Source organism: Melospiza melodia, unplaced genomic scaffold (assembly GCF_035770615.1).
Source record: "Melospiza melodia melodia isolate bMelMel2 unplaced genomic scaffold, bMelMel2.pri scaffold_37, whole genome shotgun sequence".
In the NCBI taxonomy this organism is placed as follows: domain Eukaryota; kingdom Metazoa; phylum Chordata; class Aves; order Passeriformes; family Passerellidae; genus Melospiza; species Melospiza melodia.
This window is the reverse complement of record NW_026948690.1, coordinates 7,609,054-7,680,374: the sequence shown is the minus strand read 5'-3', so window position 1 is coordinate 7,680,374 and position 71,321 is coordinate 7,609,054. Positions and strand designations below refer to the sequence as shown.

At 50.2% G+C, this 71,321-nt stretch overlaps 1 protein-coding gene across 1 annotated transcript; it reads right to left on the bottom strand.

Annotated features, from left to right (window-relative positions):
• Window positions 1–43,416: 43,416 nt before the first annotated feature.
• LOC134434486 (olfactory receptor 14I1-like) lies at window positions 43,417–53,852 on the bottom strand. The gene is made up of 2 exons (XM_063183140.1): window positions 52,936–53,852; window positions 43,417–43,468 (listed from the first exon to the last, which is right to left on the bottom strand). Exons 1-2 carry the CDS (start codon window positions 53,844–53,846, stop codon window positions 43,417–43,419), a joined length of 963 nt encoding a protein of 320 aa, XP_063039210.1. The 5' UTR covers window positions 53,847–53,852.
• Window positions 53,853–71,321: the final 17,469 nt, after the last annotated feature.

Genomic DNA, 71,321 nt, shown 5'->3' with positions numbered 1-71,321 from the left:
TGGGGAGGAGGCGGGAACAGCCCATGCACCAGCCTCCACTCCATCCCAGTACAGCCCATTTCAACCCAAGTAGAACCCAGTACAAACCCAGTACCCCTCCAATCCCTCCCAGTACAGCCCTGTCCCTCCCAATACACCTGAGTTTCTTCCCTGTCCCTTTCAGTTTCCCCCCAATGTAATGCACAGGATGCACCAGTGTCCCCAGCCTTCCCCGCAATGTCCCCAGTGTCCCCAGTATCGCTAAGTATCACTCCCAGTATATCCTGGTACCTTCCAGGATGTCCCAGTGTACCCTCAGTGTCCATCCCAATCCACCCAGATTCCCCCTCAGCATTCCTTGAGTCCCCAGTTTGCCCCAGTCCTCCCCAGTGTCACGCCCAGTATGTCCCAGTGTCTCCCACAGCGTTCCCAGTGTCCCCAGTATGTCCCAGACCTCCCCAGTGTTTCCAAGGACAGTTTCATTTCTCACGGTGGCCGTGGCAGCCAAACCCAGCAGTGGGGTCAGTGCAGTGCCCATGGCCACAGCCCCTTGCAGGGGCCCAGTGCAGCTTGGGCTGATGATCCACCCTCACAGCTGGCCCAGGGCAGCTCTGCAGTGCCTTTGGTGGCACCTGGGGCTGGCACACACCTCAGCAGTGTGTGTGTTTGCACTGGGGAAACTCAGGAGATTCAGACTGCTTCAAAAAGTACAAAAAGAGAAATCCACTCTTAGGCTGAGTGCATCCAGCTCTGCAAGCACAGCAGGGCCCAGGGCAGTGAGGACAGACAGGATGGGGCTGGGCAATGTGGAGCAAGGTTGTCCACACTGGGTCAGAGCTCCAGGCACAGCTTCTGTGAGCAGACCAGAGCTGCTGAGGAGAGACCCTGGGTCAATATCAATCACAGAATCCTGCAAACAGATCTGCTCTAAAGAGAAATAAAATACTTCCTTTAAAATAGGAATGTGTATTTTTTACAAGGTGTTTGAAATCTTTCTCCATAACATGACTTGGAAAATTTTAATGACCCTCTCGGGCTTTGCTGTTGTTTACATCAGACTCAGTCCCTGAGAGTGTCTTCAAAAAACTTCTCAACAACTCAAACTTAAATTGAAAGTCTGAAGTTTCCTGAAGTTTTAATGGGTCCCACTGAGGAACACGACTGAGAAAGTGTCCCCAGGTTCCAGTTAGAGCAGAACACTGGAGGCAGTGATGACAGCTGGGGACAAACAAGGCAAAGGTGTCTCTGGTGCTGAGCACACCTGGATGTGTTTCAGGAATGCCAAGGGCCAAGGCCTGAGCCCCAGCCCCTGGCCAGGCAGATCCTGTCCCTCCCTCCTTGATCAGGGCTCTTGCCGGGATGGGCACTGGCATGTGGGGATGTGCAATGGCAAGGGCAGGAGCATGGGGCGGCCCCTGCCAGGCTGCTGAGCAGGGACAAGGAGGCAATGAGGCCCCAGCCCTGCAAGGGTCACTTGTCTCCTGCTCCTGCCTCAGGCCCAGGGCCAGCAGCCATCGCCAAAGTGCTGCCCAAGTTGGCTCTGGCAGGGCCAACTGGTAGAACTACATGTCCATGTGAGATTGATGGTTATGCCTCCTAGACCTCAGGCCTGAATAAATGATACCCTCTGAAATAGCAAATGAGTGTTAAGGAGCCTTATTCTGATATTTAAGAGATTTGCTGACAGCAGGGCCTCATAGAACCAAGGAGTCAGCTGTGACACTGAGCAAACTCATGGAACAAAGAGTCCATTGTGACACAGCAGAACCCCATGGAACCAAAATCCATTTGAGCACATTGGGGCCACATTGAACCAATGGCCTGTTTTGATACTGTGGATCCAAGGAGACCATTGTGACCTGAGAAATCTCTTGGAACCAAGGGGCCATTGTGACACAGCAAGGCCTGGTGGATCCATGGGTCCATTGTGACACTGCAGAACCTCACGGAACCAAGGTGACCGTGTTCAATGGCGAAACCTCATGGAACAAAGGGTCCATGGTGACACTGCAGAACTAAGGAGACTGCTGCTGGCAGTGTGAGAGCTCATGGAACCACAAGTCCATTGTGACACAGCAAGGCCTCGTGGAACCAAGGGTCCCTTGTTAAACTGTGTGGCCTCATGGAACCATGAGCCATTGTGACACAGCGTGGCCACATGGAGGCAAGGGGCCACTGTGACACTGCAGATCAAAGGAGACCATTGGGACTGGGGAACCTGAATGAACTAAGAGTCCATTGTTCCACTGTGGGGACTGTGGGACCAAGGGGAGCGCTGTGACATTGTGGGGCCTCATGGAACAATGGAGACTGTTCTGACACTTTGGGACCCACTGGAACCAAGGGGCCATTAGAGCATGGCAGGGCCTGGTGGAATCAAGGGGACTGCAGGGAACACTGTTGGTGGCCATGGGATGAAGAGTCCATTCTAAAACCATGGAAGCAACAATTCCATTGTGACACTCTGGGGCATCATGGAACCAAAGGTCCATTGTGACACAGCAGGGCCTCATGGAACCATGGAGGCCATTTTTACACTTGGAGGCCTTTTGAACCAAAGGGCCATTGTGGCATTTCAGAGCCTTGTGGAGCCAAGGGGACCATAGTGACACCGTGGGGCTCCATGAAACCAATGGTCTGTTGTGACACTACAAGGCCTCATGGAAGCATGGAACCATTGTGACACTGTGGAATCTTGGCAAGCCAAGGGGCAGTTGTCACACTGTGTGGCACCATGGAATCAAGGAGTCCATTGTAACGCTACAGGGCCCCATGGAACTAAGGATTCATGGAACAGTGCAGGACCCCATGGAACCAAAGGTCCATTGTGACATTGTGAGGCCTCATGGAATCCTGGAGACCATGATGACACTTGGACGCCTCGTTGAATCAAGGGGCTCTGCAGGGCCTCATGGAACCAAGGAGACCCTTCTGACATTGTGAGTCTCCGTGGAACCAAGGGGCCATTGTGACACTGCAGCACCAAGGAGACCCCTATGACACTGCAAAGCCTCATTGAAGCAAGGGACCATTGTGACACTCTGGAGCCCCATGGACACAAGAGGCCAGTGTGACACATCTGGGCCTGATGGAACCAAGGATCCAATATGACACCACCACTGTGACACTGCAGGGCCCCATGGATCCCAGGGAACAGAGAACAGGTCTGGTTGGCTTGGCCTGACTGGTCCAACTGCCCTTGGCATGTCGAGGGTCTCTTCTCACATACCCCTGAAACCCTGGAGCTCTGGGCTTTCCTTCAAATGGAAAAGAACTGCCCTTCTCATTCAAGCATCCATGGCCAGAATGGGCTTCCCCCTCCAAAATTTCCAATATCCAGGGTTGCTCCCAGACAAAAGCTGCCTTTCCCAACAAGCCTGCCTGCCCTTGACTTCCTGAGAGCTTCCTCACGTGCCTAATGGAACAATGCAGACCATTGTGACACTTCTGGGCCTTCAGAAATGAAGTATCCGTTGTGACACTGCAAGGTACCATGGATCCAAGAGACCATTGTGACACTGAGGGGCCTCATGGCACCAAGGCGATCAGTGTGGCTCTGCTGGGCCGCATGGTCCCAAAGGCCCAGTGTGAAGCAGCAGGGCTTTGTGGAACCAAGAGGCCATTGCTGCATTTCAGGGCCTCGTGGAACCAAAGGGCCGTTGTGATCCTGCAGGGCACCGTGGATCCATGGAGAGCATTGTGGAATTGCAAGGCCCCATGGAATCATGGAGTCCATTGTGATACTGTGGGGCCCCATGGAATCAAAAGGCGACTGTGACCCTGCAGGGCCTCATGGAAGCACGGAGCCATTGTGACACTGTAGAAGCAAGGAGAACATTGTGATACTGCAGGGCCTCCTGGAACCAAGGGTAGATGAAACAGGTTTGGCTAGTTTAGCCTCCCAGGGTCCGCCTGACAGGTCCAGCCGATCTTGGAATGTTGAGGGCTGCCTCTCATCAGCCCCTGGAGCACTGGGGCTCTGTGCTTTCCTTCCTATGGAAAAGAACCATCCCTCTTTCCAGGTGTCCATGGACAAAACTGATACTCCCCCTGAAAAATTCCCTATGTGCAAGGGTTCTCCTAGACAAAACCTGCCAGGACAGAGAGCTCTGGCTGGCCTTGTCCTCTGCTGGTCACTTCTCATCTCAAGGAAGCCCTGAGGAAAGTATTTGAACAGGTTTGACCTCTGAAATATCAATGAGTCTGTCCTCCTCTGAAAAACTCAGATGCTCTTCTGATCATATGTGTCTTTTATTACTTATTGTGTATTATGCATGAAATATTATTTTCAGGTAAATAACATTAATCTTCTAGTTCTACCAGTGTTATCTGACACAAAACACTTCCTCTACATATGGATCCAGGTAACCTGTTTAAGCAGACACAAGAAGGAATCCAGCAGGAATGATTTGTCTCTGCTCCCATCTGTCCCATCTCCTCTGGAGCTGGAGGTGCAGCCCCAGCCCTTGGCAGGGCTCAAGGGCTCACAAGCTCAGCTCCCACCCAGAAAACTTGCAGACCCTGGGTTGCTTTTCTTGGCCCCTGCACGCTCAGCCAGGGTGAGATGGACACTGATGGTTTCTGGGCCAGGCTCTCTGAGCCCAGACCAGCTCCCTGCAAGCTCTGCCAGCTGCCCTGAGCTCTGGGCAGCACCAAGGGCCTCTCCCCAGCCCAGCCCAGCCGGCTCTGGCCCCACAGCTCTGCTCAGGCCAGGCTGCTCTGGGCACTGCCCCACGGCCTCAGCCCCTGGCAAGGGCACAGCAGCAGCTGCAGCTGCCACAGGACTCAGCCCCAGCCATGGGGGAAGGTGCTGGCCAAGGCCAAAGGAGGCTCCCTGGCTGCCCTGCTCCCCTCTGCCTGAGGTGCTGAGAGCTCTGCAGCCCCTGCTGCCATCCCATCTGCCCAGGGCAGCACAAGAGCCCCGGCCTTGGGGCCCTCAAGAGCTGCTCCTGCCGCAGGCCCAGGGCCCATGCCAAAGCTGGGGGCAGCCACAAAGCTGTGCCCATTTCTGTTCATTGCTGCCCTGATGGGGATGAATCCTCAGCACCTTGGAGGTTGCTGATGAACTTTAGTTTTCAGAGGCCTCTTCTTTGTTGAGCTCTTCAGTTCAGGAATTCAGTGACAAAGGCTCATTCACATTTGTTCAAAACATCCAAACAAGACAAACCAATGGGAATAATTCAAATCTTCAGTTCTTCTGTGGTTAATTAGACAGATTTCAAAGTGTTTTCAAAGTGAATCTACTATATCGAAAACAATGAAGAGATAATTGTTTTGTTCTGTTTAGTTTTCCTGTTTATAGATTGATATCAGCAATCTCCAACTGATAATTGATCCCCAGCACCTTCTCAGGCAGTCTGAACAGATATGAAAATCAAGACCCTTTGTGGCTGACAATCAATCACTTTGTCCCTACCCCCTCCCCACCATTTCCCTCATCCAACCCCTGGCACTCAGAGCAGCTGAGGAATGGGGTCACATCCAGGAGTGTCCCCATGGCTCAGGATTGGGGCCAGATCAGTGAAATCTCTTTATTGCTGATGTGGACGAGGCCATCAAGGGCACCCTCAGTCAGTTCCCAGGTGAGCCCAGGCTGGGTGGGAGTGTGGCTGTGCTGGAGGGCAGGAAGCTTGGCAGAGGGATCTGGCCAGGCTGGAGCCATCCATGGGCCCAGGACAATTGGATGAGGCTCACCAAGGCCAATGGCCAGGTCCTGCCCTGGGCTTACAACCACCCCATATCCCTGGCTGTGCCCTGCCCCTGATCCCCACAGCTTGTCCTGTTTCCTTCATCCCTGCATTGCCAGGTACTCTCTGGGACAAGGGAGCTCTGCTCTGGGCATGGAGGGAGGTGCAGGTGCCACCACTGGAGTGGGAACCAGAACTCCAGTGGTGGCCAAACACAGGTTTGTGTCCTTAATGGGTCAGGAACTGGTGGGACTCATAGGCACAGAAAGTTTCTTTTCATGGCCAACAGACCATAGTTGAACAGGACACAATTTAATAACAATCACAGCTCTTCCCTGAGCTATGTGCAATGTCCCAGCAGTGTCTGATGAGTGCATCATTCACGAGTGATTTCCATACTAAAATTATTTAGACAAACATGGTTCTATGATCGATGTAAACACAATTAAGTTCTTGTATCAGGATGCTCATCCTGGAGTGGGTGTAAAACAGCTCGAATGATTCCTGATTTGCAAAGCTGTCAGTGGGGGATGCAGAAAGGGAGGTCAGGCTGCTTTTGGTGTTGAGGAAATGCTGAAACCAGCCTGACTCATTTCATCTCCTCATGCCCTGGCTGATCTCCCCTCTTTCCCCTTCCACCCATTTGCTCTTGTCTCCCACCAGCCCCCTGGTGAAGAGCCTGGCTCTGTGTTCTCCATCCCCTCCTCGCTGGCACTGCCAGGCTGGCATGAGGAGCCCCTCAGCCTTCCCTGCTCCAGGCTGGACAAGCCCAGCTCCCTCAGCCTCTGCTCACAGCCCAAGGGCTCCAGCCCCACCTTGGAGGCCCTTCCCAGACCCTGCTCCAGCTGCCAGACATCTTTCCTGCCCTGGCCAACCCAATCCAGGCCACAGTGACCTGGATAATCCACGTCCTTGATGTCCTGGTCACACAGCCCTGGCCCCTTGTCCCCATGTCAGGCTCTGGGGTGGATCCTGTGGAACATCCTTTGGTGGAGGCTGTGGCTCCAGGTGGCCCGGGGGGATCCCGGGGGACAGGGATCCTGCTGGGCATGAACAGCATTGGAGTTGTTGGGAGAAACAGTGAGGGGGAGCTGGGGCAGAGTGACCAACCCAGTGACCTGACACAGCCCTGCTGGGATGTCACACAGCCCCTCTGGGATGTCACAGCCTACTCTGTGATGTCTCAGTTTGCTCTGTGATGTCATACCTCTAACCTGTGTTGTCACAGCCTGCTCTGTGATATCACAGAGGCAGTCTGTGATGTCATAGCTGCTCTATGACCTCATATACCCCATTCTGTGATGTAATTGCCCACTCTGTGATCTTCTGTGAAAGAAGGAGGGGCAGCAACAAAACTTCTGCACTGGAATTAGGAAGGGCAGACTTTGGCCTGTTTAGGATGCTGATTTGGGGAGTACCAAATCAGGTCCTGATTCTTTAAAGGGAAACAGCCCTTAAAAACAAAGGGGTCCAGGAAGGATAGACACATTTCAAGAAAGTAATCCTAAGAGGAAGGAGCAGCCTCTGCCAGTGTGGCAAAAGATGATCTAGTGAGGAAAATGACTGGCTTGCCTGCCCATTCAGATTTTGTGGGAACTCCAGTGTAAAAAAGGACCAGCAACTCAGGAAGTGTTTAAGGATGTCATTATGTTATCCAAAAGAAAATTAGATACGTGAAGCTCAATCAGAACTTAACCTGGCCACTTCTGTAAAAAAATTAAAAAATAAAAACTTTGTATAAAAAAGTGTATAGCAAAAGGAGGGATAAGGGAATGTCTACTCCTTATTGGATGTAGTGGAGAATATAGAAACTAAAGAGAAATAAAAGCTGAGCTACTTAACACCTTGTTTCTCTCAATTTTCAATATTAGGGCAGGCTGTCCTCAGGACAAGTGTTCTGCTGAGCTGGTAGATGGGCACAGGGACCAGAACAGCCCCTGGAATCCAGGAGGAAGCAGCTGGGGACCTGCTGAGCCACTCAGATGCTCACAAGTGTATGGGATCAGACAGGATCCATCCTAGGAGCTTGAGGGAGCTGTGGATGAGCTCCCCAGGCTGCTCTCCATCATTTACCATCAGTGCTGGCTCAGCAGGGAGGGCCCAGAGGACTGGAGGTGCCAGTGTGAGCCCATCCCCAAGAAGGGCTGGAAGGAGGATCTGGGGACCTCCAGGCCAGTCAGCCTGACCTGGGTGCCCAGCAAGGTTATGGAACAGATCACCTTGAGTGCCATCCCAGGGCATCCACAGGATGGCCGAGGGGTCAGAGCCAGCCAGCGTGGATTTAGGAGTGGCAGGCCCTGCCTGAGTGATCTGATCTCCTTTTATGACCAGGTGACCCACCTGTTGATGCAGGAAAGGCTGTGGATGTTGTGTGCCTGGAATTCAGCAAAGCCTTTGACACTGTCTCTGACAGCAGTCCCTGGAAAAGCTGCAGCCCACGGCTTGGGCAGGTTCCCTCCTCGCTGGGAGATTTAAGAACTGGCTGGAGGCTAGGCCCAGAGAGTGGTATGGATGGTGCTGCACACAGCTGGTGTCCAGGCACTGGTGGTGTCCCCCAGGGATCTGTGTTGGGCCCAGTCCTGTTTAATATCTTCACTGATGATCTGGCTGAGGGGATCGAGTCCACCGTGCACAAACTGCAGATGGCACCAAGCTGGATGTGAGTGTGGATCTGCTGGAGGGCAGGACAAGAAGACATAGCCTTAAGCGGCACCAGGGGAGGTTCAGGCTGGAAAATAGGAAGGCGTTCTTCAGAGAAAGGGTGAGTGAGAATTGGAATGGCTGGCCAGGGGGAGGTGGCAGAGTCCCTGTCCCTCATCAGTGGCACTTAGCGCCATGGTCTGTGTGACAAGGCAGTATTAGGGCATTGGTTGGACTTGATGATCCCAAAGGTCTTTTCTAGCCTATTTGATTCTGTCATTCTGTGATGATAGGGACACTCTGGGGCCATTGGGACACTGCAGGGCCTCATGGAACTGAGAGGACCGTGGTGACACCATGCAGCACCATAGAACCAGGGGTCCACTGTGGTGCTCTGGGGTCAAATGGAACCAGGCAGTGCACCGTGACACTCTGGGTCCTTGTGGAACCACAGAGGCCATTGTGACACTGCAGGGCCTTGTGTAACCAAGGGGTTTCACCATTTTGACACTGCAAAACCAAAGAGATGATTGGGAGACTCCAGGGTGCAGTGGAACCAAGGGGCCATTCTGACACTGCAGGGCCTCATGGAACCAAGGGGACATTGTGACACTGCAGCACAAACAAGAACATGTGAAGCCCCATGGAACCAAGGAGTCCATTGTCACATTTTGGGACCCCACGGAACCAAGGAGACCATTGTTGCTCTGCATGGTCTCATGGACCCAAGGAGAACAGTGTGAAAGTGCAGGGCCTTGTGTAACCAAGAGGCCATTGTGACACTGAGGGGCCCCCTGGAACCTAGGACATCTTTGCAGATGACACCAAGCTGGATGTGAGTGTTGATCTGTGGGAGCATAGAAGGGCTTTGCAGAGAGACCTGGACAGGCTGGATTGAGGGGCTGGATCCAGCAATTTCAGGTTTAAAATATCCAAGTACCAGGCCCTGCAATTTGGCCCCAGTGCTATAGGCTGGGGATGGAGTGGCTGAACAGCAGCCAGGCAGAAAGGGACCTGCAGGGACTGATGAACAGCAGGCTGGACATGAGCCATCAGTGTGACCAGGTGGCCAAGAAGGCAAATGGCTCCTGGCCTGGCTCAGGAATGGTGTGGCCAGCAAGAGCAGGGCTAATGTGCCAGCACTGATCTGCCCCCAGCTCTGCACACAGACATTGCTGCTGCAGCTCCAGAGAAGGCAACAAAAGGGCATCTCTGCAGAAAACTTTGCTGAGACATCCTTTATTTCCTTTAAATACACCAAGAGTGCAGTCCCCCATTGACACAGTCTGTGGCCAATGGGAAGGTGGAGAGAAACAAAATGAGAAATGGCACAAGCAATGATGTTTCTTTGTGGACAGAATGGAAAAACTAAAACAAAGGAAAGAAATCTCCAAAATGAAACCAACAAGAAGTATCAAAAACTAGTTTTATTACAAGTGATTTGCAGAAATTGACCAGCAGTTTAATGTTCCTGAAAGCATCCAGTCATCAGTCTCCTCACAGCAGCACTGAGCTCCTGGTTCCTCAGGCTGTAGATGATGGGATTAAGGGCTGGAGACACCACCGAGTACAGAGCTGACACTGACAGATCCAGGGATGGGGAGGAGATGGAGGGGGGCTTCAGGTAGGCAAATGTGCAAGTGCTGATGAAGAGGGAGACCACAGCCAGGTGAGGGAGGCAGGTGGAAAAGGCTTTGTGCCGTCCCTGCTCAGAGGGCATCCTCAGCACGACCCTGAAGATCTGCACATAGGACAAAACAATGAAAACAAAACAACCAAATAGCAAGCAGGCACTAACTGCAATTAGCCCCAGTTCCCTGAGTGAGGAATTTGAGCAGGAGAGCTTGAGGATCTGTGGGATTTCACAGAAGAACTGGCCCAGGGCATTGCCATGGCACAGGGGCGGGGAAAATGTATTGGCTGTGTGCAGCAGCAAATAGAGAAAGCCACTGGCCCAGGCAGCTGCTGCCATGTGGGCACAAGCTCTGCTGCCCAGGAGGGTCCCGTAGTGCAGGGGTTTGCAGATGGACACGTAGCGGTCGTAGCACATGATGGTCAGGAGATAAAACTCTGCCACAATAAAGAAGAGAAAGAAAAAGAGCTGTGTAGCACATCCTTTGTAGGAGATGTTCCTGGTGTCCCAGAGGGAATTGTGCATGGCTTTGGGGACAGTGGTGCAGATGGAGCCCAGGTCGCTGAGGGCCAGGTTGAGCAGGAAGAAGAACATGGGTGTATGCAAGTGGTGGCCGCAGGCTACGGCGCTGATGATGAGGCCGTTGCCCAGGAGGGCAGCCAGGGAGATGCCCAGCAAGAGGCAGAAGTGCAGGAGCTGCAGCTGCCACGTGTCTGCCAATGCCAGCAGGAGGAAGTGGCTGATGAAGCTGCTGTTGGACATTTGAACTGTCTTGGCATGGGGATCTGTAAGAAAAGTAATCATGGAATACTTGGGTTTGGAGAGGACTTTAAATATCCCAGCACATCTTGAGGGCCCTTTCCCCCCACTGCCTGCCCAGGGCTCAGCTGCCTGGAGCAGTCCCTGCCAGCAGCTGTTTCCTTGTGCCCAGGGCTGGGCCCTGCCAGTGCTGCCAGAGCCCAGCCCAGCCCTGGGGGCTCAGCTCTGCCCTGCAGACCCCTCCCAGCTCTGGCACTGCCCAGGGGATGCTCTGGCTCTGCAGGCTCTGATAGGAATGTCAGAGCAACCCTGAGGAGGCTGGAAAAGCAACACTGATGCTGCCTCAAAGGGACCCTGTGCAGATATCTGTCGCTGCCTGCTTTATTCAGATCTGAGACAAAATGTTTTTATTATTCCATTCTGAACTGAGAGATGAAAATCTATAGGCTCCATCCAGGCAACCCAAAGCAGTATATTAAAAAAGCATGATTTTCCCTTTTATGCAGCCCCTGCCTTGCTATGCTCCCTGTATAATGTACTTGGAAATGTGCTGCAGTTAAATGCCATGCTAAGAGCAGCCCTGAACAATGCAGCATCCTCAGCACACAAGGAGAACACTTCCAAGCCTTACCAGCTGTCTCCTCCCACCCAGATCTTGTCCCCCAGTGCTGGGAGCAGCTGCCAGGGCTGGCTGAGAGCTGTCCCTGGCAGGCAGCAGAGTCCCTGCCCCAGCACAGCGCCCTGGGCTGCAGGACCCTGCTCTGCAGGACAGCCCTGGGCACCCCTGGCTGCTCTGCACAAGAGACAATCAGAGAATGTACTCACAGGGTCTCTAGGCATTGGGGTGTTCCAGCTTTAGGAGATGGCTCCAAGAGCTGGAGCTGCATTGTCCTGCAGCCAAAGGTTCCTGTGCCAAGGGCTGGCAGTGGTTCTGCCCCAGGCACTTCTCAGCACCTTCCCAGCCCTGACTGATTAAAGCTCTCTGTGCCCTTGTGATGTGCCTGGGGTGGCTGCAGGCAGTGCCTCAGCCCTGCTGGGCTGGCAGAAGAGCTGCTCATCAAGAGAAATGTGCTTTTGAAGCTCTTCTTGGTTACCAGGAGCTGCCTCTGTGCCAGGAGCCCAGCCCAGCTCAGCAGCACAGACAAAACACAAGGACTTTAATGAGCCTCTGGGGCTTTGTGCTCAGGCCTTGAACATCAGTCCCTGAGAGACAGCTGAAGAAACTTTTCCAGAACTTCCAGTCAGAATCCAACTCCAAAGTTTCTTGGTCTTTTAATGGGTCCCGCTGAGGGACACAACTGAGAAAGTGTCCCCAGGCACCAGGCAGAGCAGAGAACTGGAGGCACTGATGGCAGCTGGGGACAAAGAGAAGCCAAGTCTTGGTGCCCTGGGCCACAGCAGGGTCGGTGCCACCAAGGGCTGTGAGGAGACACCTTGTCCTGAGGCCCTGGGGCCTCCTGGCACAGCCCCAGCCAGGCTGGGCACTGTCATCCCCTTGTCCTGCATTCAGCATCTCCCCCTAAGCCCACATCCCAGTGGCCTCAAGGATCTGCTGGAAGGAGTCCCTGGGGAGCCTTGCTCAGAAATGGCTCTGGGGGCTCCTTAATGCTCCCTGCAGGTACTGCAGGTTTTTCAAAGGACTTTGGGTTTGGCTTTTGCCTTGGAGTCTCTGTGAGGTCTGTTCAATCTTGTCCTCCAATTCTCTGCTGTAATTAGTCCCTGCAGAGGCTTTGTCAGTAACAACACTCAGTGGAGCTCATTAATGCTTCAGGGTACTTCAGTTATTTTAAGGTACTTGGTGTTGCCCTTTTGATATCTACTCTATGAGAGGTTTTTGCAATCATGGCCCCAATTATCTGCTGTAACGAGTCCTTTGAGAGCTTCGTATATACACTCAGTGGGGCTTATTAATGCTTTGAGATACTCAAGGTTTTTGAGGTACTTTGGATGTTCCTTAACACTCTTAATATCTGAGAAGTGTTTTTTCTGGCCTCCAATTCTCTCCTCCAAAGAGTCCATGAAGAGCTTTTGTTTGGGATGGACCTCAATGGGACCCATTCATGCTTTGAGACACTTTGAGTTTTTTCTCTGACTTTGACTTCTGGAAAGGTTTGTGCAATCTAAGGCTCTGAGTTTCCAGGGCTCATCTCCAAATGCACCACAGGGCTCATTAGCATCAAGCAATACCTGACAAACCATGGCTCTGCCTTGATTTCTCTCGGCTCTGGAGCAATTCATTAGGTGGATTTCCTTTTACAGTTGTGGAGAAATATTTGAAACAGCTTCTAAGAAATCTGTATTCCTATCTTAAAGGGTGTCTTTTATTGCTGTTCCTATTATACAAGAGGTGATTGCAGAATTCAGTGATTGATATTGATCCACTGTCTCTCCTAAGGAGGTCTGGCCAGGTCAGAATTGGCCCTTAATTGTAAACATGGAACATGAGCCAATCACAGGTGCACCTATTGCATTTCACATCAGCAGGTAATAATTGTTTACATTTTTCTTCTGAGGCCTCAGCTTCCCAGAAGAAGAAAAATCCCAAAGAGAGGATTTTATGAAAAAATGTCTGTGACACCACTGTTTTACAGCGTGGCCTCATGGAATCCAAGAGACTGTTGTGATGGAATGGAAACTCATGGATTCAAGGGTCCACTCTTTTGCTGTGTGGCCTCAGGGAATGCTGGAGACCATTGTGGCACCATGGAAACGAATGGCACAAAGGCTCCACTGTGACCCAGCAGGTCCTCATGGAACCAAGGACAGTGCCGTGATGCAATGAAATCTCTAGGATCCAAGGATCAATTGTCAACACATCAGGTTCTCATGAAACCAAGCAGAACATTGTGGCACAGTGGAATCTCATGGGAGCAAGGCTCTGCTTTGATCAAGGTGGGCCTCATGGGACACAGGTGCCACTGGGACCTTGTCAGGCATAGTAGGAACAAGTCATCACTGTGGCAGACCAAGGCCTCATGTGACCTAGGAGAGCACTGTGACACAAGGGAACCTGATGGAACCAAGGGCCCATTGTGACACAGCAGGGTCTCATGGAACCCCTGTACCACTGGGACATTGCCAAGGCTTGTGCAAGCAAGGTTCCACTGTGACAAAGGCAGGCCTCGTGGCACCCAGGAGACCATTGTGGGACAATGGAATCTCATGGAACCAAGGCCCCATTGTGACAAAGCACGGCCTCATGGAAGCCCAGTGCCACTGGGACATCTCCAGGCTTGGAGGAAGCAAGCGTCCATTGTGACACTGCACAGCCTCAAATCACAGGAGAGCAGAGGGATGCCATGGAATAGTGGGGAACCAAGTGTCCATCCTAAACAGAGTGAGGACTCATGGAACCCAGGAGACCATTGTGACACTGCCCTTTGTCACAATGGGGCTGTGCTTCTTTGAGAATCCATGAGCCCACAATGTTCTCCTGGGTTCCAAGAGGCCCTGCTGTGTCTCAATGCTCCCACGAGCCACAGCATGGTCCCCATTGCCCCTGGGTTCTGTGAGGCCATGCTACATTCACAACTGACATTTGCTTCCATGAGATTCCATTGTGTCACAGTGGTTCCCATGTTTCCATGAGGTTCTGCTGTGTCACTGTGGACACTGGGTTCCACAAGAGCAATGTCCCGCTGGCACCTGTGTCCTTTGGGCCCCACTTTGCCAAAGCAGAACTTTGCCTCCATGAGATTCCAGGCTGTCCCAATGCTCTGCTGAGTTCCATGAGGCTGTGCTGTGTCACAATGGACACTGAGTTCCACCTGCCCTGGCAATATCCAAGTGGCCGCTGGCTTCCATGAGGCCCCGTTGTGTTTGCAGGTGACACTTGGTTCCCCAAGATGTCATTGTCACGCTGCTCTCCTGGGCGTCCTGAGGCCTTGCTGTGCAATAATAGAGCCTTGTTCCTGCTGGACCTGGCAATGTCCCAGTGGCACCTGTGTCCCATGAGGCCCCACTTGGTCACAGCAGAGTCTTGGCTTAACAACTGACCCTTGTTTCCTTGAGATTCTATTAGTGAAAAACACATTCACTCTCCTGTGAAAATGTACAAAGTTTAATAAAGGACAATGGGAGACCAGGACCATGGAGCAAAGGTTATCACGGCTGGGTGCATCTTGGCACTCAGCCAGGAGCACCCTGTTACCTTTGGGGATCCCCCTGAAATACCTTTCCCCTTACATCAGCCTGTTGCATATTCATAGACCCTCATGTATATCCATAAACTACTTTACATATTCCAGGAACGATTTTACATGGCCCCTCTTGGGTCTGCCTTTTCAGAGCATGTGTGTTTCTTGGCTGTGGTTTTGGCTCCTTCTCTTTATCACTTCCAGGTGTTTGAGCCTTGGTCCACTCTGCCTTCAGACGGTGAGTGCTGATAGTTGGCAGATCTGTACAGGTGTCCTCATCCTCTGTGCATTGGATGTTATCCCATCCAAGCAGGCAGTTTAACACAAGCAGCTATTTCACTGAGCTTAATTAACAACAGAAATAAAAACTGTAGAACAAACTAACTTTAAAAAACAGTCCCAGCCCATATTTGATTCCAGTCCAGTTGATCTCAGTCTGTGTGGTCTTGATCCATATGGTCCCACTCCCTAGGATCCCAGTCCATATAATCTCAGTCCAGGTGATCCCAGTCTGTGTCATCCCAGTCCATACAGTCCCAGTCCATATTTGATCCCACTCCAGGCTATCCCAGTCTGGACAGTTCTGATGCAGAGGATCCCAGTCCATGTGACCCCCATCCATGTGATCCCAGTCCAGGTGATCCCAGCCCATATTTGGTCCCAGTCCAGTTGATCCCAGTCTGTGTGGTCCTGCACACAGTCTCAGGGTCTGGAATTCCAGTCCCCAGCCAGGAAAAAATGTTCCTGCACTTGAACTTCCTTCCTCTCATCTTAAAAAATTAGAATGAAACTATAGATAAATAAATAAATAATAATTAAAATAAAATATAGCAATTTCAACTCTTACTTACAATACTCCCATAATGATTCAAGCCAAAAAAACAATAACTATTACTATAACATTACCAATAAATATAAATAAATTATAGACCAAGAAATAACTTTTCAGAGTTTTAACTTGATGACTAATATACTTGAGATAAAAAAATATCTAAAACAACTAACATGCAATCTAACACACCTTAGTAAAACAATTCATATTACAAATAGACTAAACACAAAACCAAACACCACTATAATTTCTTAAACATTTGAATCAAAAAATTAAACTTTAATAACATCCTTAAGTACTCTAAAACAATTAAAATTATTTTTAAAAGATTTATTACGTGTGCATGGTTTTATTTGATATTGGGTTTTGAATTGTTAGAGGCTAGATGATTTAAAAATGGGACTCTTAGAGGAATTTAACCAGTTGAGAAGGCAGCACTCTGCAAACAGAACTGACTGAAAATGAATAGGACAGAAATCAGTAACTCTGAAAGTTTTATTTGCCATCAAATACATCCCACCCAGCCAGCACCAGACAATCCCCATCCCATTGCTCCAAATTGGGATCCCACTTCTACCAATCGTCTCCCAACCCCAACTCACCCTGCTGGCTGTGGAATGGAGTGAGTTTGACCTGAGACTGAGTTTTTTTTAAGGAGGGAACAAGCAATTTGAGGCAATTTGCTATGAACCAGGATATCAGGGCTGTGCCCAAAGTGCCTCCTCCAGTGGGGGATGGAGCTGGAGCAGCACATGAAGCTCTTCCCGCTCTCGGGGCACTTGCAGAGCTTCCCTTACCGGTGCCTCCGTTGGTTGGGTCAAGTGAGAGCTGCTGGAGAAGCTCTTCCCACATTGGGGACACTTGTAGGGCCTCTCCCCAGTGTGGATGTGCCAGTGGGTGATGAGGTGGGAGTTGCGCTTGAATTCCGTCCCACACTGAGGGCATTGGAAGGGCCTCTCCTCTGTGTGAGTCTGATAGTGCAGGAATAGATGGGAACTGGTCAGAAACCTCTTCCTGCATTTATCACACTTGTAGGGCCGTTCCCCATGTGGGTCCCCTGATGCTTGATCAGGTCAGATCTCCACCTGAAGCTCATCCCACAATCCCCACTCTCGTAGGGCCATCCCCCAGTGTGGATCCTCTGATTCTGGATCAGGGTCCCTTTGTGTCCAAAGCTCTCCTCACATTCCTCACATTCATAGGGCAGTTTCCCGGTGTGGATGCGCTGGTACTTTACAAGGGTGGAGCTGCAGTGGAATCCCTTCCCAAAGTCAGGGCAGTGGAAGGGCCTCTCCTCTGTGTGACTGTGATAGTGCTGGAGCAAATGGGAGCTGGTCAGAAACCTTTTCCTGCATTTATCACACTCACAGGGCCGTTACCCAGTGTGGGTCCTCTGGTGCCTGATCAGGTCACAATTCCACCTGAAGCTCTTGCCACACTCCACACTCATGTCGGGCTTCTCCCCATCATGGAGCTGCTCATGGAGCACCAGCTCCCAGCTCTGGCTCCATCTCCGGCCGCCTTCCCGGCCCAGGCTGGCTCTTTCTCCCTCAGATCCCTGCCAACTGCATTTGCAGCCCCTCCTCGTGTGGCATCTCCAGGGCTTTTCCTCCCCATTGGCTTCCTGCACCGTGGAGCCGCTCAAAACGGCCTCTGCCACCAGGTTCTGCCGTGGGCATTTGTCCTCCCTGCTCTCCATGCTCAGCTCCTGCTCTGGGGAAGGAAGGACAAGGACAGGATGGGATTTGCCTCTGTGCCACAGGCAAGGGCAAGGAGATCCCCCCCAGGGCTGTGCTGCAGCCGGGAGATGGAGCAGCACAGAGGTGGAAAGGGGCACTGACTTCCTCCTCACTTTTCCAGGGTATCTTCCTCATCCTCGCAGCCTCCCAGGGGTTGGCAATGGGAAATCCTGGTTGGGGGAACACAAGTGGTGAGCACGTTGAGTTTCAAGGTCCATCTGCCTGAGTCCATCTCTACAAGTCACTGGGTATCTGGAATCCATAAAACCTCCCGAACACCAAGATTCAGCCCTGAAAAAGCCTCCCAGGAGTTCCCCATCCCTGGTCCCTCCCCTCTGGTGTTCGGGTGTTCCCCCCTGTCCCAGCTGCTGGGGTCATGCTTGGATTGGGGGCCCCCATTCTCCTCGGTGCCCGCCCTGCCCAGGCTTCTGGGACACCCAGCAATGCCAAAAGCTTCCCCTTCTTCCCTCTCCCCATTTCAGGATGCTGGGGCTGTTTGGGCTCCCGGGCTCCCTTCTCCCCTCATTCTCTGCTCGGGGCTGCAGCGGCTCCAAGGAGTCCCCCCTGTCCCTCTCCAGGCTCTTGAGGCTCCCGCCAATGGCGGTGCTCCCCCCTCTCTGGACTCCCCACTTTGGGCTCCTGGGGGACACAGGGCTCTGCTCCTCCAGGCTGCCTCTGCCGGCAGCCGCCACCGGCCCCCCCCACAATGTCCCCCTGTGGGGCCTTTTCTGCTCAGCCTTGGACTTCTTCATTCTCCAAACATCCTCCCAAAAAAACCCAACCCAGGGACCCCCCAGGACATCTGGGTCGAGCTCCCCTGCAGGGCACCCATGGGATGGGGGGTGATGATCCCATGGGTGAGGGCTGCAAATTCAGAAAGTGCTTGACCTCGTGGTTCCTTCTCCTTTCCTTGATCCTCCTTTGTCCCTCCTCTTCCTCCTTCTCCCACATCTCCTCTTCCATCCCTCCTCGTCCTCCCTAAGCCCACCTCTTCCCTACTTCCATCCCTTCTGGCTCTCCTTCTTCATCCCTCCCCTTCCACCCCTCCTCCTCCTCCCCCAGCAGCAGTGACACCCTCGGTACCCTGTTCTCGCAGCCCTTGCAGGCTGCAGCAGGAGCAGGGATGGAGCCGAGACAGGTCGGAATGAGCAGTGTGGGGCTCTTGGCTGCTGTGGGCTGGGGGAACCTGGCCCAGGCCAAAGGAGAGGCAAACTGGGCAAACTGGGGTCTGCACATCCAAACTGGGCCTTGCTGGGGACCCTGCCTGGCCACTGCCAGCCCTTGGGGCTCCTCTCGGGAGATCTGGGAGGGGAAAATGCAGAGAGGGCTGGGGGATCCCAGGAGTGGTGTCCCTGGGAGGGACTGGGCTGTACTGGGGTAACTGGAACTTTACTGGGACCACGGGGGGTGATTGGGAAGGACTGAGGATTGGGACATGCTGAGGGCAAGTGGGATATGCTGGGAATGCCTTTGACCTTACTGGGGTGACTGGAACCACACTGGAAACAACTGGGAACATGCTGGAGGCAAATGGGAGTGTGTAGGAGTGACTGGGACGATACTGAGGGCAACTGGAATCACACTGGGAGGAAGAGGGATTACTGGAATCATGCTGGGGGCAATTGGGATCCTACTGGGATGACAATGGGAGCAGCTGGACCATGATGGGGGACACTGGGACCGTACTGGCAGCAACTGGAACTGCACTGAGGGTGGCTGGGAGTGGCTGTGAGCAACTGGGATCAGGCTGGAAGCAACTGAGTATTGACTGGCAGTGACTGGGAACATGCTGGGAGCACCTGGGATATAGTGGGAGAGACTGAAACCACAGTGGGGGTAAACAGGAGCAACTGGAACCACAGTTGATGATAATGGGAGCAGCTGTGCCCATGTTGGGATCATACTGGGATCCTGCTGGAGCTGACTGTCATCATACTGGGATTGACAGGAATACTACTGGGAGTATCTGAGAGTGACTAGGATCATACTGGAATCAGACTGGGAGTGGCTGGAAAGGTGCTGGCTATGACTGGAACCATGCTGGAGGTGCTGGGAGCAACTGGGCCTACACTGGGAGTGACAGGGAGTTACTCTGGGCATTACTGGAATCAGGTTGGGAAAATCTAGGGGTGACTGGGGTCACTGGATGTGACATGGTTGTGACTGGAAGCAACTGAGATCATAGTGGAAATGGCTGTGATCATACTGAGAGTGACTGGAAACATACTGGGAATGACTATGCATCCTACTAAGATCATCCTGGGAGCCACTGGGTTTACAGCAGATGTGAACGGATCCTGACTGGGGCTTACTGGGAGTTACTGGGCCCATATTGGGAGGAAAATGTGGACACACTGGGAGGAACTGGGATCAACTGGGAAGTACTGGAACCATGCTGAGGGGACTGACATCACAACTGGGGCAACTGGGAGCAACTGGGACCATGCTTTGGGCAAGCCAGAAACTGGGATCAGGCTGGAGGCAACTGGAAATAACCAGGAAAGACTGGGACTATTCTGAGGGAACCAGAACCTTTCTGGGCACACTGGGACATACTGGGAGTGTCTGTGACCATACTGGGGGGACCACACAGGGGGCAATTGGGAGTGAGTGGGACCACGCTGAGAGGGACTGGGGCTATTCTAGGGACAACTGGGATCATACTGGCAGGAACTAGGAACAACTGGAACAATTCTGGCAGCAACTGGGATCATACTGGGATCACAGTGGGAGCAGCCGAGTCCATGCTGGCATTGACTGGGATCTCACTGAGGGTGACTGGAATCATACTGGGATTGACTGGGAGTGGCTGTGAGCAACTGGAATCATGCTGAAAGCAACTGGGAGGAAGTGGGAATGACTGGGACCATGCTGGAGGTAACAGGGAGAGGCTGGGAGTCACAGGGATCATACTGGAGGCTACTGGGGTCCTGCTGGCATTGACAGGGAGCAACTGGGATCACACTGGGGGTCACTGGGATCATACTGGGAGTGACTGGGATCACACTGGGATTAAAGTGAGTGTCAGTAGACCCTGACTGGGTGACTGGGTGTTACTGGGAGCTACCAGGCCCATGCTGGGAGACAACTGCGCACACACTGGGAGGAACTAGGAACAACTGGGAATGACAGGATACATGCTGGTGACAACTGGGATGTCCTGGCAGTGACTGGGATAAACTGGGGGCAGCTGAACCACACCGAGGTGACTGGGAGTGCCTGGCAATGACTACAAAAATGTTCAGGGCAACTGGGATATGCTGGGAGTGCCTGAGACCATGCAGGTGGTGACTGGAACCACACTGGGAGCCACTGGGAATGTGCTGGGGGAACTCGGACCATGCTGGGGGCAACTGGGGGCAAGTGTGAGTGACTGGGGACCTGCTGGGAGAGACTGGCATCATAGTGGGATCTTACTGGGACTATACTAGGGGCAACTGGTAGAACTGGGAACACACTGGATGAAAGTGGGAGCAACTGGGACCATGTTGGGGACAAATTGCATCATAACGGGGAATGGCTGGGAGTGCCTGGGCTCATACTGGGAAGAAGAGGGATCCTGCCATGAGTGAGGGGAAGTGAACAGGATCATCCTGGGAGTGCCAAGGAAACTGGAAGCACACAGGGGCAGCAACTGGGTTCATGCTGGGAGCCGGGCTCCTGGACAGGATAGATGCAGGGGCCAAATCCAACAAGATGAGGTTTAACAAGACCAAGTGCTGGGTCCTGCACTTTGGCCACAACAACCACTACAGCACTACAGGCTGGGGACAGAGTGGCTGGACAGCAGCCAGGCAGAAAGGGACCTGCAGGGACTGATGGACAGCAGGCTGGACAGGAGCCATCAGTGTGCCCAGGTGGCCAAGAAGGCCAATGGCTCCTGGCCTGGATGCGGAATGCTGTGGCCAGCAGGAGCAGGGCAGGGATTCTTCCCCTGTGCTCAGCACTGGTTGGGCAGCACTTTGAGTGCTGTGTCCAGTTCTGGGGCCCTCAATGTAGGAAGGACATGGAGGGGCTGCAGTGTGTCCAGAGAAGGGCAACAAGGCTGGGGAGGGGTCTGGAACACAATTCTTGTGAAAGGTGGCTGAGGGAGCTGAAGTTGTTTATCCTGGAGAAGAGGAGGCTCAGAGGAGACAAGGTGATGTCAGGGCACAGGTTGGACTTGATGATCTCCATGGCCTGTTCCAACCTTGCTGATTCTGGGATCCTCTGAAACCACCCTTGGAGGAGTTGCACAATGAGCCCTGGGCCTCCTCTTCAGCAGCTCCAGCAGCCCAGGTCCCTCAGCTTCTCCTGCCAGCCCCAAAGCCCATCCTGTCAGTCCTGCAGAGCCTCTGCAGCTCCTCCTCATTGCCCAAAAAGAGGGAGCCCCAGAGCAAGACACAGCAGCCCAGATGTGCCCCCCTGGCCTGGGGTGCCTCTGGCAAGGGAGCAGCACCAGGCACTGCAGGAGCCTGCAGACAATTCCTGCAGCACTTGTAGGATGATCCTGCTGCCCAAGGGACGTTCCCATGGTGCCAAGTCAGGAACTGCAATGGGGAGTGGGGCCAGAGAGGAAAGGGCAAACAGGAATGGGCTGTTTCAAGGGGAGGGAACAGGGGTGGGCAAGATAAAGAAATTTGTAGCAGGGAGAGTAAGGAGAGCAAAGGTGAAGCCAAGGAACTGCTGAGGGCAGTTTGGGGGTGGCTGCCAGTCAGCCCTGGTTGTGAGCAGCAGTGTCTGCAGTGGGACAGGAAACTCCCAGCTGATGGGAACAAACTTTCTGGCTGACTGCAGAGGCCAGGACAGAGCTGAGTGGTTTCCCTGGTGTCCCTCAGCCCTTGCTGGCCCCAGGGGCTGATGGCATTTGTGCTCCCTCAGGTCCATCTCCCCACAGCAACAGTATGGGGGTGCTCCCCCTGCTGTGTGCAATGCAAACAGGGGCTGCTGAGCCAGTGCTGCCATGTCTGTGCCTGCAAGGATGGGGCATCTGTGTGAGCTGGGGCAGAGGCCGGGGCTGCAGAGGGGAGATGTTGTTGGCAGCTCCATGAGGACGCTCTGGGACGCTGCCCTGGGCTGTCCAGCACATTGGGGATGGATCACCCCTGCTATGCTGCTCCTTGCCATCTGCCCCAGGGCTCTTGCCGAGCCCCAGCCATGCTGTTTGGCCCCAGCCTGCCCACGGCCAGCCTGGGGCTGTTCATGGGGCTTTTCTGTGCTGAGCATTTGCCTGGCTGTGTTCTTGAGAGAGCCTGGGCAAGGAGCCTGGAGCCCCCAGGGCCTGGCCTGAGCCGTCAGTGCTGCCCCAGCAGTGCCCATGGCCTGTCCCTGCTGCAGCCCCGGCACTGCCACCCCCAGGGCTGTGCCCAGCCCCGAGAGCACTCAGGCCCTGCAGCAACACCAGGGCCACCAGGGCAGCGGGGCAGGGCCATGGCAGCAGCACTGGCAACACCAAGTGCTGCTGATGCTGCTGGGCACAGCTGCTGGGCCAGCCCTGATCTGCCCCAGCTCTGCACATAGACATTGCTGCTGCAACTCCAGAGAAGGCAACAAGAGGGGGATCTCTGCAGAAAACTTTGCTGGGAGATCCTTTAGTTCCTTTAAAGCCAGCAAGAATGCAGCCCCTCATTGACACAGTTTGTGGCCACAGGGAAGGTGGAGAGAAGCAAAATGAGAAATGGCGGAAACATTGGCATGTCTTTGTGGAGGAGATTAAGAAAGTAAAACACAGACAAAAATTTTCAAAATGAAAACAACAAGAATTATCAAAGATAACTTTTATTACAAGTGATTTGTAGAAATTAGCCCGCAGTTTAATGTTTCTGATACCATCCAATCATCAGTCTCCTCACTGCAGCACTGAGCTCCTGGTTCCTCAGGCTGTAGATGAGGGGGTTAAGGGCTGGAGGCACGACTGAGTACAGAACTGACAGGGCCATGTCCAGAGATGGAGAGGAGATAGAGGGAGGCTTCAGGTGGGCAAATATGGCAGTGCTGAGAAACAGGGAGATGACAGCCAGGTGAGGGAAGCAGGTGGAAAAGGCTTTGTGCCGTCCCTGCTCAGAGGGGATCCTCAGCAGAGCCCTGAAGATCTGCACATAGAAGAAAACAATGAACATAAGACAGCCAAATGATAAACAGGCACTGAGAGCAATGAGCCAAAGTTCCTTGAGGTTGGAGTGTGAGCAGGAGAGCTTGAGGATCTGTGGGATTTCACAGAAGAACTGGTCCAGGGCATTGCCATGGCACAGGGGCAGGGAAAATGTATCGGCTGTGTGCATGAGAGCAGTGAGAAATCCACTGGCCCCGGCAGCTGCTGCCATGTGGGCACAAGCTCTGCTGCCCAGGAGGGTCCCGTAGTGCAGGGGTTTGCAGATGGACACGTAGCGGTTGTAGCACATGACGGTCAGAAGGGAAAACTCTGCTGAAATGAAGAACATAAAGAAAAAGAGCTGAGCAGCACATCCTGTGTAGGAGATGTTCCTGGTGTCCCAGAGGGAATTGTGAATGGCTTTGGGGACGGTGGTACAGATGGAGCCCAGGTCAGTGAGGGCCAGGTTGAGCAGGAAGAAGAACACGGGTGTGTGCAGGTGGTGGCTGCAGGCTACGGCGCTGATGATGAGGCCATTGCCCAGGAGGGCAGCCAGGGAGATGCCCAGCAAGAAGCAGAAGTGCAGGATCTGCAGCTGCTGTGTGTCTGCCAATGCCACCAGGAGGAAGTGCCTGATGGAGCCGCTATTGGACATTTGACCTGTCTTGGCATGGGGATCTATAAGAAAAGTAATCACAGAATACTTGAGTTTGGAGAGGACTTTAATATTCCAGCACAGCCTGGGGGCACTTTCCCCCACTGCCTGCCCAGGGCTCTGCTGCCTGGAGCAGTCCCTGCCAGCAGCTGTTTCCTTGTGCCCAGGGCTGGGCCCTGCCAGTGCTGCCAGAGCCCAGCCCAGCCCTGGGGGCTCAGCTCTGCCCTGCAGACCCCTCCCAGCTGCGGCACTGCCCAGGGGCAGCTCTGGCTCTGCAGGCTCTGATAACAACACAGCAACCCTGAGGAGACTGGAAAAGTGACACTGATGCTGCCTTTAAGTCGCCCTGTGCTAATTTCTCTAACTGCCTGGATACATAAGATTGGAGAAAAAAAAAAAAAAGGTTTTTTTCTCAACCTGAACAGAGAGATAAATATCTATGTGCAATTTCCTATCCAGGCAACCCAGAGCAGTAGATTAAAAAAAACAGGATTTTCCCTTTTATGCATCCCCTGCCTCGCTGTTCCCCCTGCATAATCTACTTGGAAATGTTCTGCAGTTCAATGCCATGCTGGGAGCCATCCTGAACAATGCAGCATCTTCACCACACAAGGAGAAAATTTCCAAGCCTTACCAGCTGTGTCCTCCCGCCCTGATCTTGTCCCCCAGCGCTGGGAGCAGCTGCCAGGGCTGGCTGAGAGCTGTCCCTGGCAGGCAGCAGAGTCCCTGCCCCAGCACAGCACCCTGGGCTGCAGGACCCTGCTCTGCAGGACAGCCCTGGACACCCCTGGCTGCTCTGCACAAGAGACAATTGGAGAATGTACTCACAGGGTCTGTAGGCATTGGGGTGTTCCAGCTTTAGGAGATGGCTCCAGGAGCTGCAGCTGCATTGTCCTGCAGCCAGAGGTTCCTGTGCCAAGGGCTGGCAGTGGTTCTGCCCCAGGCACTTCTCAGCACCTTCCCAGCCCTGACTGATTAAAGCTCTCTGTGCCCTTGTGATGTGCCTGGGGTGGCTGCAGGCAGTGCCTCAGCCCTGCTGGGCTGGCAGAAGAGCTGCTCATCAAGAGAAATGTGCTTTTGAAGCTTTTCTTGTTTACCAGGAGCTGCCTCTGTGCCAGGAGCCCAGCCCAGCCCAGCAGCGCAGACACAGCATAAGAACTTTAATGAGCCTCTGGGGCTTCGTGCTCAGGCCCTGAGCATCAGTCCCTGAGAGGGAGCTGAAGAAACCTCTCCAGAACTCCAAGGCAGAATCCAACTCCAAAGTTTCTTGCACTTTTAATGGGTCCCACTAGAGGGACACAACTGAGAAAGTGTTCCCAGGCACCAGGCAGAGAAGAGAACTGGAGGCAGTGATGACAGGTGGAGACAAAGAGAAGCCAAGTCTGGTGCCCTGGGGCTCAGAAAGGTCTGTGCCACCAAGGGCTGTAAGGAGGCACCTTGTCCTGAGGCTCTGGGGCCTCCTGGCACAGCCCCAGCCAGGCTGGGCACTGTCATCCCCTTGTCCTGCCCTCAGCATCCTGCCCTAGCCCACATCCCAGTGGCCTCAAGGATCTGCTGGAAGGAGTCCCTGGGGAGCCTTGCTCAGAAATGGCCCTGGGGGCTCCTGAATGCTCCCTGCAGGGACTGCAGGTTTTTCAAAGGACTTTAGGTTTGACTTTTGGCTTGGAGTCACTGAGAGGTTTGTGCAATCCTGGCCTCCAATTATGTGCTGTAATTAGTCCCTGGAGAGGCTCAGTCAGTAACAACACTCACTTGGGCTCATTAATGGTTCAGGGTACTTCAGTTATTTTAAGCTACTTGGTGTTTCCTTTTTGATACAGACTCTCTGAGATGTTTCTGCAATCATGGCCCCAATTATCTGCTTTAACGAGTCCCTCTAGAGCTTTGTATTGACACTCAGTGGGGCTCATTAATACTTTGAGTTACTCAAGGTTTTTAAGGTACTTTGGAATTTCCTTTCTAGACTGAGTCTCTCAGAAGTTTTTTTGCCATCCTGTTCTCCAATTCTCTCCTCCCAGGAGTCCATGAGGAGCCTGTGTTGGAGATCGACCTCAGTGAGACACTTTGTGGTTTTCCACTTACTTTGACTCCTGGAAAGGTTTGTGCAATCTCCCATCTGGCCCAGGGTTCAAGGGCTCAGCTCCAAATGCACCACAGAGCTCACTAGGATCAAGCAAGTCCTGGCAAACCCTGGCTCTGCCTTGATTTTCCTCTGGTCTAGTTCAGTTCAGCAGGAAGTTTTCCTTTTGCAGTTACGAAGAAATATTTCAATGAGCTTCTAAAAATATGTATTCCTATTTTAAAGAGTGTATTTTATTACTGTTTTCTTTAGAGAAGAGGTGATTGCAGCATTCCGTGATTGATATTGATCCAGGGTCTCTCCTAAGGAGGTCTGGCCAGGTCAGTGAGGTTGTACCTTGGAGCTCACCCAGTATAGACAACCTTGGCCCACATTCCTCAACCCCGTGTGAGAAACGATTTTCACTTTCAAAAATGTAAATGCTTTATTAAGACCTTATCAAAATACAACAGAAGACTGAATAAAGAAAAGAATACAACACCAAGAGCAAAGAATTCAGTCACTGTGGCTCATCTACAAAATGGGTGTTCTGTCTTTTATACCTCTAGCCCCTCCCAAAATCTTGTCAATTGATTCCTTCTTCACTGTCCAGTGGTGCAGATCACTGTCTTACACTTTGACTGGAGGTCAGGTGCTGCCATAGTAACAAGCCGACCCTCCCAAATGCCCTGACTACTGAGGCCATCCTGTGACAACAATGCAAGGGGGAGGGGAAGGATAACTATACATCTACAAAATTATCCTTAACATATATTTAATATTCACCCCTTAATCGTGAGAGCCAACCATAGAATTCCTCATCTATAACAAGCCTCCCCTTTCTAAGTCATTTTTCTTGAACAATGAAGTCAAAAATTTTCTCTCTCTCTTGAATGAGTCATATCAGCATCTGTTGATGTGGGCAAGGACAGTGGGAGCAGGAGAAAAAAATCTCAGGATTTCCTTAGACACACTTATTTGGAATGGAAAAAAGGGCATCCCAGAGGTCCAGTATGGCTTTGAGTCCCATCTACCGTGCCTATGTGGCTGCTACCCATAGTTAGTGTATCTTAGGGGTGAGTACAGAGCCCAACTTGGTCCTGCCCTCCAGTCCCTGCTGAATTAAAAGACAACTGAGCAATGATAGAGGTCTGGTATGGCCTTTTGTCCTTACCTTACCATGCCTACGGGGTTGCTACCCACAGCAGGGCTATGGAGCCCTCTTGGTAGCAAACAAAGAGGCCAGCCTGGGCTTGCCCTCCTTCCTTTGTCTTATTTTCTTGAAGAAGCTGTCCCATTACCTTTTACTGTCCTTTTAGTGCTTCTCTGCTGGGATTCATAAAGTTAGAGGGTTTTGAGAAAATGGTTAAAAAGGACAGGCCCTTGAGAAAAGTTTTGTGAACATTGCTAATACAGTGAAAAGTTTTCTAAGCAGTAGAGCAGACGTGACAAATAGCAGAGTAGACCTCTGTAGAACTGGCATTATAGCTTGCAACAAGGTTATTTAATGTCTATCTTTAGAAGGTTAGTATGAATGGATCTCTGTGCTTTGTCTCTTATGAACAAGTCATTGTGTTAACTACCATTGCGTGTGTTTCATATGATTGGATAGAATTCTTGTCAATATGTTTTGCTCTATGTGTGATTGGCTGAAATCTAGGCTGAGATGGTTTTATGGTATGCTGTAATGTCACACCCCCTTGGCATTTCCCTAGGATCAGAGAGCTGTTAACATCCTGTCTCCATTATGCTAACAATGTACTGAGACTGATGTGCTGAATAAATAGCTCACGACACTGGTTTGGATTTGCCCCATCAACATTTGTTTGTAAATATCGGCCAGCAGCACTTCTCCTCAACAGATGCTGGTAATTCTCACCCTTTAAAACTGGAAGTCAGTTCTCAAGCTGGTTGTTGAAAGCTTGACTCTACTTTTTGGGCATCTTCATGTTTTTCTGATTGTCTCTCAGTCTCTGCTTGAGAGTCAATCTTGTTTCACCTGACCTGGATGTTATAGTCCATTTTTTGAGTTCTTCTACTGGGCCTTTGACTTTGTTGGCATGAGTCCATCCCCGCTCTGCAGTTCACACGGCCGATTTGGTGGTGTGAAAGGGACCTTCCCCCTGAGGAGTTAGAGGCTGATCTCTCCATGACTTAATCATCACCCAATCCCCAAGATTAATATTATGGATTCTGAAATCCAGGGTGGTAGTCTGAGGAATTTCCCCTTTATGTCGTATCCCTTCTAAGGTTTGTGCTATGGATATAACTTATTTCTTGGCATTGGCTTCCCCTTCCACATAGGTGGCAACCTTCTGGGGTGAGGCCAGGAAGGGCAACCCAAGCATTATTTCATGGGGTGACACCCCCAGATCTGACTGGGGTTGGGTTCTAATTCTTAATAAGGCCAAAGTGAGACATTTTATCCATGACATTTGGGTTTCAATCATTAGCTTAACTAGAGCTCTTTTAAGACTTTGATTCATTCTCTCAACCCGACGGGAACTCTGTGGATGCCATGGAGTGTGTAATTCCTCTTTTACTCTCAGGGCCTGACCAACTTTCTGCAATATCTTTGATGTGAAATGAATTACCCAGTCTGAAAGGATCCTGTTTGCCGTCCCATATTGGGGAATGATTGATTCTAGAAGTGTTCTACTCACAACACTGGCATTGGCTTAAACAGTGGGTACCACCTCTACCCAATGAGTCACGTGATCTACTATCACTGGCAAAAACTTCCACCATTGTACCTGGGGAAGCTCAGTAAAGTGTACTTGGATGTTTTGAAAGGGCCCTAAGTCTAGTTCTCACCCTCCCCTGGCTGTTTTCCTCATCATTTTCTTATTCACTTGTTGACATATTACACACTGTTCAGTTACTTGTTTACCTATTCCAAAAATTCCTATGCATCCCCAGTCCCTTAGAAATTGATCACCTAGTACTTGTGTACCCCACTGTGTTGTTCCATGTATGCCTTCCAGCATTTTCTTGGCAGGGAGTTTATTCAACATTTGCCTCCCATCTGCTAATTTCTACTTCCCTTAGCTATCTTAATTGGCTCCCAATTTAAGGAGTTCTTCCTCTTCTGTCCCACTGACTATGGGGACTTTTTGCATTACTTTCATGGGTGTTAATACTATTATTAGTTTTTCTGTCTCTGATTCAGTTGCATTTTTAGCTTCTAAATCAGCTAAATTGTTCCCTTGTGCCCCTTTTTGATGTCCTTCAACATATCCCACCACTAGTTTCTCTGGCAAATGTAAGGTTTCTAACTCTTCTAAGACAAAATTTTTATGAATCAATCCCTTTCCTTTTGAATTTAATAGCCCCCTCTCTTCCCAAATTTTTCCAAAGTTATGCACTACTCTAAAAGCGATATTTTCAGTCTGTATATATTGTTCTCCATTTCTATGCTAATATTTCCAGAGCTCACTTTAGGGCATACAACTCACACGCTTGGGCTGACCAGTTGGAAGGTAACTTTCTCTTTTCTCTGGCCACCAACCCTTCACGCACCATAGCGTACCCTGATACCTGTGCCCCTTTATTACCCGGGAAGATCCATCGATGTACAATTATTTTCCACCTTGGAGTGGTTGATCTGTTAGGTCCTCTCTTCCTTTAGTTTGATAGTTTATAACCTCTAGGCAATTATGTATTAGTTCCTCATCTGGTTCTCCATCCAAAAACTGGGCAGGATTGAGTTGGTTACTCATGATTAGCTCTAAAACATTATCTATCAAGATGGCTTCATACTTTACCACTTGGGAATCAGTGAGTCATTTCTCAGCCTTTTGGCTTAGGATACTCCTTGCTGAGTTTGGGATATATATCTTCAATTTTTTCCCAAAGGCTAATATTTTGCTTTATGCTATGCATAGGGCAGTGACTGCCACAGCCTGAATGCAGGTTGGCCACCCCTGGCTGACAGGGTCTATAATTTTGTGTCCTGGGGTGAAGTGATAATGCTTGTATCCCCATTCATCTGTTCTGTGCCTTTAAGACTGGCTCTGAAGAGTAGAAGTTTTGTTTCCGTTTCTCTTATCAGGAACACAGAGACAGCAGTACATAGGGCTGTTTTTCACTTCTGGCTTTCAGCTTGCTGCTTTGCTTACTTGCTGTTCTTCTGCTCTTGCTTCTCCTCCCGCTTTTGCTTCTGCTTATTAGCTAGTTCTAGCTAAAGAGTCCAAATTCCTTCCTGGACTGTTTCTCCTCTCCTGTTCCTGTGACCATCTCGAACCTGCTCCGGACTGGGGCCTGGGAACACCATAGGTTTGGCTGCAGCAGCTGCCCAGCACCAGAGGGACTGAGAACAGAGCAACCACCCCCGAAAGAGACTTCCTGATTTTGTCATCTTTCTCAGAGCGATGTCATTGGGTATAGTTCATTTTGAGTGCTGGGGGGTGCTGTGCCTGAAATAAACAGGTTCTTTCCACCTCTCTCCAAGGAATTTTTTCCCAAACCGGTTGGGGGGAGGGGCCGTGTGGGTTTTGCTTTCTGGAGAGGCCCTCCTTTGCAGATTCTTTAACAAATTTGCCCTAAACCGGGACAAAATATTGGCGTCCAACGTGAGGCTCGAGAGAGAGTGGAAAAACCCTGTTTTGACTGCATTTTGGTTGCTATTACTCTGTGTTCAGTTAGATCAGCTAATAGCCATGCTTTTTGAATTCATAATGTCTATTGGGGTGAAGGTTTGCATGCATTTCTGGTCCCTAGGGTTTTTTGAGATTTTAATACCTCTATGGTCCCTAGGTTTATTTTCTTATCCAGAAATAGCTTTAGTATTGCCCTTAATACGTAGTTTTTACATCAGAGGGGCAGTGACCAGAGTAGCTATCCTGCTGGGCTTGGTGGCAATAATGTGCAAGAAGTTTATAAACATGCTAGTGTCTGCTCCAGGTATGAATGGTTCATGGCTATGGTTATGCATCCAGTTTGTTGCAGGAGGAGCAGGAGGGAATGAGGTTTTTCAGCCCCTGCTTTCCTCCTTCTCCTATGAATCAGTTGCATCACTAGTGAAGGATGTTCAGTTTCCCCTCAATGTTAAAGAAACCATCTTCCTGGTATTCAATCTGGTAACCTTCCTCTATAGAGCCTGCTGCTTCTCTAGAATGAGGGCTGAGATTTCTAGACAGGCTGATGAGACCCCTGACTCAGTAGTTGACCCAGGTGTGGAAAATCCTAAGTGGTGTGGGAAATGGGAGGATATGGGCCAAATCCTGAAGGAATTCTCTGACCCTGTAGTCTGGGATTTTCCCCATGAACAAATTCAGAACCCAGCTGAGGTGGGGAAATATCTGAAAGAGAAGTACCATGATGAGCCTAAGGAGAGGAAGGTCATTGCAGTGAGCTGGGCCCTGGCATATGCTTATCACACTCTGTAAGATACTGTCGGGCAGCAGACAGAGGCAGGGGGGGCAGGGAGATAAATCAGCAACTATCCCAGTGACTCAGGCTGCAGCTAACACTCCAGGCTCAAAGCCAGCATGTAAACCCATGGCTGTTGCCACCAGCACTAGAAGTGGGAAATGCACGGAGAAGACCAATCGACCAGGGGATGATGATGATGATGATGATGATGATGACAATGATGATGATGAAGGAGAAGGAATCTCAATGCCTCCTGACATAAAATCAGGAGTCAAAGCAGCAGGTGCAAGATCAGATGAGTCCTTTTCCCTGAAGGACCTTCATGGCCTACGGAAGGACTACACTCGAAGGTCTGATGAATCCATAATTAGTTGGCTTGTCCGTCTCTGGGATGCTGCAGGCGAGGCTACAATTCTGGACGGCACTGAAGCCAGGCATTTGGGATCCCTGTCACAGGATCCTGTCATAGACCAAGGAATGATGAGGGGGGCTAACCCTCACAGCCTCTGGGAACGGGTCCTAAGAAGTGTAGCAGAAAGATACCTGTGTGCGGACAATCTCTATATGCAGCAAACTCAGTGGAAGACAATAGAGCAAGGGATCCAATGCCTGAGAGGAATGGCAGTGGCAGAGATTATCTTCTCAGATGATGTAACAACTAGGAACCCAGACTTAGTACCATGCACGTCTGTGATGTGGCGAAAACTCGTACGACTTGGGCCACATGAATATGCTTCTGCTTTAGCCATCATGAAGAGGGATGAGAGGGATGAGACTGTGCTTGACATGGCAAGGAAGCTCTGAGCATATGCAGATGCTGTACATGGCCCGACACATGCCAGAATCGCAGCGGTAGAAACATGTCTGCAGAACTTAGAGGATAAGATAGAGGAGAACCAAAAGAAGCTTAGAGAGGAGATTAAAGAAGACCTTCTCCAAATTTCAGCAGTACAGATCCGAGGTTCTGGTCTCCAAGGCAGACGTTTCCCAGATGGTGAGAGAAGGTACACCCCACGAGCTGAGCTGTGGTTTTACCTGCGTGATTGTGGGGAAAACATGAGAAGGTGGGATAGGAAACCTACTGCTGTTCTGGCACGACGGGTGCGTGAACTGAAGGAAGCCACCAGGAGGAAAGCAGCCCCAGTTGCTCGTAGCCGAACAGCCAGGTATGATGATGATGACATGTCTGATCCCCTCGAAGGAACATCCAAAACATATGCCCAGGGAAAGAAGGATAACCAGGCTTAGAGGGGCCCTGCCTCTAGCCAGGTAGAGGCCAGGAAAAATCGTGTTTATTGGTCTGTGTGGATTTGTTGGCCTGGCACATCAGAGCCACAAGAGTACAAAGCTTTGGTCCATACTGGTGCACAATGTACATTAATCCCATCAAGACATGTGGGGCCAGAGTCTGTTTCTATTGCTGGTGTGACAGGGGGATCCCAGGATTTCACTTTGGTGGAAGCTGATGTGAGCCTAACGGGAAATGAGTGGAAGAATCACTCTATTGTGACTGGCCCAGAGGCCCCATGTATTTTGGGCATAGACTACCTTCGGAGTGGGTACTTCAAAGACCCAAAAGGAGTCAGATGGGCATTTGGAATAGCTGCTGTAGAGACAGAGGGCATCCAGCAATTTAGTACTTTGCCTGGGTTGTCTGAGAATCCATCTGCAGTAGGATGCCTGACGGGAGAAGAGCAACAAGTGCCAATTGCCACTTCCATAGTGAATCGACGGCAGTATAGGACCACTCGAGATGCTGCGATCCCTATCCATAAGATGATCCGAGAGCTGGAGAGCCAAGGGGTGGTCAGCAAGACCCACTCACCCTTCAACAGCCCCATTTGGCCTGTGTGAAAATCTGAAGAAGAATGGAGATTGACTGTGGACTACCGTGCATTGAATGAAGTGACTCCACCACTGAATGCTGCCATGCCAGACATATTAGAGCTCCAGTATGAGCTTGAGTCCAAGGCAGCAAAGTGGTACGCCACTATAGACATTGCAAATGCATTTTTCTCCATTCCTCTGGCAGCAGAATGCAGGCCTCAGTTTGCCTTCACATGGAGGGGAGTGCAGTACACCTGGAACCGACTGCCCCAGGGGTGGAAGCACAGCCCCACCATCTGCCATGGACTGATCCAGACTGCACTAGAAAGGGGAGAGGCTCCAGAACATCTGCAGTATATTGATGATATAATTATGTGGGGGAACACAGCCGCGGAAGTGTTTGAGAAAGGGAAGGAAATCATCCAGATCCTCCTGGGAGCTGGTTTTGCCATTAAAAAGAGCAAAGTAAAGGTGTCGATGGAAGGAGACCCGGACACCAATTGGATCATCGGAGGTCTGATTTATTGATCGATACAGCGGGTTAAATACAGTTCATAATAAGCTTCATACATATTGCAAAAGCTGAGCTCAGGATTGGTTAGTTACATATCAGCAACTACGCCTACTTCTGCATTTTTGTGGTTATTCTTTTGATACTTTCTGCATATTTTCAGCAAGAATCTCTCTTCCCTATCCTCATGTTGCGGCAAGGGCATCATGTCCTTGCCCGTCATTGGTCACTGACTGTTGACTTCCCTTTCAAGCTTAACCAGCGGCATTATGTCAGCATGGCCTTTCTCAGCTAACCAACTGTTAACAAAACTCTCCACATTTCCCCCGTTTTCTTCTTGAGCAAGAAGACTAGTCTGCCAGGTTTTTGCTATCATACGGCTGACCATGTTTTGAATACAATTAAAGACACAAGGCAAAATAAGCAAAAACATTAAAATTACACCCAGTAGCCCTATAGCATATGTCACAAGGTTCCTCAGCCATGGTCCAAGTCCTAAGCTTTTAAGTCATTCGTCAATTCCTAAATCTTCTTCTTCCTTGAGATTGTGAAGTCCCTGTTGCAGTTCTTTTATCTTAGTGTGAATGGACACCGAATGATCAGACAAATTCATGCAACACATTCCCTCAAACTCGTCACATCCATGCCCTTGTGCTAAGAGCAAAAAATCTACAGCAGCTCTATTTTGCAAAACAGCATGGTTAACACTTTGCACATCTGCGGTTAGCATGTCTAGAATTTGTGATGTCTTGTTTAGCTCATCCTTTGCCCAGCACCCTAATTGCTTTGCTAAATAATAGCTTTATTGGCAGATCCTCCTGGCAAGATAGTTGAAACCACCACCTGTTTGAATGTACCCCAAAACTGTGGATCTCCTATCTGGCTGCAGTCTAAGTCATGTATGCTACGTTTCTTCCTGTTTGAGTTTTGACTCAGCTGCATTAGCAAGGACACATTAGGGTGAAACAATGACAATTTTCCCAAGTAACAGGGTCCACCCTGTGGTTTAGCTGGTATACCATTCCACGCCCTGTCTCCACAAATTAAAAATATTCCTGTGGGTAATTTCATTGGTGCCGTGATATTTGTGCCGTTACATTGACTGTAATGCTGCAGAGAGAATTTACTCAAATTCAGGGATGAATCTAAGGTGGCCCATGTTTATTTAGGTTGATTTAAATTCTGGGCATCCAAGGGTTCGAAACTAAACCATCCGCCAGCTGTAGTGTTAGACATACTGGCGTTTGTACTTCCAAAAAGATCCAATTCCTCAGGAGGAGAATGCAAAGAAGTGTTAAGTGATTGGATTAGTAAGCATTGGTGATAGCCATCACTCTGACTTGCAGTATACCCTTGTTGTGCTGACAATTTGATGTTTGACATGTTATGCAAGCATAAAGTTCGATTATTTATTAAACTACAAAATTCTCCAGGAGACCACACCGGAAGTCCCACCAGGCATGTGCGAAATGGGTTAGTAACCCCTCCAAGACTAAGACAAAGCGATGATTGGTTAATTTGATTAGCAAGTGTTACCCATAGATTTTCTCTTGGCTGACTAAAATGTGTTATTCCTAGTGCTTCACTCGCTACAGCATGGAGCAGTATAATAAAAACAAACCTCATTTTTCTCTCTTCTTTCCCTGTTTTTCCTTTCTTCGCTGTCTTTTCCCTGGTTTGCTAGAACGGCTAATGCAGTCCTGAGTCAGTCCTTGAATACACTGATCTAATTCCAAATCAGCATCCTTGCTTACAGGTATAGCGTCAGGTAGGTTTAAAGGCAAATTAGCTTTACAGCGAGCTGCTATGATGCGTGAGGGTCTAATAATTTCAAACTCTGTAAGTACTTGCTGCAATTTCCACCTCATATATGCTATAGCTACTTGTTCTGCACTCTCATAAAGTTGTAATCCTGACCTTCCTGGTAGGCCAGTACTTTGCTCAAGAGCTCTATACCAGGAAGAATCTCGAATCCACTTCCCAAAACAAGGTCTACACCATAAATATCCTATTGTCCTTTGTGAGTACCAATAAACCTTATTGCAATCTACACAATGCAAAGCTACCCATGCATAGCACTTATCATTATCCTTTTTACAAACATAGCAAGGAAGTGAACATAAGAAAGAATCAGTATTAAAGTTCGTCTCTATAACCCAATCCAGCCAGTTCAATGGTGGTGATTGCAAAGCCTCTTCACCTTTCTTACTATATGAGGCTAACAGTTCAAGCTCTTTCTTTAGCGCAAGGCGTATCTTATCTCGTAATCGCTGTTCTTTGTCTTCTTCAACAACTACACCCTCCCACCAGGCAGGGTCCCATATACGTGAAATTGCCCTAATCATAGAAAACTAATTAGCAATCACTAATAGCCTTACTTACATGAGGCCGTTCCCTTTCTTACCTTCTTTTTCTTATTTGTCTTCAGTTTTGCTGCTCCTAATTTCACTGGTCCTGTCACTTGCAAACTCAATTTTTGCAACTTTTCAATGCAGCAGTCTAATGCTCTTTCGGGATCCCCCCTGATGGGCCCTACAATTGAACGTTGCGTTAGGGGTAATAATTTTCTACACCTTGCAGAGACTAAGCATGATTTACTTTGAACCTTGATTCTATTCACAATACATTGTACGTCCCATCAGTAATAAGCAAGAATTTTCTGTTCAGGAGACTCATAAAGATTTAAAGCTGCATATGCATTTTGCCCCGTTTGTCTCCTTAATTCATCCTGCCAGTTTTCACCCCACGTGTACTCGTTCCGGCAAGTATTACACCACAAACCCAATAATAATGATTGTTCTATCCAAAAAGTTCTACCACAACCCCCACAACGTAGGGCTATCCAAGCAGCACAATGTGGATTGTGACAGTCAAGGCAATTTTCGTTTGCTGGACCTGTTAAGCAAAAGGTTGATAATGAGTCAATAAAACCAATCAGCTCCTGGGCCGTCGGGTAGTAATGCATCAGTGCTCTGTCCACCACTTTCGAGTGTCCCTTCAGCTGTAGCTGTAGTGGTCGTAGGACTAGAAGCAGTTTCTTCCCCAGTCGCTCCTTGTCAACCTCTGTGAGGTTGTTCACCAGATGCTGCATCAAAAACAGGTTTAGTCCACTTAGCAGGCACCCACAAAGGTCCTGTAGGTGAGGAAACACAAAGATACCCCCGACCCCAGTATAACACTTTTGCAGGTTTTTCCCATAATCCTGTACTCAGGTTCTTATACTTAACCCAGACCTCCGTTTCCTTAGTAGTTTCCTGACCTGACCTCGGGTGATGTTTAATTGAAGAGGGGGTATCGTCTTCCCCAGAAATACATAAGTGGTTGATCACATACAGAACCTTAGCGAAACATGCTTGTGGGTCTCTTAAATCTTGATGCTTTTCAATATACTGCCTAAGGGTGCCGTTTGCTCTTTCCACTATTGCCTGTCCAGTAGGGGAGTATGGAATACCTGTCACATGCTTAACGGACCACTGATTCAAAAATTTCTGGACCCTAGCACTTACATAAGCTGGACCATTATCTGTTCTGATACTCTTTGGGACTCCCATGACAGCGAAGCAACTTAACAGGTGCCTGATAACATGTATAGCTTTCTCTCCTGCCTGAGCCGTAGCGCATATGTAATGACTATATGTATCTATAGTGACATGCACATACTTGACTCTACCAAATCCAGCTACATGCGTAACATCCATTTGCCATTTCTCATTTATTTCTAAACCTCAAGGATTAACTCCAATGCCTAAACCTATTCCCCCATTATGATAACTACATGTTGGACATGCTCTAACAATGGCCTTAGCTTCTGACAAACTCAGCTTAAAGTGCCTTGCTAATCCCTTTGCATTTTGATGATATCTACCATGTGCTTCTCTGGCCAATGTATGCTTATCAACAGGACAAGAGTTATCAATGGGTAAGGCAACCAATTTGTCTGCACATTCATTCCCTTCTCCTAAACCTTCAAACCATTTATGGCTCCTAATATGAATCACAGAATACGCTGCATTTCTCTCCCGTAAAGCTTTCCTTAATTGTACCAGTAACTCATACAATCGTTTATTATTCACTTCCTTAATTGCTGCTTCCTCTATTCCTCTGACTACTTCTGCAACATACATAGAGTCTGTGACCACATTTAAAGGTTCCTGTATGTTGGACACTGCCCATACTACTGCTAACAATTCCAGGGTTTGTAAGCTATCTGCAGGGTCTGCTGTGAGGAGTTGATGCTTCCATTGTCCTTTTTCTTGCCAGGTGACAGCAGCACGCCTTGATTTACAAAAATAGGTGTATTCCAAGGGCTCTTGGAGAGTCGTAGGTGTCCCTTTGTGTATTGTTCCTTTACCAATTCATGGGCGTGCATAAGACTCTCCCCTTTTAATGGCCATTGCTTAACCATCACCAGTGTATCCGTTTTCCAGGTGAGTGGAATGGGGAAAATCCAAGCAATGGCAATTACCCCAAAGGGTGCTGATTAGTTAACACCACTCCCAATTGTGTTAAAATGTCCCTTCCAATTAAGCAGGAAACTGTAGGAGGCAATTGAACAATTGAAAACACAGCAGATACTTGTTGATTATCATTGCACACAGACAAAGGCGGCGATCTGCTTGCTAATGTAAATCCTCCTACTCCTGTGAGCATGTTTGATGATGGAAATAGGGGCCAATGATGTGGCCACGCTTCTAGAGAAATGATGCTGGTATCTGCTCCTGTATCCAATAGTCCATAAAGGGTTATGCTTTGATGTCCATGGGTAATTTCAACTTTTTGTTTTGGTCTATTTTGTAAATCCACAGTCAAAAGTGTAACACCAGTAGAGCCAAAACCCTTCTCATTGCGTGTTTGCCCAGTAAATGATGGTATACCTGATGTCATTTGTGATAGCGGTACCAACTGTGCGATGCGTTGTCCTTTTCTTATTTTAATTGGGGGATAAAGGGTGTAAACCATGATTTGTATTTCCCCTGTATAGTCCGCATCAATAACACCAGTCAATACAAATAATCCCAGCATGGTTGTTGAGGAACGTCCTAGTAACAGTGCTCCACATCTTTGTTCATTTAATATAAGAGGACCCTTTACTCCAGTTGGTATCCTCTCAGGCCGGTTCGTCATTAGCGTGATGTCTACTGCTGCTGATAAGTCCAAACCGAGGCTCCCTGCTGTTGCTGGTTGCAGACAGGAGGTGGCAGTGATATTACGGCAGCAGCTGGTGTCTCTGATGTCACGGCGGCAACTTGTGTCTGGACGTGGCCCCCATTCGCGCTCCTCCGATCGTTTCCCGACCGGCGCTTACAAGCAGTAGAATTGTGGGAACTGGATCGGCAGCTTTGACACCATATACCAGTTGCTTGACATTCTCGGCACGTATGTCCCTCATTGCCGCATCGGTAACACTTGATGAATGGTCTCGAGCCTCCTTGCGTGACTTCCAGTGAGCCGCTTCAGAGAGGTGCAAGAGCAGCTAACACCTGATTCTGAGTAGACTCTGCTTGCTTTGCAACCCTATTCCTAATTCCTTTAAAGCTTTTGCTGTAAATGCCTGTGAAGCTGTTGGCATTAATGCCATTCGCTGTAATGCCTCCTCAATGGTCCAATTTGCCCCTAATGTAGCTAACACTCTTTGTGTTGCTGGATTGCTATTTTGTAATTCACACTGCTTTAACAGCACCCCTTTCATCTATTCCGCAACACCAGCCCGATCTATGGCAGCAGCTGCCCTATTGATAAAACTTCCAAATGATTCTTCTCTACCCTTTTTAATACCCATATAAGCCGGTAACTCTCCTGGCTCTTTAACCATGTCTATTGCAGCACGCACTAATCGCATAGACTCTCTAAGCTTATCTGCTCCCGATATCATCTGTGCCTCTGTACGTAAATATGCCCCTAAGCCCATAAGCTCCTCTACTGTTACTCCATGTAATGGATCTCCCTGAGCTCGTTGTACAGCAACCGACTCATTAACCATAGCTTGCCAATGTACATTAAACAATAACTGCTGATGTTGAGTGAATATCAAATGCACTATTCCTCTTAAATCATTTGGGCATATAACCTGAGTATTAAAAAGGTAATCTAGCATTTGCCTAACAGCTTCACTTTTTACTCCAAACTGACTAACCGTAGAACGTAACTGGGCTGACAACTTCCAATCTAAGGGAGTATATTCCGCTATATTATGCGTAAGGTTCCCCTGTGCATCATATTGTGGTGTGCATGTGACCGGACATGCAAGACTAGAAGCTACTTCCACCGCCTTGCCATCCCCCATTTGCATTACTTCTTTTGCCAAAGCAGCCCAAGCTTCCCTCCTCTGTTTGGCCATCTCCCCCCATAGGTCACTGTGTGCCCCTGGGATAGGGTCAGACTCTTTAAGGGTGCTATGCTGCTGGCACTTCGGTACAGACATCGAGCTTTCCGGCAGGGGGGGCGGTGGAACCGGAACTGGCTCGCGCGGGGGAAGTGGTCCCCCCGCGGGAGCTGGCTCGCTCAGGGGAAGTGGCGGAGGCAAAGCTGGCGGCGGAGGCGAAGCTGGCTTGCTCTTACCTCCACCATCCAACTCGCCCTCCCCCCCTAACAGGAAGGGTGCAGATGGTTCCACTGTGTCTATAGGAAAATCCTCCACACCACTTTGCTGGGGACTCTTAGGCATAAGTATCTTAGTTACCGAAGGTGCCAGGGGATCATCCTCACGACCATACCCTATATTCCTCTTATGAGCTTCTGTCGCCCTTTCTGCTGCGTTTTTCTCAGAGACATGCTGAAGCAACGTGTTATACAGCACCTGCCATAACTTGCCTAATTTCTTTGCTGACATCATCGTCTAACACTGTATCCCACAGGATATCCCCAAACTTTTTCCACTCTGCTAGCTCATGAACTGTGTGTGGGTTAGCAAAAATTCCTTTACCATGGCCCTAAGCCAGTAACCCTGGTAATTCCTTTTTTAAATCTATCCCCTTTACTCCTCACCATTCTAAATACATGGCAAAAATATTGTATGCTGCTTGCCTATCCATACCTATTCGTCAGTGCGCACTGTTGCAGCTCTCCAGGCTTCTGGCAGCACGTATTGGCTCGATTCACCATTGTGAACCTCCCGGCTTCAAGGACCCAAACCCAACTTCCTCGACCGAGGCGCGTTCCCCCCTTTTTCTTTTAATCTGAGAGGGCAAACGTTCGGGGTCACCATTTGTCGATGGAAGGAGACCCGGACACCAATTGGTTCATCGCAGGTCCAATTTATTGATCAATACAGCAGGTTAAATACAGTTCATAATAAGCTTCATGCATATTGCAAAAGCTGAGCTCAGGATTGGTTAGTTACATATCAGCAACTACGCCTACTTCTGCATCTTTGTGGTTATTCTTTTGATACTTTCTGCATATTTTCAGCAAGAATCTCTCTTCCCTATCCTCATGTTGCGGCAAGGGCATCATGTCCTTGCCTGTCATTGGTCACTGACCGCTGACTTCTCTTTCAAGCTTAACCAGCGGCATTATGTCGACATGGCCTTTCTCAGCTAACCAACTGTTAACAAAACTCTCCACACTTTTATCACTCAGGACGCCCATATAGGTAAACTGAATCACCCTGGGATTTTGGAGGTAATTACAAATTGGCCTGAAGTTGAGAATTTTGCTGTCACAGATGAAGAGGAACAAGAACCAGTGACACAGGCTGAAGAGGCTCCTCCCTATAACCAAGTGCCACCAGAGGAAACACGCTACGCTCTTTTCACTGATGGTTCCTGTTGCATCGTAGGGATGAACCGGAAATGGAAAGCAGCCATATGGAGTCCCACACGACAGGTTGCACAAGCTACCGAAGGGGAAGGTGGATCAAGCCAACTTGCTGAACTCCAAGCTTTTTAACTGGCCCTGGACATTGCTGAGAGAGAGAAGTTGCCAAAGCTCTGCCTCTACACTGATTCATAGATGGTAGCCAGTGCTCTGTGGGGATGGCTGGAGAGGTGGAAAAAGGCTAACTGGCAACATAGAGGGAAACCAATTTGGGCTGCTGATGAGTGCAAAGACATTGCTACCAGGGTAGGGAGGCTACCTGTGAAAGTCCGCCATGTAGATGCCCATGTACCCAAGAGTAGAGCCAATGAGGAGCACCAAAACAATGAGCAGGTAGACTAAGCTGCAAAGATAGAGATGTCCAAGATAGACCTAGATTGGGAACATAAGGAAGAGTTATTCCTAGCTCAATGGACCCATGATGCCTCAGGCCATCAGGGCAGAGATGCCACCTATAAGTGGGCATGAGCTCGTGGGGTGGATCTAACCATGGACAGTATTTCTCAGGTTATCCATGACTGTGAGACGTGTGCTGCCATCAAGCAGGACAAGCAAGTGAAGCCCCTTTGGTATGGTGGGCGGTGGTCCAAGTACAAGTATGGGGAGGCCTGGCAGATTGACTACATCACACTGTCCCAGACACGCCAGGGCAAGCGCTATGTGCTGACCGTGGTGGAAGCCACCACTGGATGGCTGGAAACCTACCCTGTGTCTCATGCTACAGCCCGGAACACCATCCTGGGCCTTGAAAAGCAAGTTCTGTGGAGACATGGCACCCCTGAGAGGATCGAGTCAGACAACGGGACTCATTTCAAGAACAGCCTTATCAACACCTGGGCTAGGGAGCATGGCATTGAGTGTGTGTACCATATTCCCTACCATGCACCAGCTGCAGGCAAAGTGGAGAGGTACAGTGGACTACTAAAAACCCAGTTGAAAGCTTTGGGTGGGGGATCTTTCAAAAATTGGGAGCAGCATTTAGCAAAGGCCACCTGGTTAGTTAACACCCGAGGTTCCACCACCCAAGCAGGTCCTGCCCAGTCTGAGTCCCTGAATGTAATAGAAGGAGACAAAGTCCCAGTGGTACATATCAGAGGTTTGTTAGGGAAGACTGTGTGGATCAATTCTGCCTCGAGTACAGACAAATCCATTTGTGGGGTTGTCTTTGCTCAGGGACCAGGTTGCACGTGGTGGATAATGCAAAGAGATGGAACAACATGATGTGTACCTCAGGGAGATCTGATTGTGGGGTAAGAATGATATGGGGATAAGGGGTGGAATGTCCTGGGGTGACATTATGATGCTTGTATCCCCATTCATATGTTCTGTGCCTTTAAGACCAGCTCTGAAGAGTAGAAGATTTGTTTCCGTTTCTCTTATCAGGGACACAGAGACGAGCAGTACATAGGGCTGTTTTTCACTTCTTGCTTTTAGCTTGCTGCTTTGCTTGCTCCCTTTTCTGCTCTTGCTTCTGCTCTGCTTTGGCCTCTGCTTATTAGCTAGTTCTAGCTAAACAGTCCACATCCCTTCCTGGACTGTTTCTGCGACCATCTCGAACCTGCTCCGGACTGGGACCCAGGAACATCGAGAGGTTGCACCGTTCGGCTGCAGCAGCTGCCCCAGCGCTGGAGGGACTGAGAACAGAGCAACCACCCACGAAAGAGACTTTCTGATTTTTCCATCTTTCTCAGAGTGGTGTCATCAGATATTTTTCATTTTGAGTGCTGGGGGGTGCTGTGCCTGAAGTAAACAGGTTCTTTCCACCTCTCTCCAAGGAATTTTTTCCCGAACCAGTTGGGGGGAGGGGCCGTGTGGGTTTTGCTTTCTGGAGGGGCCCTCCTTTGCAGATTCTTTAACAAATTTGCCCTATACCGGTACAAAGGCTCATTTAGAGAATGACACCAGCTGTGCCCCCAGTAGAAGCTCTGGCACATTGCTCGTCCAGCACTATGAGAGCCGGGCTACTCTCGCAGCGCGCTTGGGAGCCTTGTGGCCACCAAGTGGAGGCACCACAGGATTTCCCAGTTCCCGGCCGTGGCTCTGCAGGGCTGGGCTGGGACAGTTTTCCCAGCTGATGTGCAGCTCTAGATGAAGGGGAAACCATTGGGGTACCTGGTGATGGATCTTCCTTAATCACCAGAGGCACCCTTCTGTAATAATGCTGAGGTGCATTGCTTAGCTTATCCTTTCCTGACTCTTTTTTGCACTTTTGCATTACAGAAAATTACACTGTTTCTTCAGCTGGTGTCCATGTCTGCATCTCTGACCCTCCCCACCATCAAAACACACAGCCAGTTTAGCATGAGACCTGCCTCTCTGCTAGCCCATCTCTTGCCAAAAACCCCTGATGGCCATCTGCACAAATGAAATTCCCACTTTGCAACTTCCTTTTCTGCATGCAGGTGAGAAGAGGAGCCACTCCCAGTTCTGGACACCTCCAGAAACCAGCTGCTTTTAGCAGTCACAACCCTGAAATATCAACCTCCTTCCTTAACCTGCCACAGAGAGCTCCCACTAAGAGGCCTTTTGTCCAAGGATACCCACAGAAGAGCTGGAGAAGGCAGCAGTTTGAAACACAACTGCTTCAGAGTTTAAACCTGCCTTTATCAAATGAGCACACGCCAACCTGTTGCAAAGGGAAAGCAGGCAGGTAAGAGAAGCTCCTCTCCCAGAAGTGCAAACTCTGTGCTTCCTTCTGTTCCAGCTGGAGAGTGGAGGCCATGGGCTGCACCTCACTTTGGGAAGGAGCCCTGGGAATTGACCTGATCTGGGAGGGCAGCAAAAGGAATATCCCAAAAAGTAGGAAAAGATTCTCTGAAAGGAATAGATGATGACAACATTTCTGCAGAAAGGCAAAAAAAGAATAATTGAAGCATTTCAAGAAGTGCCCATACTGAAATTTGTTTGCCAACATGCCAACCCCAAAGTCTCGTGGTGTGTCAGGAAGCTCAGGAATGAACCTGCAAGGCTTGGATAAACATCATTGGTGTTCATCCTCCAGAGCACAAGCAGTTCCCCAACAAGATTTCAAGACTAAGGGACAAACCTTCCCCCTTCAGCTCTTCACAGCAGTTCTAGGGAGTCTCTCCACTGCAAGATGTCCTTTGTCAGTCTACAGTGAAAGAGTTGGCTGCAGGAGACATTTGCATTGGAACTCTCCCCAGATGGAGGGAAGAAAAAGAAGAGGTGATTCCTGAGGAAAGAAAAAGGCAACGCCCTTTGGGAAGACACCAGTATGAATTCACTACAACTCTAGGCCAGAAATCTCTTGAAGAAAGCAACATTCATCCATGGGGCAGCACTTTGGCTTTGATATCAATGCTGACAAAATTGCTTCCCATTCCTGCTGCTGTAGTTGACTCCAAATCACGAGAAATGTGCCAACTCCTCCAAAGACAGGCAGACATGGTGAGATAAAACCAGCTAGTCTGCTGAAAAGGAGACCAAATGAACGTTTTCTAACCCCCCCTTTTCATCCTTTCCCCAGCCAAGACAGAGCTTCCTCTCTGTCACTGATGGTTACCCAGGCATGGGATGCAGCATGGGGACAGAGCCTGTCACTGCCCCCAGTGCCCTGCCCTTCCCTGCCTGCCTTGCCCTTCCCTGTCCTGCTGGATCCTGCTGTGCTGTGCTGTGCTGTGCCGTGCAGAGCCAAGCCCAGCCAGCAGTCACGCATTTTGGGAATGACCCTCCCCTGTGCCGCCCGCCGGCATAATGAACACACCACTTTCTAACTTTGACTACTTAGAGAGTCTTTTTCTGTGATTTTCAGTTTTAACAATTCAGGGAGCTTTTGTTTTCCCTGACAGAAGTACAGTTGCTGCCAAGGGAAACACACCCAAAGACCAATAGTGACCCAGCCTTCCCTTTGCTTCCCTTTTCCTTCCCTCACTGCTACACAGCACTCTCATACCAGGACCTCAGTGCTGCCTCACCTGAGCATTTAGAGCTGCTTCCAGGCCTTTCCAGGCTAAGTGCAGGAGCTCAGGACTCTGAGGTTTTCCTAGCTTCTTGGGAGAAGGTGTTTGCTTCATCTGGACTTCTTGGGGTTTCATCGGAGGAGCCAGGCACAGGCAAATTTCATCTCCACTGTGAGCTCTTCATTCTGCTTGTTCCCGTGAAACTTAAATGCCAACCTGAGCTCCTTGTTTCTCTGGGTCCCGTAGACCCTCACAACCCTTCCATGGCCTCTCCAGAGAGGAGCAGCTGCACATCTTCAGAGCAGCAGTTGCCAGCCTGCATCCCATCAGGTAGGGAAAGAGCTTCTACCCTTGCTTTTTAGAGAGTTATTTTAGACAAGCATTAATACACAGATCAGTGTTCTATTTGTCCTTGATTTTCTACAGTTTAAATAATTTTTCTGCTGACCTATCTCATGACTGCTGCTTAGCTCTAATCACAGTTCTACTGCCTCTGGGGTCTTCCTTTTGCAGCTTCCCCCAAAACCCTCTAATTTTGTGGATTCCCACAATTCCCCCTCCTGTTCACCTAAAAAGAAACCTTCATAATTATGTCATTTATTAGTTGTGTTTTGTAGCCTTACTATAATATTTCTGCTTATTACCTATTTAAAGCATTTGCTTGCTTGCACTAAGCATTGCTATATTACAACACAGCAATTTTAATGCTGTGGAAGTCTAGTCAGTTCAAAGGGCATAAATTATGCCTGACAATAGTTAGAAGTCATTGTTCGAGAATGTCTTGTCAATTCACAGGTCTTAATTTGAAACATTCTTCCATGTCCATACCTTCATCGACCATCTCTGTGAGAATTCGAGAACTCTCGTGAATCCATTTCCTACCTCTCTCTCTCTTGTGTGATAAAATTTTCTTTGACAGTTTTGTCCATCATTTGTCGCACACACCAAAGTATGCAAGGTGTGACTACTTGTATCACTACCAAAACCCCCAATACATATAGAGACGTATTCTACAAAGTTCCCTTAGCCAAGGTGCAAAGCTCCATTCTTGGAACAGATCATCTAACCATGACCCGCCATCTTCTTTAATTGGAGCTGTCAAATCTTTCAGCTTTTGTATGCTTTTGTGGATAGATTCAGAATGATCTGACAAGTTCATACAACATAATCCTTAAAATTCCTCACAACCATGCCCATGTACCAGTAAAAGAAAATCAATCGCTGCTCTTTTGAAGGGTAGCAGGTCTGACAACACTATTAACATCAGTCAACATATCACTGATTGCAGTGGATGTAGCATTAGTTTGTTTACTCAGCCAACATCCAACCTGATCTTATTGTTTCAATGCCATTGCTGAAGCCAGTTGGGGTAAAAACAAACCTGCTGAAACTCTTTTTGCAGCCTTCCAAGGCATGAAATCACTCTTACAGTTTTCATCATAATGACGAGCAGATCTTGTTCCCCTTAGTTTCTTCTTAATGACTGCCTTGGCAGTAGGTGCTAGCACAGTGAGCATTCCAATGCTACATGAGCCACCCTCAAGGTGTGATGGATTGCCTTGCCAAGCCCAATCTCCATAAATGAACAATATCCCTTGGGCAATTGTGGTGGGTATTGGTCAGCCTCAGAAAGCACATCCCAACTTTTTGAATAATTACACCAAAAACTTAAGTTTCTGTGTGCAAAATAATGGGGAGTAACAATGTACTTTGGAGGATCATGCTCTTGCTAATCATTAGCTATAAATGTAAGGCAAAAATCTATTGTTAAAGAACGAAGGATTTCTAATTCTTGGGGTTCGGGTACTGCTTTGGAAAGTTCTTTGGCCCAAACGTTCAAATTCAATGCAGGATTGTTCCCATTGTCAATTTCACCAGGCTCACCATTGGATTGCTTTTTGATCCAAGGCAAATCTTTTATGGGCACACCAACCAGACAGGTTGAGAAATGCTTTTCTGGTTCCGAATGAGACAAACATGTGGTATCCAAGCCTGCTGCCTTAGCTAAGGTCAACCAAACATTTGGTTTTGGTTGTTCAAGAGGCAAATCTGCACGACAAGAAGCAATTAAAATCCATCCAAACTACCATATAATTTGATTTTGCTCTATCTTTTTCATGAGCTAATTTCTGGCAAAATCCTCACATATATATCAATTTTAAAACTTGGCTTTTAAACTTAAGATAAGATTTCACCTTTCAGATGCAATAGATGAGATCTAAACCGTAACAAAACAAAAACAGCCCTGCAGGGCTCCGTCCCATCCCATCCTGTCCCATCCATCCTGACAGTCTCACAGGGCTGCTGTCCCATAAACATCATCTCTGCTCCAGTCTGAAACAGGGCCCAGCATGGTGCCGGGATCATCAGAGAGCTGAGGTGTGTGCTGGAATTCAATGCCCTCCCCATCACACAGCAGCCCTGTATTTCCCTCCTGCAGCCTTGGTCTCCAGCACAGCCATGGAGACTCGTTGGGCTCTGGACTATTGCTGCAGCCTCCAAGGGTGGCTGAGCTCTGCCTTTGGCACAGTCAGGCCTGGCCAGCGCAGGCCATGCTCAGCAATTGCTTGCGTGTGCCTGGCCTTGCTGTCAGCCCCGGCAGTGGCTGCGTGGCCCCTTTGTGGCCCTGTGCTGGCCCAGCCATGGTGGCCCAGCCCCTGTGCAGGCCCAGCCCAGGCTATGAGCATTGTGGCTGGGAACGGCCCCTGTGCTATGGTGCCCACAGCAGCCTTGGGACTCTGTGCCCCATGGCCTCCCTGCGGGGCAGCCTCTGCCAGCTCCTGCAGAGCCCCTGGCACCTGTCAGCCTGCACAGACAGCCCTGCCCCAGGCTCTGCCGGCCTCTGGGCCAGCAGAGAGGCATCCAGGGCCGGCCATGGCCGGGAACAGGCCCTGAGCCCCGCAGGAGGATGGAGCTGGGCCACAGCCAAACTCAGCCCAGGCCAAAGCTGGGCTCAGCAGCCAGGGCTGCTAAGGGCTGGGCACAGAGGCTGGCGCTGACAAATGTCCTGGGCCCCCTCCCTGCTCTGTCCATGCACCAAAGGGCACAGAGCAGCCTCCTCTCTGGCCCACTTGCCTGTTTGCAATGCCTTGCACAGGCGCTGGCCCTGCCCCACAAGGCCTGGCCTGAGGCCTGCCCCTGCACGTTCAGCCAGGCTGAGATGGACACTGATGGTTTCTGGGCCAGGCTCCCGGGGCCCAGCCCAGCTCCCTGCAAGCTCTGCCAGCTGCCCTGAGCTCTGGGCAGCACCAAGGGCCTCTCCCAAGCCCAGCCCAGCCGGCTCTGGCCCCACAGCTCTGCTCAGGCCAGGCTGCTCTGGGCACTGCCCCATGGCCTCAGCCCCTGGCAAGGGCACAGCAGCAGCTGCAGCTGCCACAGCACTCAGCCCCACCATGGGGGAAGGTGCTTGGCCAAGGCCAAAGGAGTCTCCCTGGCTGCCCTGCTCCCCTCTGGCTGAGGTGCTGAGAGTTCTGCAGCCCCTGCTGCCATCCCATCTTCCCAAGGCAGCACAAGAGCCGCGGCCTTGGGGCCCTCAAGAGCTGCTCCTGCTCCAGGCCCAGGGCCCATGCCAAAGCTGGGGCAGCCACAAAGCTGTACCCATTTCTGTTCATTGCTGCTCTGATGGGGATGGATCCTCAGCCAATTGGAGTTTGCTGATCGATTTTACTCCTCTAGAGGCCTCTTCTTTCTCGAGCTCTTCAGTTCAGGAATTTAGTGACAAAGGCTCCTAAATATTTATGCAAAACTCTTGCAAAATAAAAGCCCCTGGGAATAATTTAAGTTTTCAATTCTTCTTTGGTTAATTAGATAGATTTCAGAAGTGTGTTCAAAGTGAATACTATACTATGTTGAAAAAAATGCAGAGAGAACTGGTTTTTTCCTGTTTAGTGTTCATTTCCTGAATATAAATTGGTATCAGCTATGTCCAGTTGGTATTAATCTCTAGCTCCTTCTAATGCAGTCTGAATAGATATGAAAATCAAGATTCTTCATGGCTTACAATCAATAACACTTGGCCCTCACCTTCTCCCCACCATTTCCCTTATCCAACCCCTGGCACTCCTATGGATCAGGAACGGTGTTGCCGGGAGGACCAGGACAGTGATCTTCCCTCTCTTCTTGGCATTGGTTGGGCAGCACAGTGTAAAGTCACAGGCTGCCCAGGGAGATGGGTGAGTCACCAGCCCTGGAAGTGTTTAAGGACAGACTGGATGTGGCGCTCACCGCCATGGTCTGGCTGACAAGGTAGTGTTGGGTCCCAGGTTGGACTTGATGCTCTCCAAGGTCTTTTCCAGCCTGGTTGATTCTCTGATGATTGTGATACTGCAGGGCCCTGGGTAAGCAAGAGGCCATTGTGACACTGCGGGGCCTGGTGGCACTAAATGGACCATGATGACACTGTGTACGACATGGCAGCTCAGAGCCAAGGGGCCATTGTGACACTGTGGAACCAAAAAGAGCATTGCTATGTGGTGTTTGTGAGGTGCTCAGGACGAGGTGAGAGATAAGAATCTGACTGCATGTTCTCAGAAAGCTGATTTATATTATATTATATTATATTATATTATATTATATTATATTATATTATATTATATTATATTATATTATATTATATTATATTATATTACATTACATTACATTACATTACATTACATTATCCTGTTCAAAAAATATACTTTAGAAAAAGAAGAATACAGACAGAAGGCTTAACAAGAATGATAATGAAAACTCACTACTGACTCCTCAGAGTCCAATACAGCTGATGGTGATTGGTCATTAAGTTAAAACAATTCACATGTTTGGATAAACAATCTCCAGACCACATTGCAGAGAAGCAAAGCACAAAGAAGTTGAGGCTTCTCATCTTCCCTGGAGAAGAAATCCCGGCGAAGGGAATTTTCAGAAAATATCACATTGACATTGCTACACTGCCAGACGTCATGGAACCAAGGGTCCAATGTAACAATGCAGGGCCTTGGGGGACCAAGAGACATTGTGACACTGCAGTGGCCCAATGATCCAGGGGACTTTGTGACATCAAGGGTCCCATGGAACCAAAGGGACATTGTGACACTGAGAAGCCTCATGGAACCGTGGTGACACCTAATTGTCTGATAGCGTAGATCTGCTGGAGGGTTGGAGGGCTCTGCACAGGGCCTGGACAGGCTGGACCCAGGGACCAAATCCAACAAGCTGAGGTTGAACAAGTCCAATTGCTGGGTCCTGCACTTTGGCCACAACAACCACTACAGCACTACAGGCTGGGGACAGAGTGGCTGGACAGCAGCCAGGCAGAAAGGGACCTGCAGGGACTGATGGACAGCAGGCTGGACAGGAGCCATCAGTGTGCCCAGGTGGCCAAGAAGGCCAATGGTTCCTGGCCTGGATCAGAAATGGTGCGGCCAGCAGGGCCAGGGCAGGGATTCTTCCCCTGTGCTCAGCACTGGTTGGGCAACACCTCGAGTGCTGTGTCCAGTTCTGGGGTCCCCAATTTAGGAAGGACATGGAGGGGCTGGAGCTTGTCCAGAGAAGGGCAACAAGGCTGGGGAGGGGTCTGGAGCACAAGTCCTGTGAGGAGTGGCTGAGAGAGCTGGGGTTGTTTATCCTGGAGAAGAGGAGGCTCAGAGGAGACAAGGAAGTGTCAGGGCACAGGTTGGACATGATGATCTCCAAGGTCGTTTCCAAACTTGCTGGTTCTGGAATTCTCTGATTCCACCCTTGGAGCAGTTGCAGGATGAGCCCTGGGCCTCCTCTTCAGGAGCTCCAGCAGCCCAGGTCACTCAGCTTCTCCTGCCAGCCCCAAAGCCCATCCTGTCAGTCCTGCAGAGCCTCTGCAGCTCCTCCTCATTGCCCAGAACAGTGAGTCCCAGAGCCAGATACAGCAGCCCAGATGTGCCCCCCTGGCCTGGGGTGCCTCTGGCAAGGGAGCAGCACCAGGCACTGCAGGAGCCTGCAGACAATTCCTGCAGCACTTGTAGGATGATCCTGCTGCCCCAGGGACGTTCCCATGGGGATAAGTCAGGAACTGCAATGGGGAGTGGGGCCAGAGAGGAAAGGGCAAACAGAGAGGGGCTCTTTGCGGGGGAGGGAACAGGGGTGGACAATAGGAAGAAATTTGTAGCAGGAAGAGTAAAGAAAGCAAAGGTGAAGAAAAGGAAATGCTCAGGGCAGTTGGGGGCGGCTGCCAGGCAGTCCTGGCTCTGAGCAACAGCGTCTACAGTGGGACAGGAAACTCCCAGCTGATGGGAACAAACTTTCTGGCTGACTGCAGAGGCCAGGACAAAGCTGAGTGGTTTCCCTGGTGTCCCCCAGCCCTTGCTGGCCCCAGGGGCTGATGGCATTTGTGCTCCCTCAGGTTCATGTTCCCACAGTAACAGCATGGAGGTGCTCCCCCTGCTGTGTGCAATGCAAACAGGGGCTGCTGAGCCAGTGCTGCTGTGTCTGTGCCTGCAAGGATGGGGCACCTCTGTGAGCTGGGGGAGAGGCCAGGTATGCAGAGGGGGAATGTTGTTGGCAGCTCCATCAGGACGCTCTGGGACGCTGCCCTGGGCTGTCTAGCACACTAGGGATGGATCACCCCTGCTATGCTGCTCCTTGCCGTCTGTCCCAGAGCCCTTGCAGAGCCCCAGCCATGCTGTTCACCCCCAGCCTGCCCATGTCCAGCCTGGGGCTGCTCATGGGGCTTTTCTGTGCTGAGCATTGGCCTAGGCGTGTTCTTGTGAGAGCCTTTGCAAGGAGCCTGGAGCCCCCAGGCCCTGGCCTGAGGCGTCAGCACTGCCCCAGCAGTGCCCACGGCCTGTCCCTGCTGCAGCCCCGGCACTGCCACCCCCAGGGCTGTGCCTGGCCCCGAGAGCACTCAGGCCCTGCAGCAACACCAGGGCCACCAGGGCAGCGGGGCAGGGCCACGGCAGCAGCACTGGCAACACCAAGTGCTGCTGCTGCTGGGCACAGCTGCTGGGCCAGCCCTGATCTGCCCCCAGCTCTGCACACATACATTGCTGCTGCAGCTCCAGAGAAGGCAACAAAAGGGCATCTCTGCAGAAAACTTTGCTGGGAAATCCTTTATTTTCTTTAATGCCACTGAGAGCACAACCCCTCATTGACACAGTCTGTTGCCACAGGGAAGGTGGAGAGACACAAATGAGAAATGGCACAATTACATTTCTTTGTGGTTGATAATGAAAAAGTAAAACAAAGAACTAGAATTTTCAAAATGAAACCAACAAGAAATATCGAAGATAACTTTTATTACAAGTTTTTTCCAGAAAATTAGCTATCAGTTTAATGTTTCTGAAAGCATCCAGTCACCAGTCTCCACACTGCAGCCTTGAGCTCCTGGTTCCTCAGGCTGTAGATGAGGGGGTTAAGGGCTGGAGGCACCACCGAGTACAGAACTGACAGGGCCAGATCCAGGGATGGGGAAGACATGGAGGGAGGCTTCAGGTGAGCAAACATTACAGTGCTGACAAACAGGGAGACCACGGCCAGGTGAGGGAGGCAGGTGGAAAAGGCTTTGTGCCGTCCCTGCTCAGTGGGGATCCTCAGCACAGCCCTGAAGATCTGCACATAGGAGGAAACAATGGATACAAAACATCCAACTCCTAAACAGCCACTAAAAGCAAGAACCCCCTGTTCCCTGAGATAGGAGGAACAGGAGAGCTTGAGGATCTGGGGAATTTCACAGAAGAACTGGCCCAGGGCATTGCCATGGCACAGGGGCAAGGAAAATGTATTGGCCGTGTGCATGAAAGCATTGAGAAAGGCACTGGCCCAGGCAGCTGCTGCCATGTGGGCACAAGCTCTGCTGCCCAGGAGGGTCCCGTAGTGCAGGGGTTTGCAGATGGACACGTAGCGGTCATAGCACATGACGGTCAGGAGGAAATACTCTGCTGAGATGAAGAACATAAAGAAAAAGAGCTGAGCAGCACATCCTGTGTAGGAGATGTCCCTGGTGTCCCAGAGGGAATTGTGCATGGCTTTGGGGACAGTGGTGCAGATGGAGCCCAGGTCGCTGAGGGCCAGGTTGAGCAGGAAGAAGAACATGGGCCTGTGCAGGTGGTGGCTACAGGCTACGGCGCTGATGATAAGGCCATTGCCCAGGAGGGCAGCCAGGGAGATGCCCAGCAAGAGGCAGAAGTGCAGGAGCTGCAGCTGCCGCGTGTCTGCCAATGCCAGCAGGAGGAATTGGCTAATGGAGCTGCTGTTGGACATTTTCTGGAGCTGCACATGGGGACCTGTTCATGGATAAAGGGACATTCAAGAGTTAGAGGGGATACCTGCGACTGAAATCAAAGCCATTTTCCATTCATCCTCCTCTTTAAGACAGACTGACATGCTTCTGTGTTTAAGGGTTCTGAGATTTCTTTTTTGAGCTCCTCCCACGTCTCTCCTGGTATTCTTGGATACCAGAAACCCTCAACATTCTTTTTGCATTCAGGCAGTATAGCAAGTTCTGTGAGGCAAAGTGATGGGAGGAGAATGAGGGGACATGGTCTGGCATTCTGATCTGTTCAGATTTTCTGTGAGCTTTAACCTCTCTCAGGTGGATGGTGATCACCTTCCCATACTTCCCCTAAAAAACCCCCAGGTACTGCTTAAAGAAGATGGATCCACCACAGCCCAGCTCCACATTTGTAGCCAAGGACTCACATTGCTGATTGCACCAACCCAGCAACATTTTCAGTGTCACAACACCTCTGTCTTTCCCCATCAATCTTGTAACTCAGAGATGCTCTAGGACAGGTTTGCACCCTGAAGTTAAGCTCCCAGCCTGGACTGAAATCTCAGAGAGTCTTCCAAGTGTCCTTATGATGGCATTGGATGAAGGGAGATGCAGCTCCTTCCCTGGCTGCACTGACAGCATTGCCCAGAGCCGGGCCCTGGGGACAGTGTCACCCTGAGCCAGCTGTGCCCCCTGCCAGAGCCCCCAGTGCTGGGCAGCTGCTCCCAGCCCTGTGCTCTGCAGAGGGAACTGGGCCCGGGGCTGCAGAGCTGCCCCACGGCTCTGCTGCAGCTCTGCCTGCACAGGAGGGGCTGCACGCCTTGGAGCTCCGGCCCTGAGGGCAGAGGCTGGGCTGGGGGCACAGGAGGGAGGGGGCTTGTTCAGAGGGAGGGGCTCCACTGGAGGGGATCCCGTGGGCATCTCTAAACTCTCCCTGCCACAGCTTTGCTGGGTTTTTTCTCTCATTGCCTGATTTTCTCTCTGCTTCTTGGAGATATCCCTGCTGGAGGTGTTTCCCTGTTCCTGATCTCCCCCTGCCCACAGACCCCAAATCTCTGTGCCCACTCCTTGGCCTGACAGAACCCTGCCTGTTTGCAGGGCACTGGCGGGGGGCAGGTTCTGTTTGCAGCTTGGAGAAAGGACAGCTCAGACTGAGCCTGAAGGTTAAGAGCAAAGGTGATGCTGCTGCTGTCCTTGGGCACAGTGGCTGAAAGCACATTAGGGATCTCCTGTGAACCTATTGATCACAAAAAGGAACAGTTTGGATGTCTCAGGCGCTTGTCAAAATTCATATTAAATACCTCATAATCAACCTTTAATATTCATCCCCATTACCTTTCATTCAGCAATAGTAGGAAACTGTCTACATAGTCTTAGAAAGTTTCCTCATTTTTATCAAAATCCTTGACTTGGAAATATTCTATGACTGATCTGAACCCCTAAGCATGTCAGAGCTTCATGAGCATTTCACCTCCCCTGCACCAGAAATACTCAAGAGTTGTACTCACAGAGCCTGTAGGCATTGGGATGTTCCAGCTGCAGGAGATGGCTCCAGGAGCTGCAGCCAGAGGTTCCTGTGCCAAGAGCTGGCAATGATTCTGCTCCAGGCACTTTGCAGCACCTTCCCAGCCCTGACTGATTTAGGTTCTCTGTGCCTCTGTGCTGTGCCCAGGGTGGCTGCAGGCAGTGCCTCAGCCCTGCTGGGCTGGCAGAAGAGCTGCTCATCAAGAGAAATGTGCTTTTGAAGCTCTGCTTGGTTCTGCAGCTCTACAGGAGCTGCCTCTGTGCCAGGAGCCTAGCCCAGCTCAGCAGCACAAACACAGCACAAGGACTTTAACGAGCCTCTGGGGCTTTGTGCTCAGGCCCTGAATATCAGTCCCTGAGAAGGAGCAGAATAAACCTCTCCAGAACTCCAAGTCAGAATCCAACTCCAAAGTTTCTTGAAGTTTTAATGGGTCTCACTGAGTGAGACGACAGAGAATGTGTCTCCAGGCCCCAGGCAGAGCAGAGAAGTGGAGGCAGTGATGAAAGGTGGGGACAAAGAGAAGCCAAGTCTTGGTGCCCTGGGCCACAGCAGGGTCTGTGCCACCAAGGGCTGTGAGGAGACACCTTGTCCTGAGGCTCTGGGGCCTCCTGGCACAGCCCCAGCCAGGCTGGGCACTGTCAGCCCCTTGTCCTGCCCTCAGCATCCCCCCCTAGCCCACATCCCAGTGGCCTCAAGGATCTGCTGGAAGGATTCCCTGGGGAGTCTTGGTCAGAAATGGCCCTAGGGGCTCCTTAATGGTCACAGAGTTTTTCAAAGGACTTAAGATTTGGCTTTTGCCTTGGAGTCTCTGAGAGGTTTATTGTAAACATGGCCTCCAATTATCTGCTTTAATGAGTCCCCTGAGAGGCTTTGTCAGTAACAACACTCAGTGGGCTCATTATTGCCTCAAGGTACTTCAGGTATTTTAAGGTACTTGGTGTTTCACTCTTAATACAAACTCAATGAGAAGTTTCTGCAATCATGGCCCCAGTTTTCTGCTTTAATGAGTCCCTTGAGAACTCTGTACTGACATTCTGTGGGCCTCATCAATGATTTGAAATACTCAAGGTTTTTAAGGTACTTTGGAATTTCCTTTCCACACTGAATCTCTGAGAGCATTTAGTGCCATCCTGGCCTCCAATTCACTCCTCCAAGGAGTCCAGGAGGAGCCTGCATTGGGGATGGACCTCAGTGGGACCCATTCATGCTTTGAGACACTTTGAGTGTTTCCTCTGACTTTGACATCTGGAAAGGTTTGTGCAATCTCCTCTCATGCCCTGAGGTTCCAGGGCTCACCTGGATCCAAATACACCACAGGGCTCATTAGGATCAAACAAGTCCTGACAGACCATGGCTTTTCCTTGATTTCCCTCTGCTCTCATGCAGTTCATCAGGAAGTTCTCTGTAGTGGTTTTAGTTCATCAATATGAGATTTCTTAGCCAATGTATCAATTAGTCTGGTGGATTCAGTGTTGGCTAATTACCTGTGCACTCACTAGAATATTCTTACTGATTTTCTGCTGTGAGATAGAATTATGAGAAAGGCAAAGTGGGCTCAAAACTTTAAAAGGGTATAAAGAAAAGATTATTAATAGTAACTCAAAGAAAGAGAAATAAGAATCAGAACAAAACTTTTAGAATACTTCTCCTCTCTCTAAAACCTTTTCTTTGTTACTGACAATGTAATGAGACAAAACCTAAAGGTTTCAGTCAGTTTACCACTTCTATAAGAGCCTTTCTTCAGTTCTCTTGGGTAGAGGAGTCTTTCCTTCTATGGAGACTTCTCCATAAGAAAATAATTCTCTCATTGCTCTCAATTTCAGTGAATAGCAGCTGCCCGGCAAATCTGCAATTGTGAAGTCCCTCTCATTTTTAACACAACTTTTCCCACAGCTGTGTTCATAGGCCATGTCTGCTTATGGGGTATTAGTTTAAAGATGAGCTGTTGAAGAGCAAAGGTCCTCTTCATGTATTTCTGAAATCATCTTCATCTCTGAATACAGAGATCTTCTTCTCTTCATGAGGGCACAGGGTCTCAACACTCTTTTCTCTTTCTCTGTTCAAACTTCTCATGCGATCACAGCTACTTCAACATTTGCTTACTTTAGCATAGAGGCCTGTCACATTAAGGCCTCCCGGCCAGGTAATAATAGACATTGACTCAATGATTCACAGAAGGCTGATCAATAATCTTTATTAAGAAACCCATACTTTTATACCCCAGTTTGATACATGTGGACTTAAATGGTCCTCCAATCCAAACATCATCACCATTGGCTAAATAAGAACCCACCCTTTGGTAAACAAATCTCCATAACACATTCAACTTGTTTAAAATACCAAGTGCAGCAAGTTAAGCTAAGAATTTTTTCTTTTTTTCTTATCTTCTCCAAAGGCTTTTCCAAAATAATGCCTGGAAAGTTGTGTTTCTCTCTGTGGCCAGAGAGCTGCTGCCATAGAAGACTTTGCTGAACAAGTCATTTCCTCATACCTTTTAGTGCGTTATAGGGGAAAAGAGAGTCTGATGTATCAATTACATCCTTCTCCATAGCTTTACAAGAGGATTTCAGCCCCAAGATCAGGACATCTCCTCATCCCTCCCATCTGGGACGCAACTTCGTCTTCAATGACCTTGGTGTCTTCATATTGCTCCTCTATGAGCCTGCACTTAGTCCTTTTCTCTCACTCAAGGGAGGATGGAAGCACTGAAAGAGTTCGTATCTCACCCAGGGCCTGTAGCTGGTTCCGTGACCCCGGCCAGGCTCAGTGCTTGCAGCTGGAGCTGTTTTACGATGGAGGTTTCTGCAGCAGCTGCGCTGGGGCTGTGTCAGGATGGGCCGCGCTGGGGGGAGGGCCAGGATCTCAGCAGCCAGGCCAGAGCACAGCAGCAGCATGGCCGGGGCCGATGGCTTCTCCTCCCCCTGCCCGGGGCTTGCCGGTGAACCCCAACAGTGGCAGAATCTTGGCCGAGCCGGCCTGGCCCGGGGCTGCTTCTGGGGCCCGGCAGATCCTGGCTGGGGCTGGGCTGGCAGCAGGGCAGGGCTCAGCAGTGCCCAGATGTTGCCAACTGCAGCCATGGCCCGGCCCGGCCTCGGCCCCACAGCCTCCCCTGCCCTGCCCAGCAGCCAATGGGGCCTGGTGGGGTCCCTGGTGTGAGATGCAAAGCTGTGTTTCGTGTCAGGTACAAACAAGTGACGTGTGTATTTGTGAATGCAAAATTTGTGGACCCCGACAATGGGAGAGCTGTGAATTCTAATAATAACTGAGGAAAATAAAGCATGGAAAAAGGCCTTTGAACCTATCTTTTGTTTGCAATTAACCCTGGTTGATTTAGGAGCATTGGAATTAAGGTGTTAAAGATGTTGCTTTTTCCTTGCATTTAATCCATAACAAGCTCTGCAATAATAACCTTTTGAAGGATAATTTTAGAATATTACTTGTATCCTTGAAACTATAGCTTTGGAATATATATAAAGGAAATATGCTTATCTCACACCTTATTGAAGCAGAGAAAAACAGCTTGAGAAAGGAAGATGAACATCACCTCAAGGGTTTATGATTTCGACCAAAGGGAAGCTGGATATCACTCTTATGAGATTTAGAGTCTCTGCAATTAAAAGGTGGACACACATCTGGGGAGCTGGACCCTACCAGATGGGTTTTGTCTTTCTTCTTTTGGAAACTGGACCATCACCATCTGGGGATACTCCTTTGAGATACATCCTGAGAAACTAAGATCACAATAGTGTATAGAATCATGATGTAATAATATGGAATAAAAATTGCTGATGAGTAAAAAAATTGGAAATAGAAACTGCTGAAAAAGCTGACGAGTACCCCTATAAATACCTGTAACTCTCAATTATTAGTGTGCAGTTGGAGAGACAACTTCCCCCACTGTACCCAGCGCTGTATTGCTCATACTTTACCATATTAAATAATAAATTGATTGCTGCTTGAACATTGGCCTAGTCAAGCTTCTTGTTCATAACAGAGCCATTTTCTGTCCTGACTGCAAACTCTTCTTCAGTGCCACTGCCAGAGATCATCCCTCTGTCAGCTTGGCACTGTGCCTGCTGCATCCTTGTCCCTGTCCCTTGCATCAGCTCCTGCACATCATCAGGACTCAGTGTCCCACATCATGAACAGAGAGAGCTGTGTCAGAAGAGCAAGGAGTGCATTTTCTTGGCCTTTTTAACAGACACAAGAAGAATGAGTTCAAATAACTTCGTTGTTTGTTCCTGCCCTCCTTTTAGATAACTCTTTTCTGCTTTAATGCAAAAGCCTCTTTTCCGACATGGATGGAATTATCTGGAATTGGCAGTTGATTAAGCTGTCAGGTACCATGGGAGTTTTCTCTTGTCTCTGATGAGGATTTGGTGAATTTTCCATTGGTCACTTGGTGGTGTCACCATGGGCTGAGCTCAGCGGCCGACTCTGCTGTCCCCAGGAGATGCATTGGGATGCCAAGCCCCACACGGCTGGAATTCGGGGTTGGGCGGGCTCGAAGCGCCCGGAGTCTGGGCCCGTGAGGAGCTGCTGCTGGTGCTGGCTTTGCTCAGCCCGCTGTGGCGAGCAGCCGCGGCCATGGAGACACAGGCGGGAGCTGTGGCCGAGGCCTGCAGGCGGCCCAGGCCGGCTCGCAGCTGCGAGGACGCCGGCAGCCTGTGCCCTGAGGCCGAGGCCGTGGCGGGCGCTTTGCGGGCAGGGCTTTTCCGAGCCGGCCGCAATGTGCTGCCTCCCGTGTGGGCCCGGCTGCGGCAGAGGCAGGAGGGAGCGCGGCGGGGCCGGCAGCAGCGGGCAGAGGCCGCAGAGAGCAGCAGCCCGGCCGGGCCCGCTGCGGAGCGGCAGGGAGCTGCCGGGCAGCCCTCGGCCGTGTCTGTGCGCACTGGGCAGGAGCAGAGCCCGCAGCAGAGGCAGGAGCCGCGGCAGGAGCCGGCCATAGCGGCAGCTCACCTTGCCCAGGGCCGCAGCCGCAGCTCTCCCCTGCCGGCCACAGCAGCAGCCGCTCGCCTCCGAGGCTCCGGCGCTTCCCGAAGATGAGGGGCCCGGCCCCAGCACGCCCTGGAGCCCCGCAGCGAGAGGAGCCGCTGGTGCCGCAAAGGGCAGCACAGAGGGCGCAGGGTGAGGAGGAGGACATGAGGCTCGCTCTGGGCCGCGCTGGGGCAGCTCTGCCCTGTCAGCCTTCGCCTTGAGCCCTTTGCTGCTTTTCCATGAGCCCTGATCGCTGTCCTTGGCTAAGGCCCCCCGCCGCCCTTTGCAGGGCTGCAGGAAAAGCTGCCTCAGGCACAGAAGCACAGAATCACTGGCTTGGAAGACACTTTCAAGATGGTTGAGTCCAACCTATGGCCTAATACCTCAACTAAAGCACGGCACTGAGTGCCACATCCAGTCTTCTTTTAAAGGCTTGCAGAGATGGTGATTCCACCAGCTCCCTGCAGGGGTCTGTCCCAGGAAGAACCAAGATAACACTGGGGCCTTTTACCCCCTGGCGCTTGGAGCTCTGGAAGTTTGTCTTTCTGCTTAGGCAAAGGCCATGGAAAATGACTGGGAAAAGTAGTCACTAATCGAGTAGCCTACAGAGCTCTAAATTGATGTGCAAGGAATACAGAAAAACTTAAAAAGAAAAAAAGGCAAAATCAAAATGGCATCAGCAAAGTCTTGGCCATGAACACATAGCTGCAAAGGGTCTTCTCAGCCCTATTTCTTTGTATTTCTGGGAACCAGAGGAATTCTGATTGAGCCTCTGGGGAGATGTTTTTGGGAGGTAAAAGTTCATGTCTTTTTTTCTCCTTGGGTGTCGCCGTTACAGCGTGCCGACCTGGTTCGGAGTCCGGCACGGTGACCCAAAGCCCAGGGTCACTCGGTCTACATGCTACAGACACCAATGTGGTGGACAACAAATGGCGTTTATTGAGGGCTCTCAGGGGTTTTTATGCCTTGGGCAGTCAGTGTCATTTCCTTCTGCTCACGTCCGGCTGAGTGCGGCCAGGCACGGAGCAGAGGTCTGACTGCAGGGTGAGGGGGGCTTCCTATCTAACCGTACAGCCCGAGATCTTCCCCACACAGATCCCTATCTCTGCACATTTCCCCCCCATCCTCATGATTAGTAAAAATCTTACAAAGCTATAAAATGTAGAGGTTACAAAATTTCATGGGTTAGTAGGATTAGTGTAAAACTGCAAGTGTGTTAGTAACTGGCACGCCTTAAAGTAATTGTCGGCGCTCGAGAAACAAAATGCTAGCCGTTTCTAAACGCCTTTTAACGAATAGCACCAGTTTGTTTAATATGCAACGCCCAAAGATTAGGGTTAGTAAGATTATAATGAGTGGGCCTGTTAGGGTAGAAATCAGGGTGGTGAGCCATGGGGACTGGTTGAACCACGACTCGAACCAGCCCTCTTGAGCTTCTCTATCCACTTTTCTTAGGTTTAGTCAATTTCTCAGTTCGGCCGTGGAGTTTCTCATGACTCCAGTGTGGTCTGCATAAAAGCAGCATTCCTCTTTCAAGGCGGCACACAGGCCCCCTTGCTGCATGTACAAGAGGTCCAGTCCTCTCCTGTTTTGGAGGACAACCTCTGAGAGCAAGGAAAGGGATTTTTCTAGGGAAGAGATGGATTTCTCTATCCTTTGCAAGTCCTCGTCGACAGTCATCTGCAGTTTTGCCAGTCCCTGATGTTGTGTTGCAAGGTCCGAGATGCCTGTGGCAGCACCGGTAGCTCCTAAACCGAGGAGCATTGTGATGGTGACACCTGTTATCACTTCTCGTTTGTGGAGCTGGTCAGGTTCCTCGAACAAGCGGTACACCTCTTCTTCCTGGTGATACAGGACTCTGGGGACAATTAGAACTTGGACACAAAAGTCGGTAGAATGATTGAATTTGTCAAGGAGTACACATGGGCTTACCCCAGACCGTTGACAGACCCACATTCCCGATGCAGCTGGGATCACCCACTGGAACTTCCCTCCTTGCAGACATTGCCCATCTGCTTTGCCAAGGTTGCATTTCCAAAGCATTTGCCTTGGCCCGTAACCTGACTTAGGGTAATGCCTCTCCGGGGGGTGTCCCATCTGCATTGGCGTGGATTGTCTGGCTTTGAGAAGATGAATGGGACATTGAAGGCAACACCTTCGTACAAAGGGGGTTGTGCATCATAGCATAACCAGCATGATTCTGTGAAGTTTGGGTTGGGTTGGATTGGTGTAATGATAAGAAGGTCGCATTTAACATGCTTAAGAATGGATTGGAGAGGGTTGGTTTGGCTAAGAGATTGGATGGGGAGGCTAGTTTCGACATCTGTGTTTTGTGGCTAGAACTGCCCTTAGCTGCGATCCCCTTTCTGGGTCTACTCATTGCTAGAACCGGATTGGGTACGACTGATTGGGATATTGGAGCTGAGAGTCTGATAATTTGTATGTTCGCCCAGATGTAGCGACGACTGAGATGAACATACGCTGTCCACACTTTGCCCGTGGCCCAGCCATCATGGGTCGGCTGCAAGATTGTCATTATATGGCCTGTGCAGGTGTGCTGTTTCAAGCTTCGGGCGCAAGCGCATACCCCTCCCTATCATATTTTGGTTCGATACAGCCATGCAGAGTATACTTAATTTGCAGGAACTTATCAGGCTGTTGTGGTGTCCATCTATTGCTTACCACAATAGTTTCACACCCCCAATATCCACAATATCCATACCCTGGATAATTACAATAACTTTTCCCTAGGTTGGAAACAGGGCACCAGTAGATCCCAAATACTGTTGTCTCCTGAAATCTGGGGTTCCCTGTATGCATGGGAAAAATGTCTTTCAACCTGAACTCGAAAGATGGGGTGTCATCTGTAACCATTTCTTTGATGGCCCCCTCACCTGAGAGATGACGTAGAACCCACCTGAATGGCTGGTGAGGGTAATATTTTGTGTCTGCCTGTCCTCCTCCTACTAACCCTAGAAACAAGATCACACAGAGATACCGTTGCTGCTTTGATTTTGATGGTGCAAGCTTCTCAGGTGATGTCTGGTCGCTCGGTGGTCTCTCTCTCTTTCCCGGTAGTGGGGCATATGGGTTGCGGGGGCGTCCAAAGATCCAGTCCTGCAAACAGAGTCTCACAATTCTCATGAGTTTCTCTTTGAAGGTCTGGTTTAATAGATTTGAGTGGACACCATTTAATGTCCCCGTCTTTTTTAACGGCCGCATATCCCCGCCCCGTGAGCACTAGTCTCCAACCTTGTTCCCACTCCCCTAGTTCATTTTTGATCACCACCCATGGGCCTTTCTCTAGTGCTCGAGTGGCCCAGTGTCTCTGGGCTGGACTGTTTGTTTCATCCCCCCTAGGGAATTGATTTAACGCTAGCAGCGCAGTTGCCAGTATGCGCACCTGGTCACCCGGGGGAATGGCATTGGTGAAGCCTTCTGCCTTTGCTAATACTTCCAGTTTAGTTTTCAGAGTCTGGTTTGCTCTTTCGACAATAGCTTGTCCGGTGCTGTTGTATGGGATGCCATGCACCAAGGCGATGTTCCATCTCGAGACAAATTCTTGGACCACCTTTGAAATGAAGTTTGAGCTGTTGTCTGTTTTGATTTGTTTTGGCACTCCAAGCCATGCCATGGCTGTCAGCCAATGTTGGATGGTTGCTTTGGAATCAGTCTTGAGATTGTGTGGCCACAATCATGCCCCTGTACGTAGCTACGGTAACTGCAAGCCACGTTCGGGGTCTCAACAGCTGGCATTGTGTAAAGTCTGTCTGCCATATTTCTGAGGCTTTGAGGCCTCTGGGGTTCACGCCACTTGACCACAGTGGCGACTTCTGGCAGTGGGGGCATGTGGCGACGACGTGCTTTGCATCTGTGGTAGAAATCCCGCACCTTTTTGCAAGCGCTTTAGCTCCAATGTGAAGGGATTCGTGCAACTGACGAGCTTCTTTCAGTGTCCATACACCTTTTGCAGCAGCGTCAGCCTTGTTGTTGCCTATTTGGTAGAATCCTTTGATCGGGTCATGGCTGTTGATGTGGATGACTGATATGGTGCCTTTCCGTGAATAGAGTGCTCCCTCCAGCATCGTTGCCACTGTGGACACTGACACACCTGGTCCGGATATGGCTAGGCAGAGCTTGGCCACAAATATGGAGTCAGTCACAATGTTAAGGTGTTCTTCTGGGAACAATCTACACGCTAGCACTACAGCTGCTGCTTCAAGCTGTTGGACTGAAAGCGTGGGGTCGGTTGCCTTAACACATTGCCACTGTTCTCCTGACTGCCATACTGCCGCTGCAGTGGAGGTCTGTGATGATGCGTCCATGAAGATGGTTGGTCCTGCTTGCGGTCGGTCGATTACTTTTGGTGGGAGGTCAATATCGATGACCGTGAGCAGCCGAGTCCAAGGGGGTTTTTCTGCATAGCGAATCTCTCCTCCAAAGCCTGCAAGGGCCATGGCTAGATATTCAGATGTTGTTGACTGCACAGAGAGCTGTTTGCGGAAGGGCAAGTATATCTTGGAAGGCTCGATGCCCAGATGTCTTAGGGCGAGTTTCCTGCCTTTCATGATGAGGCTGCTAAGGCACTCAACTCCCGGGGAAAAGGCACGTGACGGTTTCCCCAAGACAACCCATAGTATCGGTTGGGCTTTGTCGGGGGGTCCTTGGGCTAAGGCTCCGACTCCCCCCTTTTTTGTAAAGTGGACATACAGATCAACTGGAGCACTTGAATCCCATCTGGTGAGCATGCTCTCTGACATCTGACGTTCGATGATGTTGAGCGAGCTTATCGCTTCCGGTGTCAGGGTTTTCTGCTCCCATGGGTTCTTCCCTTTCAAGAGGTCATTTAGAGGGTCCATGACATTGGGAAGAATCAGGACGATGTTGTGGAGCCACTGTAAGCACCCTACCAGCTGTTGCACATCGTGGAGCGTCTTGATGTCCTGGCGGATTTTCATTTGGGGAGGAGTTATGTAGGACCTTGTGATTCCCACTCCTAGGAAGGTCACGCACAGTCCCTTTTTATTTTCGCACTTGCTACCTCTAAGCCATTTGTCTTTAAGGTCTCGGAGATGGTTGATACCAGCTGGTCTACTTGTCTTGTTGATGGCGCGGTGATCAGGATGTCGTCCGTGTACTGCATGATGGTCACAGTCGGATTGCTCTGCCGGACTGGTGCTAGTTGACCATCCCTTGTGGAAGCATCCTCCATTGGAAACGTAGGTTGGGCCACTGGCTATTTGGGAAGACGATGGAGAAGGCAAAACGCTCCTTGTCATCTTCGTGCAGGGGAATAGAAAAGAAGCCGTCTTTGATGTCGAGCACTGCACAGGGTTGTCCTCTCGGTATCATCGAGTTCATGGGCAGTGAAGTTTGCACTGGGCCCATAGACTGGATTCTTTTGTTCACTTCCCACAGGTCGTGCAGGAGACGAAATCCTTCACCAGACCATTTAGGTATTGCGAAGATCGGGGTATTCCATAGGCTGGTGGAGGGTTCTATATGATTCTTGTGTAATTCACGGCTAACTAGCTCGAGGAGAGCAGTCATTCGAGGTGTTGACAAGGGCCACTGCTCGATCCACACCGGATCGACTTATTTCCAAGTTAGCTTGATGGGCAATGGCGGGTATGCGACAGTGGCCCTTAGAATAAATTTGTCACCCTAATGTCCAGCAAGGCTAGGGCATCCCTCCCCAACAAGGGTGGGCAATCTGACATAACGTATGTAGTGAGGGTGATAGGTCTTCCTGGTCCTCTCTCGGTGCAGAGGTTTATTGCTACTGGTTGGGTGCTTTTGTGGGCTCAGGACAGCCCTCCAACTCCGCCCACCATGGGGGCTACTTCTAGCTTCCATGGTCGAGGCCAGTGTATGTCTGGGATGACGGTGACATCTGATCCTGTGTCCACCCAAAAGGGAAGGCAGATGGCCAAGTCATCAGAGCTGTTGTGGAGACGACACACTGCCCACACGATCAGTGGGTGCTTGCCTAACTTCGCGGCGAAGGCCACCCATGGGTCTCGTTCCCATGCTTTCATGGCCAAAGCCACCCAGGGGCTTCGCCCCCCGGGGGCTGTTCTTGGTATTCCTGAGGTGCAGGTGGGTTTGATTGAGCCATTGGCTGGGCGACAAAGTTGGTCATTCCCTGAGAGGGTGGTGGTGGTGGGCATGAGAGCCCTGTGCCCCATTGGGGGTTGCTGTAGCTGGGCTGCTGCATGTTCCAGGTGGGAGGAGGCTGGGTATGGCCCAGCTGCCCCCTCCCCTTCCCATTTCCCTGAGGCCTGGATCTGTATTCCTTAGCTAAATGCCCCTTCCTTCCACATGCCCAGCATGGTCCCCTAAGTCTCCCCTGGTGTGGTGGAGCAGCTGCTGGTGGGCATCCTGGCTGAGGGCAGTTTACTGCCAAGTGGCCTGCCTGGCCACACTTAAGGCATGCCATCACACTGATTATTGCAGTGTGAACTGCTGCTTGGATGGGAGCTAGGTGTTCTTGCTTTGCAATGTGTCTGATCATGGCAGCTATATTAGACCCCTGCGGCAGTGATCTTAAAATGTCCTTGGTGGCTGAGTTGCATTGCTGGCGTAGGCACTCTGCCAGCACAGGACCCTTCGCCTCTGAGGGTAATGCAGAGGAATCTAATGCTGCCTGAAGCCTGTCCACAAACTGAGTGAAGCTCTCACTCTCACTCTGCTTTATAGTGGACCATGGGGATAATTTGGCTATTACTTTGGAAGCAACCTGGATGGCTTCTCGGGCAGCATGGGTTGTTGTCATAACCTCATGGGCCCGCAAGCCCTCAGCCTGCGCCTGGGGGGTGATCATAGTGGGGTCTCCCATTAGCCTCTGTATGCTGGAGCCGTGCAGTGGATGGTCTGCTCCTGTTATCAAGGCTAGCTGCTTTACACAGTTGTCCTCCCATTCCTGTTTAAAAATGATCATCCCTGCCCCATCAAAAATCATCCTGCAAGTCTGCTTAATCAAAAGGTAGCATGTCATCCCCTCCAAAAACACTGTCAATGAGTGTGGAAACCATGGCAGAATTAATTCCCCTGTCTGCAATTGCTTTAATAATTGCCTGTATGTCTTTCGGGTTTACCGGGGAATAGGGCCTTTGGTTTCCGCCTGCTCTTCCCACACGGACTGGAAACACCAGTGTCGCCGACGGAGCCCATTCTGCACATGCTATTTTTATTTTCCACCAGTCTGTAAGCGGGGTTTGATCTTTCTCTGATAACCCCTTCACTCACATGGGAGCGCTGTGGCTAGTGACCTTATATGCCGCTGCTCTCTTTCTGTTAAAACTAGAATCCGAGTCGGAACCCCCCAGGCCCCTCTCGAGCTTGGAGCTCGAGTCCGAGTCCAAGCCAGAAGTCGACTGGCCGGACATTTCCTGGCTGCTCAGCCATTTTATCGGGCTCCGACCCTGCCCCTTCTTGCGAAGGTCAGGCCGTTCCCTCCCCCTGGGGGAGGTCCTTGCCCTATAAGCACCTAATGTGAATCGAGCGCTCTGATTGGTCTTATGCTCCTCCGCGGGGGCCGCCCCTTCTCCCCGCTCGCCCGTGCATGCATTGTTAAGCAGGCTGACTGCATTTCCACCCTCTGCGTCTTCCTTTCCGCCCTGAACACGCAGTTCGGCGCCATTTTCAAATGGATATAGCAGGGGTGCTTTTTTATCAACCGCTTCTGGGTCCAATATTATGGCCGCGTTCCGCGCCTCCTCTGCTAGCCCCTGCCAAAACGCCCGCGCGTACTCCCCCCCCTCTGATGGTGAGTCTGCTCACTGAGGGGGTTCCGGCGTTCGCGCCTCTGCGCGCTCGCCCTGGTCAAAATCCTTCGCGGTTTGCGTTGCTGCCCCTACCCCCAGCTGCGGCGTGGCTAATAAACAAGTTTGCACGGCTTTCCAGGTTTCCTGCTCTTGCCGAACTTTTTGCAGAGCCTGGATAACTCTGCCCCACGATTTTAGGGCTTTCCCTGAGCCTGAGGACATGGTTTCCTCGGCTAGAGCCTTTGTACAATTATCCCAAACGTCCGGATGGAGGATGTCTACTGGGCTTTCTATAGCCCCAAGCTTAATCAGTCTTGGTAATGCAAGACATAGATCTTTAAGCTTACCCCCAATACTCCATTGCGCATGCATCTGAGTTACGACCTTCGCTATGGCTTCCATGGTCCACGCTGGTCCGGGGGCGCCCCCCCCGCTGCACTAGGCCAGCTGTGCAGCCGCCAGTCCCTCGTCCAGGCGATCCCCGCACCCCAGGCTCTGCTCAGTCCCGGATTTCGGCACCAGATATCGCCGTTACGGCGTGGCGACTTGGTTCGGAGTCCAGCACGGTGACCCAAAGCCCAGGCTCACTCGGTTCACATGCTACAGACACCAATGTGTGGACAGCAAATGGCATTTATTGAGGCGTCTCAGGGGTTTTTATGCCTTGGGCAGTCAGTGTCATTTCCTTCTGCTCATGTCTGGCTGGGTGTGGCCAGGCACGGAGCAGAGGTCTGACTGCAGGGTGAGGGGGGCTTCCTATCTACCCGTAAAGCCCGAGATCTTCCGCACACAGATCCCTGACTCTCCACACTTGGGGCAGCTCCTGTTCCTAGGATCAGCTGAGCCTCTCTCCAGTCTGATGCCTGTTCTGATTGTTGCAGCAAAACAACTGATGGCAGACAGAAGACACTGACACTTGCAGAGACATGACTTTTTCCAGTGACAGCTGGGAATGGGAGTCAGAAGAAAAATTCGTGAAAGCACAACTCCTTTGGAAGATTGCCTTCCTTTTCATTGTGTAAAGAAGCTCTAGATCCACTTCTGAATTGTCAGTTGTTTGTTAAAGATGGGAAGTTCTATTTCATGATTTTTTTCATGGGGTTTGGAAGTGGATGAGGCTCTCGTTCATTCAAACTCCAGACCAAAATGCCTTTGGAAAATGGCCCATGTGGCAGTTTTTGCCCAGCCATGGTACTTATAGATATAAGAAAGCAAGGGCAATGGTATTTGCAGCCAAAACCCAGCAAAGCTTGGCTCAGCCAAAACATCCTGGGGAGATAGAGGCCTCCAGCTGTTCCTAGAAATCAGCAGAGTTCCAGCCAAATGGTTGTGTAGTACTAAGTGCAATCTCTTTACCTGGATCAGAGCCTTACTTAGCTGAAAGAAGCAGAAAGATCAGCAAGGAGCTCCCAAAGGCCCATCATATCATTTTGATTTTGCTCATCCTGTGTAAGTTTGCAACTAAACATGTGTTTGCAGTTGAGCTAATGAGAGGAAAAAAAGTAAATAGAGGCTTTATGGTAGGGCCATGATATTCCACAAGAGGAATCACTGGTGTGCATTTCATTGGACCTCTCTAAATCGTATAAAAGTATTGTAGCCCTGATTTAAAATAGGCCGATATGAACCAACTTGGAGAGACAGAGACTAAAATGGCGTATGGGGTTTTTTTTTAAGAGTGAGAAAAACTACCCAAAAGATGTTGTTTTGTGACATTTTAAAATATACTACCTCAAAATTACCAACTGCAATAAATCAATAGTTTAAAATGGAATGTTTAGGTCTATGAATAATTAAAACCAAAAAAATGTGCAGATATGAATGCATGCTTTCATAAAAATCATGAAATTATAGACAAAAAAGATATGCCCTGAACTACAATACAAAGGCAGGTAGAACTGTACTTGAATGATCTCTTTTTAGATTGCTGGAGTTTTTTTCCTTGTGAAGAGGAGCTAGGGTATTGCTGAAGGAAAGTGGCACAAGCAGGATGGGGCAGCGTGCCGTGCTCTGTGCAGAGGCTGCCAGGGGCTGCCCGAAGAGCGCCCTGCTGCAGCGAGAGCCCTCCTGGCCTGGGGCCCGGGAGCAAAGGGCCAGGGCAGCCACCTCCTCCTTGTCCTGACCCTGCCACCGCTCCCTGCTGCTGCTGCTGAGGGAAAGAGAAGACTCTCCTAAGGCCCCATGAACGAATGCACTTACACAGCCCTGGGGATGCCAGTGAAGGAAACCATGTGTCCCGTAATGCATGTGTGACCAGAGTCACCAAACACCACCTAAACATGGAATTGTTGCACCTCTCTAGGACAGGCAGAAATTTAAAGAATTAACTGGGGACTTGAGGGCAGAAGAGGCCAGAGGAGGAAAATAACTCTGAGGGGAAACAAACCACCATATCTGGAGGGGAAAACATCTCTGCCTGCTCAGAATTGGTCGAGGGAACATGTCTCTAATTCTGTCCAGAAAGGGATGCTTTAGGTGAGCTCTGCACCTCCAAATGCCTTGGACCAGAGCCAGGAAGATTCAATTATGTAAATGTTACATAGATAGATAGATAGATAGATAGATAGATAGATAGATAGATAGATAGATAGATTTCTTTACTGAAATCCCTCTTTACTGTGCTCTCTGTTGCTACACACATCAGAATTTAGTAGCCAGTGCCCCACTCAGCTACAATCCTGAGATTGCTCTCCTGTTGCTTCAGTAACCCACACTCTTGGGGAATCTGGAGCATGTGGGTCATTGTGGAACGCAACCAGACCCAGAGCATTGCTGGGAACTGCACTCTTTGTGCATGTGTGCTCAGGCAAGTTCTTCTCTTGGACTCGACCACACTGATGGTGCTGAAGTGGCTGGAATCAGAAATACAGCCCAGCCCCTCCCAGCTCCTCTAATCTCTGAGCACCAGCTGGAATGCAAGGGCATCGATTTCCTGCTCAGTTCCCACACAACACACACTGATTCCCTGGACTGCCAAAAGACATGGGAGCCGTTAACTTGAAAGTGATGTGTTTCTGACAGTGCTGGAAAAGGGCAGGAAAGATTGAGAAAAAGCTCCCTGGAGAAAGAGAAATTACACAAGGCTTCTTCTAGCAAACAAACAAACAAACAAATAAACAAAATATGAAAGTGTTACCTACTCCAGTGTCTAAAGCACTTGGATGCAGTGAAGGGATGTTTGGCAGGGAAACAGCCCTTGT

What these genes read in the sequence shown, in the direction of transcription:
- LOC134434486 (XM_063183140.1), bottom strand. Translation starts at nt 53,846, where the DNA reads ATGTCCAACAGCAGCTCCATTAGCCAATTCCTCCTGCTGGCATTGGCA. An exon ending in GTGTGGAGACTGGTGACTGG is followed by an intron (nt 43,469 to 52,935) that starts ATGCTTTCAGAA and finishes GGTGGAAAGAAC; the next exon opens with CTGTTTACTTCAGGCACAGC.